Genomic DNA, 72,089 nt, shown 5'->3' with positions numbered 1-72,089 from the left:
AACACTATATTGATGATGAGACTGATGGTGAATTTGCTCCCAGTAATACAAAATCTCAGAGAGGGGGCGATCTGGAGTACAAGATTCAAGATCTTGAGGGATGCCTGATAGAGATTCAAGTAGAAAGTTGATCTTAAAATAAAGATAGCTATAATCTCTGATCTTCTTTCTCTCAAAAAATTCTGAATGAACCAATTTTGAATCAGTTCAAGATGCCCACTATTGAGTCTTTTGATGGTTCCACCGATCCAATAGATCATATTGAGGGCTACAGAGCCCTTATGACCTTACAAGGGGCTTCTGATGCCCTACTGTGCACTACTTTTCCTGCTATCCTCACAAAAATAGTGAAGGTATGGTTTTCTAGACTTCAACAGGGGTCCATTTCTTTTTTTGAATAGCTCGAGAGGCTGTTCATTGCATACTTCGGTACTTATCGATCTCACTTGAGGCATATGGACAGTCTGTTCTTTATTAAGCAGCAAGATGGAGAAGACCTTCAAAAATATGTGGCTCGTTTCAATGCAGCCACTTTGAAAGTAAAAAACTTCAATGAGATGGTCGCCATGTCTACCTTGAAGAGAGGACTTCGAAGCAATCACCTAATCTTCTCTTTGGATAAAAATTTTTCAAATACCTACGATGAGATACTCGATCGAGTACAGAAGTATGCTCAGATTGAGAAGGAAGAAGCCATTACTAGGCAGGCCAATAAAAATAAAAACAAAAATGAGAAGAAGCAGTCAAGAGAGGATAATGGAGCTCAGTAGAACCAAGGCTCTGATTGACCTCAGAAAAATTTGAGGTCAAGAAGCCCACCTCGATGTTTTGATTCCTATACTCCTCTGTCTGCCCCCCGAGCACAGATTCTCATAAAAATTGAAGGAGAGGGGTACCTCCAAAAGCCAGAACTAATGAAGGCCCCACCAGTGAAGAGAGACAAGAGAAAGTACTACTATTTTTATTGAGATCACGATCATGATATCGAGGAATGTAGGCAACTTTGAGATGAGATAGAGGCTTTGATGTGCTGGGGTTACCTCGACAAGTTCGTGAGGCCAACCAAAGTAATTGAATATCGACCTCAGGTAGAAGAGAATCCTGAGAACCACAATCAGCCAACAGTTAGGGTCATCAATATGATATTTGGAGTGCCGTAGAAATCTGGTGATCCATCCTCTAAAAGGCAGAAAATTGAAGACATTATCTCTTTTTCTGAGGATGATGTAAAGAGGATTCAAATCTCTCATAATGATGTTGTTGTCATTTTTATGATAATTACTAAAGATGATGTAAAAAAAATTTGATTGATAATGAAAGCTCTGTCGATGTATTGTTCTATGATGCATTCTCAAAAATAAATATGACAAGTCAGCTGAAGCAGGTCGGTACTTCGCTTATCGGATTCTCAAAAAATTCAGTAGCTGTTGAAAGAGAAATTACTCTACCAGTTACATCAAGACAGGAACCAAGGCAGTCAACAGTATAGCTTATCTTTTTGGTGGTAAAAATTTTATCTGCTTATAATGCTATTCTCAATCAATCTGATCTTAATGCTCTTAAAGCTATTATCTCTATGTATCATCGATTGATAATGTTTTATGATTGCCTCTAAGATGAAGCAACCCTCAAAAAGTGCTTCAGTTGAAGTACCAGATCCAATAGATGAGGTCAAAAAAAATTGACGTGAGCCTACTAAAAAGTTGGAAATTATTCCATTGGGGGATGATCCAGAAAAAATAGTTCAAATCAGGTCAAATCTCAAATCCGATCCGAGAGACAAAATAATTTTCTTTAGACAAATACCGACATATTTGTCTAATCAGCTTCCGACATACCTGATATTTCTACTGATATAATTATTCATAAATTGAATGTTGATCCAAAGTTTAAGTCAGTTCAACAGAAAAAGAGGAGTTTTACTCCAGAAAGATAAAAGGCAATTGATGAGGAAGTTGATAAGCTCCTGAAGGTAGAATTTATCAGAGAAGCTCATTATCTAAAGTGGATAGCCAATAATATTGGTATGGTCAAGAAGGCTAATGGCAAGAGGAGAATATACATCGACTGTACCGATCTCCACAGAATCTGCCCAAAGGATAGTTTTTCTCTATCAAGGATTGATCAGCTAGTAGATGCTACCTTGGGTCTTAAACTTTTTAGTTTTATGGATGCTTTTTCAAGATATAACTAGATCAGAATGGCTCTAGAAGATAAAGAAAGTACAGTCTTTACTATCGAAAGAGGTTTGTATTGTTACAAAATGATGCTTTTTGGTCTTCAAAACACAGGTGCAACATATCAACGCCTTGTCAATAAGGTCTTCAAGTATCAAATTGGTCAGAGCATAGAACTTTATATTGATGACATGCTGGTAAAGAGCACTGAGTAAGATCAGCATATTACCGATCTGGAAGAAGCATTTGGAGAGCTCAAGAGGTATCAGATGAAGTTTAATCCAAACAAATATGCTTTCGAAGTGACCTCGAGATATTGAGGTAGATTAAAAATTTTAACTGGATAGAAGAATATCAAAGTACTTTTGATGATCTAAAGAAATATCTGGGCTCTGCATCTCTTCTCTTGTAACCAAATGAAGGGAAAGAATTATATATATATATATATATATATATTTATTTATTTATTTATCTCGCCCAATACTATTAGCTCAATTTCTATCCAAAAAGATAGAGATATTCAAAGGCCAATTTATTATACAAACAAATGGTTACAGGATGCCGAGACTCGATACCAGAAAGTCGAAAAGATGACATACGCTTTGATCACATCGACCCGATGACTTCAATCATATTTTCAAGCTCATACAATCATAGTATTGACCGACCAACCGCTGAGATCCGTGTTACAAAGAGTTGACATATCGGATCGGATTGCTAAATGGGCCATAGAACTCAATGAGTTTGATATTCAATACCGACCTCGATCCGCAATCAAAGATCAAATATTAGCTAATTTTATTATGGAATGCACTATTCCTGATGATAGATCAATTTCAGAAAATCTCGAAGATAATAATTCATTCTGGGTTCTGTATATGGATGGAGCTTCGAATTCTCAAGGAAGTGGTGCTGGTTTAATTCTAATTAGTTCTGAAGGATTTATTACTGAGCAAGTCCTAAGGTTCAATTTTAACACTTCTAATAATGGTACTAAATATAAAGTTCTAACTGTAGAATTAAAGATGGCAAAAGAGCTTAGAGTCAAAAAGTTTAAAATTTTTACTGACTCGCAATTTATCGTCGGACAGACATGAGGTCAATTTGAGGCTAAAGATCCCATAATAGCTCGATATTTACAGAATATAAAGAAACTATCTAAAAATTTTGAAGAGCTGGAAGTCCTACAAATCCCAAGGTCGAAAAATATTTGAGCTGATGCTTTATCACATCTTGCTACATTGATATCCCCAGAGCTTAATCAAAAGATTCTGATCGAGCAGTTGGAGAAGCCTGGTATTGAAATTCTTTCTATATTTCAGGTCGATCATGAATCAAGCTAGATTGACCCCCTTGTGGACTATATAACAAAAAAAATTTTATCCGATGACCTAGTTAAAGCTAGAAGCATCAAAAGACAGGCTCTATGGTATATTCTTCAGGGAGATCAATTATACAAAAGATCTTATTCGCTTCCTTTACTTCGGTGCTCGAAATCATTCAAGGTTGATTATGCACTTTGAAAAGTGCACGAAGGAATATGTGAAAATCACCTTGGGGGGCAGATCGTTTGCCTATAAAGTAATTCGACAAGACTATTATTGATCGGCCATCCAAAAAGATGCAGCTAATCTTATCAACAGATGTGATCAATTTCAAAGGTATACCAATATCCAACGTCAGTCTGCTGTTGAACTCATTTCTATTACAGCACCATGGCCCTTTGCAATTTGGAGAATGGATATATTGGGGCCTTTCCCAGTAGTAACAGGTCAAAGAAAGTTTTTGGTGGTTGCTATTGATTACTTTACTAAGTGGGTGGAGGCAAAACCTCTTTCTCAAATTACTGAGGAAAGGATGTAGAATTTTGTCTGAAAATCAATAATATGACGATTTGGTTTACCTCGGATAATTATTACTGATAATGATCGATAGTTTGACAATCTCAAGTTCAAAGAATTCTGTTCCAAACTTCATATTGATCATTGGCTTACTTCTGTTGGGCATCCACAGTTGAATGGTGAAGCTGAGATCATGAACAAGACTATCCTTCAAGGATTAAATACAAGGCTTATAGAAGTGAAGGGATTATGGGCTAAAGAACTCTATAGTATTCTATAGGCCTACAGAACCATACATCAGATTCTAACCGGAGAAACTCCTTTTAAACTTATCTTTGGAGGCGAAGCTATAATTTTAGTTGAAATCGGCTTACCATCTGATAGGGTAAGAAATTTTATGAGACAACAAATTTTAATCGATTGAGAACCGATCTGGATCTTCTTGAAGAGAAGAGAGAGCAAGTCCATATTAGAATGGCAGCCTACAAACAGAGAATTGCTAAATACTACAATACTCGGGTAAAACTGAAGTCATTCCAAAAGGGTGATCTCATCCTAAGACGAGCTGAAGTTTTCAAGCCAAATGAACAAGACAAACTTATTCCAAATTGGAAAGGACCTTATCGAATTACTGACATTATTCACCCAAGAGCCTATAGAATTGAAAATCTAGATGGATCTTGTATTCCTCGCACTTGAAACTCTAAAAATCTCAAGAAGTATTATTAATGAAAATACTCCAAAGAGCTCATTCTTATACATTATATGTCATGTGAGGAAATAAAAAATTCGATCTCCGAATTGGCAAGCCCTGAAGGGCACGAAAATGAGATCTCTTGATCAATAAAAACCCAATCTCTGGATTGATAAGCCCCAAAGGGCACGAAGATGAGATCTCTCGATCAACAAAAATCTGATCTTCAAATCGGTAAGCCCCAAAGGGCATGGAGATGAGATCTCCCAATCAACAAAAATCTGATCTCCGGATCGGTAAGCCCTAAAGGGCACGGAGATGAGATCTTTCGATCAATAAAAATCCAATATCTGGATCAGTAAGCCTCGAAGGGCATAAAGATGAGATCTCTAAATCGATAAGCCCCGAAGAGCATAGAGATGAGATCTCCCGATCAATAAAAATTCGATCTTCGGATCGATAAGCCCCGAAGAGCATAGAGATGAGATCTCCCGATCAATAAAAATCTGATCTTCGGATCGGTAAGCCCTGAAGGGCATGGAGATGAGATCTTCTGATCAATAAAAATCCAATCTCCAAATCGATAAGTCCAGAAGGGCATGGAGATGAAATCTCTCAATCAACAAAAATTTGATCTTTGGATTGATAAGCCCCGAAAGGCATGAAGATGAAATCTTCTGATCAATAAAAATCTGATCTTCGGATCAGTAAGCCTCGAGATCTCTCGATCAACAAAAATCCAATCTCTGGATCGGTAAGCCCCGAAGGGCATGGAGATGAGATCTTCTTATCAATAAAAATTTGATCTCCAGACTAGTATGCCCTGAAGGGCATGGAGATGAGATCTTTCGATCAATAAAAATCTGATCTCCGGATCGGTAAGCTCCAAAGGCATAGAGATGAGATCTCTCGATCAATAAAAATTTGATCTCTGGATCGGTAAGCCTCGAAGGGCACAGAGATGAAATCTCTCATCAACAAAAATCTGATCTCTAGATTAGTATGCCCCGAAGGGCATGGAGAGGAGATCTTTCGATCAATAAAAATTTAATCTCTGGATTAATAAGCCCCAAAGAGCAAAGATGAAGATAAGTTCTCCCAATCAAATGAAAATCCGATCTTTTCTACCATATCGGATAAAGAATATCAATCCCCTGATCGAGGATATTTTGAAATTTCATTGAAAATATCAATCTCCGGATCGAAATTTTTTATTGAAAGTTTGATCTATTCAAAGCTACATCAGTTGAAGAACATCGATCTCCGGATCAAAATTTTCTATTGGCAATTCAATCTCTTCAAAGCTACATCAAGCAATAGATACCGATCTCTAGATCAAGTCTATATCAATCTGATCTTCGGATCAAATGAATATATTCAGAAGTCAAGATCAAATAATGATCTCAGGTTTGAGATCAAATTATGACATTCTAATAAGAACCCGATCTATTCAAGGCCATATCAAACAAAGGTCGTTTGAACCTTCACCTCAAATCAGTTATTAACTGATAAGGTTTTCTTTGTTAATCATTTAGTTTGATTGAGCTATGATCTTACAAATTATACAAAGTTCTTTTACTTTGGAAATGTTATAAAATCTATCCAAGTGACAGAAATATAGACGACGGATCAAGACACATCAGAAATTCTACTTTCATTAACATGGAGAAAAAATACATTGAGAAAAGACCCTCATCGGGTCCATGTATTACAAAAAGAGAAAAAGACCCACATCAGGTCGTTATAAATCAAAAAAGACCCACATCATATGGGTCAATGTATCCAAAAGGAAAGACAAGTTACAGGATATCGATAGAAGCATCGGAGTTCTTTGGAGTTGTCTCTTCTTTAATTTGTTTCAGCTTCTTAGCGGCCTCAGCAATGGGGGACTCCATAGATATAACTTTGGTATCGAAGACTTCGGCCATAGCTGGAAGATCCACTGAGATGGGCTCCACAATAGTGACCTCGGTAACCTCCTGATCCGCCTTCTTAGCTTGTTCCTTAGGTACTTCGACAGATGGTTTGGGCTCCCCTTCAATACCCATATCAATAGCAATCTTTGGAGTCATCTTGAAAATATCAACTTCAGGAAATAACTTCTTGATTAGATTCCGACATTGATAGAACCCATAGTCATATGCCCCCTCAGAGCACTCAGTCACTTTGCCCCGAAATTTTTTGGAGGCCCTGTACTACTCCACTGCCTTGGTCACTTTATCTTATTCTTGTTTAACTTGCTTCTTAAGAACTTCGATGGCCTTCTCATAGATTTCATTGGCCTTCATTGCCTCCTGAAGTCTTAGCTCTAGCTCCTCATTCTTCTTGGCCCGTTCGTCCAGCTCAAAAATTTGCATCTCCTGTTCATTTACTTTACGCTGAAGGTCCAAAAAATTCTGATTCCTTTCCTTCAGCATAGTCATCTTCTCATCCAGTTGTTTTTTGAGCCCTTCCACAAGCTTGGACTCCTCTACTTTCTTTTTAGTCACTTTTTTCTACTCCTCGATGACCAGCATATTGTCATCCATGGCCTTTTTATTCTCTACAAGCCGGGCCACATTCTCATACATGATCTAAAAGTCAACATGACGTATACAAAGGAATAATAGATCGCTTAAACACTGATGAAAAAAAAAGGATGGAGAGAAGCTTACATGCATGAGGTGCTCAAAGCCAGGATTCATGATCCTTTTGGCAATACTGAAGTGAGAAGATCGCGACCAAGTTGAGATCACTCCAGTAGAGACATCCGCCCGATGCTGTCTCCTTCAGTCGAAGTTGACGGCGCTACAATGGAGGTAGGTTTCTGACTTAACTTTGGAGGGGCGGGGCGAGCGCTGTCCTTTGTCCTTGATTTTCTCACACCGATTGGTGGGCGAGGTGAGGGTTCAGACGATGGTGCCCGAGGTGGATTGCTCTGTGCAACCTTTAAAGGGTCATTTTTCCTTGCAGTGGTCGCGAATGGAGTGGCTAAGGAAGATCGAGAAGGTGCTCGACTGCAGGAGGATCTGCACCTTTAATTCTCTTCGATGCTGGAGCAGAGGAAGCTTACTTTAGATCCTCCTTCCTCTTCTTTGCATCTATCATCATCTTCGAGTCGAATTTTATTTCTGTACAAAGGAGTAACATATTCAGAAAAATATGAAGATGAGAAAGAAAGAAAGTCAAAGAAAAAATACATCGATCTTATCTCGAGAAGAGTACAGGTTGATACCAGCATCATACAATGCCTGATCATCAACAAGCCTTAACAGCTTGGGCACTGCCATGGTAATCAGAGATTTGTGGGTCTCCTCATCCCTGAGGAGAATTTTACAATAGAAATTCCACTTGGTATCTGGGCACCCCCAGGAAGATCTAAAACCCCATGGAATGGGGGCTCGAACAAAAAAGAAGTGGCATTTCCAGCCATGAATGGAGGAAGAAAGGCTAGACCCAAATTTACATTTTTTTTCGAAGAGAAAAGTACCACCAACCTTTCTTATACGGATGTTTCTTTAGAACTACTAAAGACCTAAAGAGAGAGATTCTAAACTCTATATGCTGGAAGCTACATATTATTATGAATATTATGATCATCCTAATGGTATTTGGGTCACCTGAGTAGGATGGATCCTATAAAAGTCAAAGACATTACAAAAGAAAAGATGCAACGAAAATCGAAATCTAGATCGAAGGGCTTCATCATAGAAAGCTATGCAGCCTTCTGGGGGCTCAGAAATCCGATCTTCCGAACCAGGCACCAACATCTCATACTCATCGGGGATGTCATACTTTTCTCGAAGAGTCATCAGGTTATTCTCGGTGAGAATGGATTCCTCCATTTCTGAACTGAAGTAGTCCAAGAGACCGCGTAGAGGAGATTCTGCATGATGTTCTGGACTCCCCTTAACTATGAGATCGACATCGATGTCTTCCCAAGGAGGATCTTCTAATTCAAACTCTAATAAAGGTTGGGTCGATCAAATCCTTAGGTCGCTTACAATCTCTTTCCCCTTATCACCTGGGTGGACATGTTGTCCTAGAGATTTTTCTAAAGGAAGATGAAAGGAAAAGAAACTTGAAGAACAGAAAAAGAAAGGAGAACTGGAATGGAAAGGCTAGAAAGGGGAAGTTTTCTACCTAATCCTAATGAGACTCTCCCAGAGATGAAAAAGAACTCTTCTTCTCCGCCTCCGGTAAGCTCCTCGTTGTCTCCGACGACTGTTGAGCATGGAGAGACCTCTGAAAAGAAACTGGCAACACCTCCATAGGAAAATAGTGAAATGAACAGTTGTTTTGAAATGAAAGTCTTTTATAGACAAATCAATGGTTCAGATGAACTGGGCCTATCATCGATTTGTGATGTTTGGCTTTAATCTAATGATTTTGTCAGACGATGATTCGGCACACCTTCACCAAACATTGCCACATCGGATCGATCCCCAAACGGATTGATTAATTAACAGATGCTGACAAATGGCAGATATTTATTTCATATTTTGGAACCACCTTCTCAAGTAATGATAACAGAAAGATCTGCCATATCATTTTCAGAAAGGAGCACGCATCTCTCCATTTTCAGCCAAGTAAAAATTTTTGACATTATCGAGATATGGCATATTTATTCCTGACAGTGGAAATTGACTGATATTTCTACTTGCTATATCCTATTTGACAACCGTCGCTTCAGACATAGGAAGTGGGGGGCAAAGTATTGGTGCACTAAACCAATCTCATGACACATAGCGTCATCGCATAAAATCACCAAATTGCTGATCTCAAAGTATAAAGTTGCAGTGAGTTAAACTTGTTAATAAGTACAAGATTGGGAGCTTACCGATCTATGGAAAGGTACATCGATAATACCTATATCTGTAATATCAGTTTCAGGTCAGCCAATGATCGATCTCATCTGGTGCACATCGGTCTTCAATCGATGCAACTTCTATGTTATTTACAGCAATCACCTAATCTATACAGCTGGCCACGATCTCATATATAGTGGGCCATGATCTCATACACAGCTAGCAGATACAATTAAATATGAACTCATTCATAGCTAATACGTACAGCTATACTCTAACTCACTTATGGCTGGCTATAACCACCTAACAAACTCTTTTATCGACCTAACAAACTCTGTAACGGCCTCTTATCAATCCCTCTATAAATAGAGGGTCAGAGATCCTCCAATAATAAATTCTAATTTCTAAAGGCTAGAGTGAGACTATGCCGGTAGGAACTTTGTTAGTTCTTGAATAAAGACTCTAGTTCTTGTTCAGTCCAATTTCTCTAGTTTAATCCTCTTTTTGTGCTCTACTACTCTTTTTCACCTCCTGTTCTCGGACTTAAGACTGACTTAAGCATTGGAGGATCAAGAACTGGAGGATCTCTATCCGATTTTTGATTTGTTTTGCAGGTTTTCTTGAAGGTATTTTAGATCGGATTGCTACTGACCTCCAGCTCGGTTTCGTCTGATCTACCCCAGTTTCAGATTTTGAGCCTCGTAGTAACATCAATAATTTTAACATATTATTGTATATATTTTATTTTTAAAAAAAAATTCATGATTTTTTTTATTTATATTGCAATTAGAGAGAAATAGTGGTATTCAATGTAAAAAAAATAATTTATATATTATATACTTTATTCAAATATTCTTAATTTTAATATGTTTTAACATAGATCCAATTAGATTATTAATCCCAGTCCTCCGTCATGTCGGTCTTCATACAAATTTAATAACAATGTTTCAAACCACCTCGTTACGATGAATCGCAAAATCTTGACAGTAGATTTCTTTCTTATTCTTTATGATTATGCCGTTAATTTTAATTTTCATTATTAAATTTTATCCAACATTCAATTTATATATAAACAATGCCCAACTTATATTTTTATTTGAACAGTGGTATACTGATAAAACTAATATCCCATTAACATCTATATGCAATTAAAATAAATATAAATATTTTAATATTTAATTTATATATATATTAAAAAATATAGATATTAATTTATAATTTATTTAATATCTATGCTTATACCCACGTGCAGAATAATACACAAACCAACGTGGACCATGTGAGCATCTGATCCCCTTTGCTGAAGCATTTGGATACGGTCATTTTAAAATCCCCATTCGCCTGCGCGTGTGTTGTCAGAGTACTCGGCAAGACAGCAGTTCTCCTTCCTCTGATCGGTGGATTCCGGTGGACGTGCTCCCGACGACCGACAGCGTGGTGCACGCGCATCTCGCGTGTCTCCTTCTAGATGGGCTAAGCGGCCACACATCCTCCGTTCGTTAACCTTTTCTCCACTGTTACGAGAGACAAGGGGATGCGTCGAGATTCGCGCTGAACAGAAGATTGACGTCGGAGCGCGTCGACTCACGGCGGACTGCTGCATTTCCGGCTCCGTGGTGACTGCTTCTCAGCCCTCTGGTACTAATCGGACGGCTCACGTCAACATGAACATCAACTTTCAAAACATACACGGACGGTGCAGATAGACCATTGAAGAATTACACTGAGAATTACACGAATCACGAGGCGAAGGGGGAGTCCGCGAACCGCCCGGTTAATAATGGAAACGACATTGCGCGCTGGTTTGAGTTCACGGATTTTGGCGGTCTTTGCGGCTGTTTTTCTGCTTCCCGGCGGTTTGATCGTGGGATCCGTGCCGAATATCGGACGGCCTGCTGTGCTATGCCCACCGCCCGGTGCTTTTGTTAACCTAAATACCCCATCCCGTATGCATATGTCATCCTTGTTTCCACAAATCGAACGGCCCAGATGCGGTGTACCTTTTTTTTAAAATTTTTTGAGGCTAATGACATGACGTCATTTCAACAAAAAAAAAAAAAACTCAGGAAACGACATTATCTATCTGCAGTAAAATATTAATATTTTCTATAATTCAAATATTACCGTCCATCTCATAATCAATATTTAGAAGAAATCCTTTCCTTCAGTAATTATAAAAGAATAATAATACTATTTGTAGCTATATTTCTCGTTAGGAAAGCTAATAATAATCATTATAATAATCATTATTTTAAATATAATATGAATTTAGCATAATTTTAAATATCTTTTATAGCATGTTAGTGGCGGTGGATCAAGATTTGTATCAATGATCATTCTTATTTGCTCAGCAGAAGAAGATTTTAGAAATGATTAATACATCTCTAAAAATCCAAATCAAGGTGATTATAACAATATTTAGTGAACTAAAACTATGTTCTATACCGTATGTGGACTCTGATTAGTTTATTGATAGACAAGTTAGTCCCTACCCTATGTATTGTATAAAAAATTAGTTACGATTGGTCGTGTGATGATTAAAGAAACGAGATGATATGATTGTTTTTGACAAGTAGATAAGACTGATGGTATATATATGGCCATAGGAACAAATTGATAATATTTATGGTACATGATGGTGGTTCATGAAGCATAAAAAATAATATTTTTTTTCCACCAATGGGATCCGGCCCTTGCTTAAACGCAGCAGGATGGCCGTCTCTTCCAAATTAGTTCCAGCAACCAATAAAGAACATCACACAGCCACTACGAAAGCACAGTGCTGCTATTTTCGGCAAGATCGTAGGCGGTGTCCAGATCCCGGCACTCCAGTGGCCCACCAAAGCGACACGGGACGACGTATCGACTCTGTTTTAAAGCCCCCCGCCCTTCCTCGCTCCTCATCACTCTCTGTTCCCTTCCCCTTCCACCGTAGCTGAGAAGCAGGAAGAGTTCCAGAGGAGGAGGTGGAGGAGGCGAAGGTTGGCGAGGGTTCTCTGATGGCGGCGACGGAGGAGTTCTTGAAGGAGTGCGAGCGATCGGGGGACGCGGCCTACGCCGCTTTCAAGGCCCTCCTCGAGCGGCTCGAGTCCCCCGCCACCAGATCGGATGCCCGCATCTTCCTCGCCACCCTCAGCCGCCGCTTCGATTCCAAGGACGCCGCTGAGCGTTGCTTCCACACCTACCATTTCCGCATCCATGACCTCCTCCTCGCCGATTTCGAAGGTCCTCCCTACCGGTTATTCTTTCCTTGTCTATGATCGTTCCCTTTGATGGATTCTCGACTCGTTTAGCATTCTTTTCTGAGATTTCTTGACTCATTTAGGATTCTTTTCTGAGATTTCTTGACTCATTTAGGATTCTTTTCTGAGATTTCTGGACTCAATTCTTGCACAATTTCGTCTTTTAAGCTGATGGAGATTATGCGCATCATCGTTATGTATTATATGCGTAGTAGTGTTTGTTTTAATATCTTTTACGGTGTTTTTAAGATTTGTTAGTATTTATTCATCTTTTTTCCTGTCTGCAGATCAGATTCATCTGACCGTTCTTGATGGATCCCTGTCCACCCATCGCTCTGTCGTTATTCTATCGTTATATCGTTGATATGTCATAGTCTGGTTTTGGATGCTTGCGAAAAGAGATCTATTATACATATCTTTTTCCTTCTTTTGAATTTTTTTTAATGTTTATAAATTTCTACCGCCACAGATTTCTTGTTCTCGATTTGGCAGCAAGGACAAATCTATATAGTTCCAATCATTCGGTACCCAATTTTAGAAATCTTTCTTGCTTGTTGAGGGCTTTGTTATTTGTATCTTTGCTTATATTAACTAACTTGTCGGACAAATCTTTATAATTGGACTTTCCAAGAAACGACTTTCGATTCTCCATTAAAAGCAGAGTTGCTCTGTTTCAACCTACGAGTTCTCGGCACTTGTCAACGGCTCTGATTACCGTATTCCTTTTCTTTCAACGTTTGTATTTATTAAAGATCACATATTGTAGCTCTCGATAAGGTTTGCTAAAGTGAAAAGTAATCAAAGTTTTTAAAAAGTGAAAGACCTAATAGTATGCATTTGCTAAAGATAAGGTTGGTTAAATTTGGGTAGCCAAGTCCCATGAGTGGACCTTTTATGCCTCCATAGTGAAAGAATAATGCCCTACAAACCAATCGCATGTGGGATGCGATAGGGTGTTTATTGTAATTTATTTTCTAGACTCATGTAATTGATATTTATGATTAATAAAATAAAATATTTTTATTTCATTATTTATTGCATCTTATTTATTTTAAGATTATAATAAACCCATAGATTTGGACAATAGTTTTAGGGCCGTGATGATACCATGCCAGTGAGACCTTATTCCTTGATAGCCCTAACCTAAAATATTCTTAGTCGTTGGTATATTGAGTCGGAGATCAATGATACCAGTAAGACTGGCATGTCCTATGTATGCTCAGAAATGAAGGTGGTTGATCTCACAATCACTTGTGTGGTGACACTAATATAAGGATATGGGTGCTCGTTAGAGAATGAGTTCACTGAATTGACCTGCGAGAAAATTTCAGATGGAGTCTTATTTACATATCAACTGATGTTTCTCTAGTGGGAGTTGTGTATGTGATCTTTAGAGTCGAGGTCACCATAGTACCTTGTGTATTTGGATCCATATTTTGGTCCACTTCCTAACTTGGTTCTCTGATCCTTGTATGGGGTGTTCTGGATATGGTGAAGAGTGCATGAAGGTTATGAGTGATCAATAAGGAATCAGTCACTCCTAATAAGGGGAGCAAACATCCTATGCGATCTCATAGATCGTTGATTCGGAAATTTTTGGCCAAAGCAGGATGATAATTAGAAAAGAGTTTCTAATATATTATCAACTGAATCATCGCCTTCTGATCGAGATACATAATGATAAGTGATTGGGTTTGACATATTTTCATGTCCATGGCTCATTTGGGATGTTGTTTGATTGAAAGATTGAATTACAAGGAAACTTGCCACTGGAGGATATTTTGGTAATTTTTTATCAAAATTTTAAATCTTCCGGATAGTCATGACATATTGCTAGACGTCAATCTTGACTTGTGGATTCATCAGAATTAAAAAAATTAATTCTGGAGTCAATTTGGAAGAGTCCAAGTTGATTGGGACTTTTCGGATGAGTTAATCTCATTAGATTAGGATTATATCGAAAGTCTTGGTCCACTGCTGGTTAGATTTGAAACCCAATGGGTCACACACTTTGGGATTTGACCTTGATCTTATCTAATTAGAGTTTAATGTAAATTCTATGGGTTAATTTGATATGCTAGCACATTGTATTAACTCAAGTTCTAAATTGGTTTGGTTCAAAGTGTTTGAGCTAACCTAGACCAGTTGCCTTTGACTTAATGGGATTGGGTCAATTTGGATTGGATCCTTATCCAACTTGGACCAGTTTCAAATGGAGGAGTCCTCTGAGCCCATCAGAACCCATGCAAAAATAAATGCCGCCCCTTTATTTTTTGGTGTGTGAAAGGAAGAGTCCTTAAAGAAGGCTCTTAATTTTTACGCATTGTCATAATTTCCCAACCAGATCTCTTACATTTTGACGTCAAAATTAATTGAATTTTTTATGGCACGCAGAGAAGGAAGAGTCCTTCTGCTGCAAGTATCTGGAACGCTAAAAATTCACTCGGTGAATTTATTTGGCACGTGGGAAGTTGGAGCGCCAAAGGTTGGCGCCCCTTCATCCCATGTGACGTCCCTCGGTCCTCTATTTATAAGGGACGCCCCATATGATTTTTGCTGAGATTTTTGGCTAAAATCAGAGAGGAGGGATGTGGTAAACATAGAAAAAATTCTGAAAAAATTCTGAGGAAAAAGAAAAAAAAATTTGAGTTGCAAAAGTTGCAAGAAGGGTGGTGAGAATTTCAGCAAGTGTTGCTTGAGTGTCCTGGGGTTTGGTTTTTTTATATGTTGGAGCCAAAAATCAAATCCTAGGTTGTGTGACATCTGAAGAGTGTCTTTTTGGTGTCGTTCTGGTGGTAAGATCGGAAGTAACTGGGCTTTGGTGCGATCGTGATGCAAGTTCGAAGCCGATAGTGTTCTTCGGGGGACAAGGCTGTGGCAGCGTACCGGTTGGGAAGGACCTTCGCCAACTTCCGTGTAGATCACGTTGGGGACTTCTACCTTGGGGTCTTGTGGAGAACACCAACATGCTATTTTTTTATTTTAGTGAAAGTATAAAATTCTATTCCTATGTATGCTTATTTTTGCTTTGATCGATTTCGGCAAGGTGATTCTGGGGTTTGGATTCCGGCTCGGTAGTTTTATGTGATAGAACTACTGATTTGTATGATTTTAAAATTTTTTGAAAATCACTTTCCACTGCGTGGCCGGAACCCAATGCATAGATAAGCCCAATTTTGGTTCTATCTTTTATCAAGATAATTTATATTGATTAATTTCAGTTCTAACAATTCAACACACTTTATATTTGCAATTTTTTTAAAAAAAAAGTTCAGCAAGGACTTTTGAGCAAAATATTAATTAGCGAGACTATAATAACCATTCTGTGTCAAAATAATCCAAGGATATACTTGCATTTTGGAACTATCAAACAGCAAAAGAATGATAAAGAAAGATAAGGAGGTACAAGGGAACAGCAAAACTTTGATGGGTGAGGTAATTGTGTGTTGAATTTGTATATTTGATTTCTGTCTCATTATATGTGGTTGGTTAACATGGAGGAAGGATGCTTGGAAAAATTAGATCAAATCTAATCACCCTTGGAGGAGAAAATCTAATAATTGTACCAATGTGCAAGCCAAAAAAGTCGATAAGGTTGCAAGCTGCTATTCTCTTTTGATTTTAGATATTTATGTTAGAGCACTCACTTACCTTTTGCTTGTCACATGTTATTATTCACTACGAAGAGCACAATCTGGATTTCATTCAAAAGCAAAGAGCACAATGTGAATTCATTTTTATAGCTTTGCATTATTAGTAGAGTTTGTGAATAGAATTCACTGATTTAATTTCTCAAATTTTTTCCAAAGAGAAGCTTAGATAACAAGTCAAAGTACTAACCATAATTAGTGAAGTCTAAGTCTGTGTTGGTTGAATGCTCATTACTCAGCTTCAAGTTGTGTATTATCTTCAAAAGCTTTTGTAGTTACCTATTCTTGTTTACTTATCTTAGACACTTCTCTATTGCTTGAAGGCTACCAGAAGAGAAAGAAACTGACAATGATGGAGATCCCAAGCATTTTCATTCCAGAAGATTGGTCTTTTACTTTCTATGAAGGCATAAATCGGCATCCTGCTTCCATATTTGAGGACAAGACTGTTGCTGAGCTTGGTTGTGGAAATGGTTGGATATCCATTGCAATTGCTGAAAAGTGGTCCCCATTAAAGGTCTGTTTATTTTCTTATCTTCCCTTCACATTTTCATTTTCTAAGATCATCAGATATTCATCTCTTCAATTCTTGGTGCATGAGGATCCATAAAGTTGACTCTAAATAGTTGGGAAAAGGCTGGATGGTTATGGTTATGGTACCAGATTTTTGTGTCCTGGTACCTGTGATGCTATTTAGTATTTGTTTTCATTTTAGCAACTATGTTACTATTAGAAAAATTTCTAACTTAACTTGAAGTCCTTGGCTACAGGATTTGATTTTAATGGATGAAATTATGATGATTGAAATTGAAGAATGTGCTATAACCAGCTTTCAACTATATATGGACTCTTCAGTCTTCATGATGGCACCAAATTTCCTACATGGATTGGCTTTACGAATGAGGGCAGTATACAATCAAATATGAAATAGTCGTCGGTAGGAAGAGAAATATAGCATTTTGTTTAAACTTGTGAAAGAGTGGTTGGTAGGAAGGGAAACTTTGGCATTTTGTTTAAATTTTCAAACTCATATAACCGTGGGGCAACCTTTTCAGATTTCCCTAGACATGGAAAGAATTTAAAGAAATAGAGAAGAACATCAGTTTTATAATAGGGAACCACATTCATCCCTCAAGACATATTGTACCAGCGCACCTTAGTATTTAATTGGAATTCCAGTTGCAATAAAAAAAAATTGTGGTTACCATGGGCAACAGATAAGTTGTAATCTTTTAATCATACATGATTGTTTATGAGTTGCTCACTGATGTAAAACTTATCTTCTTTGAACGTCACCTTTCAAGCACATTATCTTCATCTTTGACACTCATAATGTTTTTCTCTTTTGTAATTACTTACGTTGCTTGAAGAATCTTGTAGAAGTCTTTTTTTTTTTTTTTTAGAGAAAAGTCTTTAATTAGGCACTCAAACTCCACTGGAAGCTAATGTGGTTTCTGACAGGTTTATGGGCTTGATATAAATCCAAGAGCTGTCAAAGTTGCACGGATAAATTTATTCTTGAATGCTTTGGATGAAAATGGGCTTCCTATCTATGACGAAGAGGGGAAGACTTTGCTTGATAGGGTGGAATTTCATGAATCTGATCTTCTCGCTTATTGTAGAGATAATAAGATTGAACTTGATCGCATTGTTGGATGCATACCTCAGGTACCAATCAAAAGGTCAAAGTTACAAGGAACAAGTTGCTAGTATTCAAGTATATTGACTTAAAAAATTGATACAAATCCATAAGAATCATTTTTTTTTACTTTTTGCATAAATAGTTTGTCAGATTTATTTTTTTTATCGCTGTACTCTAACCGATATTATATTGTTGTAGATTCTTAACCCAAATCCACAGGCCATGTCAAAGATGATCACTGAAAATTCAAGTGAGGAATTTTTGTATTCCTTGAGTAACTACTGTGCTCTTCAGGTTAGAATTTAAACTTCACCTAATTGATCTATTGTGTGATATATGCGATTTTTTTGCGCTCTGATTTATGTAGAACTTTAGGCAGGTTGTTGACTGGGCAGAGGTACACTTCTTATTTGTTATCATCCTCTTGCTTGCTAACAGCTAAAAGCATAGTCTGAAGACGATAAAGTTTTTCAGTGTAAAACCTTTTCTAACCATTAAAAAAAAAATCAAGGGAGTTTAATAATTTTATAGCAATCATAGCCTGGATGAAAGATTGTTAAACTAAAGATGGAAAGGATGCTTCTTAAAGTCTTTGAAGGATGATTTTCATAATATCTCAAAATTAATTATAAACTTCAAGAGAACTGTCTAAGTTTTTCACTTGGACATTTATCTAAAAACAATCAACAGGGCCCATTCATGGATTAACAGGGGGGGGTGGGGTGTGGCTTGGATGAAATATTGGAGAGTCAGTGTGGCAGTTCCTAGGACAAGCAATTAGAGTCGTTGAAGTCTAATTTGGCTTTTGCTAAGTTAGACTATAGGTTCTGACGAGAGATACAAAGAATTTGTCTTTTCATTGGGAATAAAATAATAAATGAATTATCCATTGACTTGGTTGGAGTCATTAATATTACTGATCTGCCTTTACGAGATTAAACTTTTTTTCCAAGTGCCATACCTTTAAAGAATGGGAAAATAGATTAAGTGGTTCATGTTACCACGGTATCAACATAAGCACTGTCATAAATGGACAACATATCAGTGTTGCCAATGGCTCTGCACATTGGTCATGAACAAGTGCAATGAAAAAAATACTAAGATATTTAATGGCTTCAAAGGGCCTTAGAAGCATGCTAGGTGACAAAGCATTACGATCTTGAATAAATACTATGTACTAGGAGACAAATCCTAACAACCTGACATAAATCCTATCATGGTTCTCCCTGCTATGTTACAAATTACAGTGATTGCACATGTTTACACAAAAACAATATCAATCTTACCATTTTCTCTTTTCAACAAAATGCATTCCTCCAACAGATAAGACACCTAAATACATAAGACTCTACACAACTCTACCTTTTTTATCATTTTGCATAAGTTGGCCCTAGCCACCAACTTGGGAAGGACATAATAAGCAGCCCCAAGCAGGATTGAATGTAGGAATGGATTTGTCTGTGGGACTTAGACCACAATGTTCTTGTAAATTTTAGGGAACAAGAGTGATCAGGAAGGGTTTGTTGAAATTTGGAAGTAATATTTAAAATGATAATACCCTTGCATTGTAGCTATCTTCTTCTTGTAAGTTTATTTTGTGGTTTATTTTAAATTTTGAATCCGTGAATCCTATGAATCAAAAAAATTGATAACAAACATAGCAGCATAACAAAATTCAGTGAGTGTCTGAACTTTGAAGCATCAAGAAGAGCTGCTAATTCATTTGCAAGATTTTACATTTAATTCAACGGTCCAGGCAAAAGAATTTAACTACAAAAACAGAAGATTCTATATTTTCTGGGACCAATTCATAATCTCTCCATCATTAACCCTATGTTTGGTTGGGATCATGAGAGGATGGATGGATGAGGTTGGAAGGATGGATGGCTTCCATCCATCATTGGGTTCAAAAAGTTATAGGAAAGATGGATGAAAAAGGAGGGATTGTTCATCCACTTTGTACCACCAATTTGCATCCTCCCAAATTGAGAGGTAAGGAAGAATGGATGGAGCATTGATGGATGGATTTTTGCATTGATAAAATTATCCCTCATTAATTTTTGATAAAACTAATATTTTTTTACTTTTTCATTCATATTAGTTACACACACACTATTAATCATATACTATTAAATTTTATTGCTAATTACTTTAATTTCAGTACATAATTTTGATAATTATAATTAAATAATTAGAATTATTTTCAATTTCTCTATTTTTATTTACTATGTTTAATTAACTTTTTGTATAATATTAATTAACTATTTAAATTAAATTATAAAATAATTAGTTATTTATATAATTAATTAATATTTAATTTATAAAATTAGTTATTAAATTAAATTAAAATTAAATATTTATATAATTTTTCATATAATTATAGATTATAATAATTATAAGTTTATATATTGTTTACTTTTTTAATAAATAAGTATTATAAATTGATAATAATAATATTTTTATCAAAGGGTAGTTTAGTAAGAATATTATATAAATATTATCCATCTTTTCTTCCATTCCTCCTATACCAAATAGAGGGAATTATCTCTATCCATCCTTCCATATTTTATCAAACATATGAAAGGATGGATGGATCTTATGAAAGGATGGATGGAAGATCCATCCATCCTCTCTTCCATCCATCCTCTCCCTCCATCGTTCCTCTTCCATCCATCTTTCCTTCAATCCATCCTTCATATCAAATAGAGGGTAATTGCTAATTACTCCATAGTTTGCAAATATGATGCTAGTTATAACACTATGTTGTAGGAATAAATTTATATTTTTTAATAAAAAACTGACAGGGCTTGCTTAGATGTCCTTAATTTATATTATTTAACAATATTCAAGAGCGTTGCTGGCTATTTTCAAACTGAAGTGAGCATTTTTCTTGTCACATTGCCAGATGTTTTCATATACTTACTGATTCTTGCTTAGTTCAATGTATCCAGGGTTTTGTTGAGGACCAATTTGGCTTAGGCTTAATTGCTCGGGCAGTTGAGGAAGGAATTGCTGTCATAAAACCCATGGGTATAATGATCTTTAATATTGGAGGACGTCCAGGCCAAGGCGTATGCAAACGCTTGTTTGAGCGCCGTGGTTTCCACATCACTAAGCTGTGGCAGACAAAAGTTATGCAGGTGAAGTTGAACATTCTTAATGAAAATTGCTGATATTTCCTGTTTCTGTTGATGCACTATTGCCTAGCAGTAGACATGGAGGATTCATAGTGCTTAGACTCTTCTTCTCTACTGAACAGCCTGTATTACTGGAAATCCGATGTATTCATCTGTTTTCTGCTTTTATTACATATCATGCTTTTCTCAGAGACATTTTTTTTTTAGTGAAAAACTAACTGAAATGCTACTGCTTGAAATGTATTGTTGCAGGCTGCTGATACAGATATTTCAGCCTTGGTAGAGATTGAAAAGAACAGTCCACATCGATTTGAATTCTTTATGGGTCGTGTTGGTGATCAGCCTATTTGTGCACGTACTGCCTGGGCATATGTCAAGTCTGGTGGTCGTATTTCACATTCTTTATCTGTGTATAGTTGTCGACTTCGCCAACCAAATCAGGTGTATCTTTTGTTTACTTCTGCTCGTCCCTTTGATAGATATTTATAGTCTGGAGTAAAAGGTATGCCCCTAACAAGTGGTAGTATATTGTCAGGTGAAAACAATATTTGCTTTTCTGAAAAATGGCTTCCAGGAGGTCAGCAGCTCCTTAGATTTGTCATTTGATGATGAGTCTGTTGCTGATGAAAAGATACCATTTCTAGCTTATCTTGCTAGTGTTCTCAAAGAGAACTCATTTCTTCTGTATGAACCTCCAGCAGGATCCGTGTGTTTCCGTAATCTTGTTGCTGGTTTTATGAAGATATATCATCATATCCCACTAACTACCAATGTAAGAAATTCTCGTCGACATATGATTGAGTTATGTTCCTTATTTTGTATTTTTGTGTGTTTGCCTGCCCATGTAGATTTCTGAGGATCAAGTGGTTGGTCCTTTGTAATAGGTAAAGAGTACCCAAGCATATGCATGCCTCAACTACATCAAACTTTGGAAATCATGACTTCCTAGAGCTTATTGATTCTATTATTCTATATGCGTGTACTCACAATTAAAAATAGTCATGCTTTGAGCACTATTTTACACCTTTATTATGTCGACTAGTTCATGACCTTTCTAGTCTTAATTTCAATTTCTTGATCATTGTCTTCTCTGCTACATACTTGATTTTTTTTTTTTTGATACTTGATATCTGTTTTTCTTTTTCATTTCAAGAAAAAGGTCTCTGTCTGTGGTGTCATCAAGACACCGAATCACCATTGCTTGGGGATTATGAAAATTGCAGATGTATAGCCTTCATGTTTATGCCCTGCAAAAAAGCTTAGGGACTGCTAAACTGTAAGAACAAGGGATTGCATAAGCATTGGGACTGCTAAACTGTAAGAACAAGGGATTGCATAAGCATTTGTCTGTTAGTCCTTCCTATTTAACATTTATCCAGGACTCTTCTATTCCCTGTAGTTCTCTGCAGCCCACTATGCTCAAATGTATGATGTAGTATGTCCGAGTCTTAGTTGTCATCCATGAATTTATGTTAAGTCTCTTGACATTTCCAACTATTTAGGATGCTGAAATCTGCAGATTTTTCCCCTTGTCACTAGGGCTTGTTGGCACCTTTCTCTTAATCCTCACAGCAATACATGATTTAATGTTCATTTACTTTTGAAGGTGCCAGCATCGGGTACATAATCTTCTATTGGAATCTCTTGGTGATTGTACCAAAACTGTGGGATCAGATTCTAGGGCCTAGAGAGGGAGGTTTCTTTTTTCATGGGGGAAAGTGTGGGTGCTGGCTGCCTCATGGATAGGAATCCTAGAGGAGAGCTACTCATGGTTGCATGGAACAAGGTTTGGCAAACCATATCGAACCGGCTGGTTTAGGGCCTATCCGAACCGAATTGGTTGCTTATTGGCACGATTCATCCTATCGATTCGATATATAAATCTACCAGCCTACCACCAAGATCCACGGAATAGGTATTGAGACCCATGCCAGCCGATCGACGGTACGAGTTGGTATGTGTTCGTACCAAATTGGACTGACGTGAACCAATACAAAAGCGAAGAAAGAAACCGGAGAAGAGAAAAAAAGAGAGGAGGGGGAGGGAGAGGATGGCCGGAGGAGGGAAGGGAAGCCGGCGGAGAGGCCGTCAGAGGACCTCCGGTTGGCTGCCGTGGCTGTCGAACAACAAAATTATGGCCCACGAGTCTGGAGGCATGGATTGCCTTATTTCATGGGGTTCTTTTAAAAAATTCTGACCACTGTGAAGTCAGAAAATTCATTGTCGGCTTCACTATTTATCATCATTTTAAAAAAACATGATGAATAGGGGTGGTTGCTCTAGTTCGGCGGCTGTGGCTCCTTTGCGCCTTTTTCGCCATCCAATGGTCATGGTGGCCACTTGGTGCCCTTCAACGATCTCTCCACCGGCTGCACCTCCTTTCGGTACTCTCGCTCCTCTCTCTCTCTCTATCTCTCTCGATTAAATATCCTATCAGACAACATGGAGCCGCGGAGGCCTCTGCAGTCCTTTGACGGCTTCGGCGGGCCACCGTTGGTCCTCCGACGGCCTCGATAGGCTACTACTAGCCATCCAACGGCGGCGCCCCCTCTTTTCGTCTTCTCTCTCTCTTCCTCTCTTTTCCTCTTCCTTGTCCAGTGTTCCGATTGGGAAGGGCAAACCATCTCGATTGGCGGTCAGTATGGTTCAGAAGGCCCTAAACCGTCCGATTCGGAACAGTTCGACGAACCATGGCTACCACCTTTGCAGCCTCATCTCTATGTTTGAAGCCTCCTTTGGATACTGCTCACTCCACATGCCTCCAACGTTTGAAGTTTGAAGCTCTCTCCCTCTCTTTGCCTCTTTTGCCACCTCCTCCGACCTCTTCAAAGCTCTGTTCGATGCTCTATCCCTATTTGAACTATTCCATTCTTGTTCAAAGCCTACAAGGTGGTGGAAGATCCAAATGAGTCCCTTCCCTCCCTCTCTCTCCTTCCCTCCCTCTCCCTCCCTCTCTCTCTCAGTCTTTGTCCCTGGATCTAGAGCTCTCAAAGCTTCTAGGAGGCCTTGGTCTCGCCCCCCCCCACTCTGTGCTTCCCCGCCCTTCCTTCTCTATATTTTGGTATGTCCCGGAATGGCATAGTATGGATTTGTACTGTATTGAACTGATCACTAGTCAGTATGAGCCTCGGTATCAATTTGGTAGACCTCGATATAGACCAAAATCACTTATGGGCCTCATCAATCACAAACACAAATAATAATAAAGAAAGGAAAGTGGTTCAATTTACTTGGGCTTTTAATTGCTGGCTGTTGCAACATAACTAAGTCTATTTAAATGGTTTTGGGCACCTTCTTTATGTTATTAAGCAAATGGTAGGCCTTGGGGCAATAATAAGGTTGTTCCACCATGCCCTAGATGTCATAGGTTCAAAACATGGAAACAACTCTCTATAAGGCTGCATGCATCCTATCCTCCTAGATCTTGCACTAGTAGGAGCCTCATGCACTAGGATACCATCTTGATGTTATTAAACATAGCATAAGATAGTGGCCTTCATATGTTCACAATAGCTGCTATGATAGTATTACGTAGTGATCGCTGTCGTAGACGGTCAAAACTAAATCTTAACTCCAACTATATAGATAGGGTGAGTCAGGGTCAAATCCACAGGGATCAATGGGATTATGTTCACGTTTTAATTAAGATTTTGTTAGAGTTTTAAGTTAAATTGCAAAACTAAAAATATAAAAGAGTGGGAATATGATTGAAACTAGAAATAAGAATTCAAATTAAATTAAAACTAGTAAACAAGAGATTAAGATGTCTCAGGATTTCGATTTAGTTTTTAGTATAATATAAAGTATTTCTTCAATATGCAATTATTAAAATTATGATTGATCCCCGAGCATAATCTATCTCGCTGGGTATGGATCGTAGTAACTTGAGCCGCCCCTGCATAGTCATAGGCTATTCAAAGTCTTAAATCATAAAATAAAATAATCTATAATCAGATTTCGAGCATAATCTATCTCGTTGAGCACAACTCGTCTCTACATTGTCATAGATTATTCAAAAATCTAAATTATAGTCTAAACAAGAAGCACAATACTTGAGCAATGAAAAGGAATGTTATTCATGAAAAAAAAATCATTACAATCAAGCTTTAATTGCATAAAGAAAAATTATAAAAAATAAATACTAAAAATCTCATCTACTCCCCGAAGATGAAAATCCTTAGCCGCGCATGATCCCTTCTCTCCTCCTTGCAAAGGCTTTTGAAGGTTTCCCTTGGATTCCTGGATTCTTGGATGATTTTCAAGGTTGAGGTATGGAGGCCTTTTTATAGGTGTTAGGAGGGAGGATTCCATGATTCTAGATGTGGGACTAAAGGAGGAGGGTAGATGAATGGTTAGGATTTTATTTGCAAAGAATGAATGGATGGATGGATAGCTGGTTAAATAGGAAAGAGAGGGAGAGAAAGACTCAAGAGGGCACCTTCTTTCTTTCCTCTTTAGACTCTTTTAAAAACTCTAACTACTCTATTTCCGTCACAGTTTGCATCCCAGGTACTCGCATGAAGCCCTGCCTGCTTGAAGACCCGCATGAAACCCAACGCAAACCCATTATCGTGCCCACTCACGAACCACGCACACGCGCCCGCGACCTGTGCTGTGCGCGGCATGCCCCCGCTTTCTCCCAGCTTTTCTCGTGAGCCTACTTTCAAATCAGTCCCGCTTCAAATCCTCCCACACCCAGCCATGTGAAGAAGCCCAACACCTTGCCTTTTCTCTTCTATTGCTTTAAATAAACCATGGGTTCCACTCCCTTTCAATGCCCATTTAATTCATCCAAAATCTCTTCAAAATCTCCTCTTAACTCTCTACTTTTCCAAAATCTTCTTGGCTTTTAATCTCGTGTGTTCCGTGTCCAACACGCATCCATTCCGCGTGCATTCCGCATGGAGACCCCGGAACGAAGACTCGGCTTGCACATTGCGGGCTGGGAATTTGAATTTGAGCTTCATCTTGGATTTATTACTGCAAATGTTGGATGTTGGGGTCTTTGCTGGTTGATTTGTAAATAATTAATAATTTCTGAAAAAGAACATAAGAAGTATCAAATACGAAATAATAAAGATTAAATAGCATAAATTCTAATACTTATGTAATATTTATTACATTAATCACAACCCTCAACTTGAACTTTACTTATTCTCAAGTAAAATAGATAAATTAGCAATGTGTACCAACTCATCCTTGCATTAAAAGTTATCTTAAGCATTCCTAAAGGCAGCTGATACTTGGTCAGACTATTAAAGAGATATTTCATTGGATTATTAATTCAACCCAATTAGTGGTTGAGTGTTAGCCATAGAAATTGTTGGAGATCTTCTTTCACCTACTCCTATCTCACTCTTTAAGTTTTCTAACTTGGTGTGGGTTTGGTGTAATATCTTCTTATAGTTTAGTCTCCTTATTTTCTCTCTTTTTTTTTAAAGAATATTTACATGTACAGGCGGTGCAATATCCTGACCCCTTAAGTTTTCTAATTGATTCTTGTAGCGAGTTTTGGCCAATGACTCCCAAATCAATTGGCTTTAAGGCATTAGGTGTAGAACATCCCTCAGGCTTGCTGACTCAAATCAAAAAGGCTATGAGTTAAAACTGACTCTACAAGAGGTTTCTTCACATTCTCACTTTTTGATCCGAACAACAATGCTTACTTAGGCAAAAAGATCCGATTAATGAGAAATGCTAAAAATCTATTTTATTAAGATGGATTTTTTGCATACTTTGACCTTTCCACTCATACCCCCATGAAGTAGATTTGTCATCGAGATCAATGGATGGAAGGTTCTGGAATCACTCCAAAAATTTTTTTTGATCTAAATCCTATCATTTACTGAGTTTTCTTAATAATTTGCGCCTTAGTATCTCTAAAGTTATCTAGACTGTTAATCACTCATTGATTAAGGTGCCTATTTAATTTCAAATCAACAAAATTCGGATACACAAAACTAATTATTTCTGACCATACTCGAGGACTTAATTAAATTAGTTTTCCTCCCCCCAACTTAAACGACATTGTCCTCAATGGAGAAAAGAAAATAAAAGATGCAATAAGTAAAAAGAGACAGGAAAGAATATACCTGACTCAATGTGTTCTCGGTCCAGCGGGATTCTTCAGACGTTCTTGAAGATTTGGTTCTTCCTCCAACCTAGCTATCAGTATTAAAGAGAAAGTAAACTAAAAAGGGTAAATTAAGTGCAAAAAGCTGGGTTGCCTCTCAGGAACGCTAAGTTTAAAGTCTTCAGCCAGACTGTGGATCTTTTAAGTGGTTCTAGATGGTAGATCCACCAAATTACTGGATTTATCTAGCCATGGTGGATGGTTGGACGAAGTCCTATCGGTAATGTTCTGCACTAGATTTCCTTGATATTCTTCTTGTGTACCTACATGACGTATCTCCTGATTATTGGTAGCAGGAGGTGGCTTGGGTTGCAAGGTAGGTGTTGATTCTAGTACGGGGGCAAGGATAATATCAGACAAATGTGGAAATGGCTCATGCTTTGTTATCCATGGTGGGTCTAACAGATCACTCAGCTTCTCTACGTCATCTATTCCAGCGCAGTTCAAATTTGCGGGAAGGATCCTCAGTAGGGTTTTCAGGACTATCTTACTTAACGACTACAATATTTGGTTCTTGAGGCAGCACTCGCGTTGGGCGGTCCATTGTTGGGTTAGTGATTGTCCCTTTAATAACTTCTTCATATTTTTTTTGTATACCTACAATTTGGACTTCTTGGTCAGAGGTTACACTAGGCTCTAGGAATGAATTTTTTAACTTAACTAGGAGTAGCTTTCGTTCCAATGTAGGTGGGGCCTCCAATGAAGGAGCTATAGGTATGATAGAGGGATGGGGCATTTGCTCATATTTCATGATCCATGGTAGAGCGAAAATAGGTGGCTTTAACAGGACGTTCACTTCTTCCATGTACCCATCTATGTCGAAGTTGTCCATATCAAAATGAGCTAGACAGGCTTGCAGAAGGTCTTATGAGGGTATGGCAGGGGTGGCTTCTTCTACAAGTTCCTCTAGTACATTTACTTCATTAAACTCATCACTTTGCGGTCCCATGATAGCAGTGAACACATTCAACCTTAATTTTTTATTTTCAGACGATACGTCCATGGCTCCTGTCCTACAGTTAATGCAAGCATTGGCTGTTGCAAGGAAGGGTCGGCCTAAAATGATTGAGATTTGTTTAGGGTCGCTTCCAAATTTCATCTCCAAAATAAGAAAGTCTATGGGAAAGTAGAACTCATCCATTTTGACCAACACGTCCTCAATCATTCCAAGGGGTACCTTAACGGATCTATCAGCTAATTGTAAGGTAACTGACGTGGATTTCAATTCTCCAAAACCAAAAAGTTCATAAACTGAGCTTAGGAGAAGGTTGACACTCACCACTAGATCTAACAAAACTTTCTTTATGGTGAGGTCCTTTATGACACAGGAGATGATAGGGGCACTAGGATCTTTAAGTTTGGGCGATGTGGCGTATTGGAAGACTGAGCTAGCTTGCTCAGTGAGACGGACTTTCTTGGGGATGTGTGCTTTAGATCTATGTTTCTGGGTGCACAAATCCTTCAGAAATTTAACATAATTCGGGACTTTTTGATGGTATCTAAAAGAGAAAGGTTGATATGAATTTGTTTAAACAGTTCGAGCATTTGATTCATCTTGACCCCCATTTTGTCTGAAGGTAGAGATGTTTCTAGAGCACTTGGAAATGGAACTTTAAGTGTAGGTGCTGGGAAAATTGGTTCATCCCTTTCCTTGGGGTCTTCCTTATTGTTTGGTAGTTTGATCTGAGTTTTGGGTTCCTGACGTATTGGCTTTTTTTGGCTGTTCTAAGATCTTTTCACTTCTAAGGGTCATCACAGATTTAGCTTGCTTGGGAAAGGTTTCGTGGATATTCTAGCTTTCACCCATATACTGCCCCCTAGGATGCTTATGGATTAGCTGGGTAGTTTCCCTTTCTCCCTTCTACTGATGGCATTAGCTAATTGACCTATTTGGGTCTCTAGCTTTGCTATTGATTGCATGTGAGATTGAAGAGTCTGAGAGTGGATTTCTATTCTTGCTAAAGCTTGTAGAATTTTCTCCTCGAAATCAGAACTATAGTTGCTAGGAGAAGGTTGAGGGGCGTCCTGATACTGAGGGTATGATGTGTTCTTGAACTGCATCCCCTGGTGATTAGGTCTGTAGGGAGTCGGGTTGACCACAGGTTGTGGTTTCTAAGAGAAGTTTGGGTGATTCCTCTAGTCTAGATTATACGTGTTGGAGTACGGGTTGTTTCTTGGTCTAGGAACAGTATGGGTTTGGATTTGGTGGGCTTGCTCTTGTACAAGCTCAGAAAATTGATGGGCTACTGGGCAATCACCAATAGCGTGAGTAGGACTCGAGCAGATTATACAAACATCTTGTGATTGTACAGATGGGGAAGAGGTGTGACCAACTTATAGTAGTTAGTCGAGTTTCTTGGATAGTGCGTCTACCTTGCTATGGATGTCTATTGGAGTGGCTTATCTCATACTTCCACCTCTTTTGGGTCCTAACCTGGGAGCTTCTGTAGACGTGGCAGACATGTAATGTATGGAATTTTCGCTCAGGGTCTCGAATAATTGTCAAGCCTCATGCTCGCTTTGGACCAGTTGCCATTTGGGTATGGCATGGTGTGGACACTTGCGGATGAGGTCTTTGAGCCTCTCCCAAGTTTCATTAAATATTTTTCCCTCTAATTGGGAAAAATTAGTGATGGCTTTTCTAATTTGGATTGTTTTCCCAATTGGAAAATATTTCTTGAGAAATTCTCTTTGTAATTGGTCTTAGGTTGAAATTGTTATGGAATCTAATGAATGTAGCCAATATTTGGCCTTATCTTTAAGCGAAAAGAAAAATAATTTCAACCTAAGGGCCTCATCAGAGAGATTTTGAATTTTGACGGTAGAACATATCTCAAAAAATTCATCCAGATGTTTGTACGGATCCTTATTACTAAGTCCATAGAAAGATGATAGTATTTGAATGATGCTGGACTTAATCTCATATTGAATCGCTTCTATAAGAGGTACTTGGATACACGGAGAGTAGGTATATGATGAAAGAGTGAAGTACTCCCTCAATTGGCGTAGTGGGTCAGTCTTGCTATGTGCATCTATAGTCTTAGTGTGGGTTAAGGGTTCTCTCGATTTCAGGATTTAGGGGTTGTAGTTCTGACTGTAGTGATCTACGACCGACCATGCAACCACAAAATTAGGGTAACCCTGGTCTATGTATTTGATTTTTTTTTTATTTTTTTTATAGATTTTAAATAAAAGAAAAGAGACGAAAAAAATTCTAAAGATGAGAGCTTAGAGAGTCCTAAAGCTAAAAAATAGATGCGAATAGTTTTGTTAGGTTTAATGTAAGTTAGCAATCAAGTTAGACAATCAATCATGGCTAAGGGTTATCCTAGATCTAAACAGCTCCTAACTGCCAAGGTCACCTTCAACCCCTTCAAGTCAGAAATTAACCAACTAACTAGCTAGGTAAGTGTAAGATCGATGGGAGGTTCTTCGTGCTTTCTCAACGGACCTAATTAAGTAACCACTTTTTTTCTGGACGTAATCTCTGAACCACTTTCCTTAGACATCAATCAATTGACTAACTCTAATCCGATCCAACTCTTAAGGTTTCTTGTCCTAGTGAGCTCGAGTTCTTAGGAGGCAACGTCTAATTGATTTTAAATTAAAGGATTAGGTTGATGAATATGAAGGATGGTGGTTTGTAGGCCAAGGATAATGAAATCCCTATCTTATGTTGATTAGAATTTTGCCCTTAAGATAGTTTATGAAGATGCAATGCAATGTAAACAGAATGTCCAAACAAGTTAGTTTGATGTTTTAAATCTAAAAAAAAAGGTCCTAATATATTATGCTGAATTTTTTAATTATTATATATATATATACTTTTATGAACTAACCGTACCAATGATCTCCGGCAACGACGTCAAAATTTGATCGCTGTCGTAGGCGGTCAAAAATAAATCTTAACTCAAAATTATATAGATAGGATGAGTCAGGGTCGAATCCACGGAGATCAATGGGGTTATGTTCACATTTTAATTAAGATTTTATTAGAGTTTAAGTTAAATTGCAAAACTAAAAATATGAAAAAGTGGGAATATGATTGAAACTAGAAATTAGAATTCAAATTAAATTAAAACCAGTAATCAAGAGATTAAGATATCTCAGGGTTTCGATTCAGTTTTTAGTATAATATAAAGTATTTCTTCAATATGCAATTATTAAAATTATGATTGATCCCCGAGCATAACCTATCTCGTTGGGTACGGATCGTAGTACCTTGAGCCGCCCCTACGTAGCTATAGGCTATTCAAAGTCTCAAATCATAAAAATAAAATAATCTATAATCAGATTTCGAATATAATCTATATCGCTGAGCATAAATCGTATCCTTAGATCACGACTCGTCTTTACATAATCATAGGTTATTCAAAAATCTAAATTATAGTCTAAACAAGAAGCACAATACTTGAAGCAATGAAAAAAAATTTATTCATGAAAAGAAAATCATTACAATCAAACTTTAATTGCATAAAGAAAAATTATAAAATATAAACACTAAAAATCTCATCTACTCCCCGAAGACGAAGATCCTTAGCCGCACATGATCCCTTCTCTCCTCCTTGCAAAGGCTTTTGAAGGTTTCCCTCAAATTCTTGGATTCTCAACTGATTTTCAAGGTTGAGGTATGGAGGTCTTTTTATAGGTGTTAGGAGGGAAGAGGTTTTCAGGATTTCTAGATGTGGGACTAAAGGAGGAGGGTGGATGAATGGTTAGGATTTTATTTGCAAAAAATGAATGGATGGATGGGTAGCTGGTTAAATAGGAAAGAGAGGGAGAGAGACTCAAGAGGGCACCTTCTTTCTTTCCTCTTTAGACTCTTTAACAACTCTAACTTCTCTGTTTCCATCGCAGGTCGTGTCCCAGGTACTCGCATGAAGCCCTGCCTGCTTGAAGACCCACATAAAGCCGAATGCAAACTCATTCTCGCACCCACTCGCGAACCACACCCGCACGCCCACGACCTGTGCTGTGCGCCGCATGCCCCCGCTTGCTCCCAGCCTTCTCCTGTGAGCCTACTTTCAAATCAGTCCCACTTCAAATCCTCCCACACCCAGCCATGTGAAGAAGCCCAGCGCCTTGTCTTTTCTCTTCTATTGCTTTAAATAAACCATAGGTCCCACTTCCTTTAAATGCCCATTTAATTCATCCAAAATCTCTTCAAAATCTCCTCTCAACTCTCTACTTTTCCAAAATCTCCTTGGCTTTTAATCTCGCGTGTTCCGTGTCCAACGTGCATCTGTTCCGCATGCATTCCACATGGAGACTTCGGAATGAAGACTCGGTTTGCACATTACGGGCTTGGACTTTGAATTTGAGCTTCATCTTGGGTTTATTATTGCAAATGTTGGATGTTGGGGTCTTCGCTGGTTGATTTGTAAATAATTAATAATTCTGAAAAAGAATATAAGAAGTATCAAATACGAAATAATAAAGATTAAATAGCATAAATTTTAATACTTCTTATGTAATATTTATTGCATTGATCACGAGCAGCAAACGAGACCCTAGATTGACACTAGTATCTAAAATTATATTATATCTTTTTTGCTATTTTTAAAATAATATTTTTATATTACAAAACAATGATAATTTTTTTATTATGTCATTATTAATAGCTTTAACATTGAGTAACAATTTCCATTTTAAATCAATTGTTTTTAAATTCATGTGTTTGTGTGTTTTATTCTGTTGGTAGTTTCATTCTTGTAACCAGGGTGCGTAACAGTTTTGAAGCATCCCCATTATTCGTGAAATACTGCTCTTTTGGACTCTGGACCCTAACCAACTGCATGTTGCCTAGAGTCTTTTGTTGTTTATACTCTTACAAGTTATACAGGGTGACTTCCTAGCCTGTTTCATGACATTATCATGTATCTGTGGGAATATGAAATATTAGTAATTGCATATTGAAATTGGCATACCACTTCAAAATGTGCAGTGCTATCTAGCTTTACTGTCTTATTCTAAAGATAGATGTACGTCTTATTCTAAAGATAGATGTACGAATTTGCTTCTAGAAGTGAACTAGATGTGCTCTATATGACCAAATGTGTAAATATGATCATGAGGGATGGAATATGGTTCCAAAAGATGCTTGAAATGCAAGGTATTATTGAATTTCCTTTGGGCTTTCATCAAAAAAAAAAAAAATCCTTTCGGCTTTTGAACCTTGGACTCAAGCCCAATAGCTTATGTTACCTTTTATACAAGGTTAAGAGTGGCTTTCTGACTTTGCTCTTTCTGGTGCACAAGAATGTTATAGTATTCCCATCCAGAGCTGTGGCGATAGAGAATGCTCTGCGATTGTTCTCACCACAACTTGCTGTTGTTGATGAACATTTGACCAGACACTTGCCCAAGCAATGGCTAACATCATTGGCAATTGAGGTACAGAAATTGTTCAACAGATAAGTTTGCAGTGCAATTTATATATGCATGTTAAAACAATTATTTGACAAACTTGATTGTTTGATGTATTGTAAAAATAAATGCTCTTATGGAAGAGGAAGTCTATGCCATTAATTGAAAGCATGTAACATGTTGTTACTTTTTTCTCCAGGGAAGTGTAGACAATGGGAGTGTAGAGGACACCCTCACTGTAATCGAGGCCCCACGCCAATCAGATCTGATGATTGAGTTGATTAAGAAACTAAAACCACAGGTTGTCATAACAGGCATGGCTCATTTTGAGGCCGTAACTAGCTCCGCATTTGAAAATCTGTTAAATGTTACAAGAGAGATTGGTTCCCGGCTTTTTCTAGATATATCAGACCATCTTGAGCTCTCTAGTCTTCCTGGATCTAATGGAGTGTTGAAATATCTTGCTGGAAGGACTCTGCCCTCACATGCAGCCATCTTGTGTGGTCTAGTAAAAAATCAGGTACACACACCTTTCACCAGTAGCTTTGTGCTCAAGAAGTAACTTTTTAAGATAGAATTCATCTCATGCAAGGTCTACCCTATTGAGTGCTAAAGGAGATGTAAGTACTGATAGACTGAATTTATCTAGGTTCCTTTTATTCTTTTTAGCTTTAAATAGATTTAATTGCTTGGAAACTTCGACTATATCATGCTCTGAGCGTTAACATGGCCAGATGTGCTGCTTAGTTGGGGATTAATTATGATGTTTTCTTGTTTTAGTTTTTTTTTTCATGGTTAAAGTGAATGCTTTAAGCTTGTTTGAACCATGAACGTGGTCAAGGTCCTATGCGGGAAATTATTCTTTAGCTTGTGTTAAATGTTAAATATTCTAACAGTGGAAGAAACACTCATTTTCAGGTTTATGCTGACTTGGAAGTAGCTTTTGTTATTTCTGAAGAAAAGACCATCTTTAAGGCATTATCAAAGACTGTGGAGTTACTGGAAGGGCAGACAGCTTTGTTTAGTCAGTATTACTATGGTTGTCTGTTCCATGAGCTCTTGGCATTTCAGATACCTGATCGTCATCCACCTGCAGAGGTCTCTCTCTCTCTCTCTCTCTCTCTCTCTCTCTTATGCACATGGACATGCATATGCACCGACATGCATGCATGTACATGCACACACACATGCAGAGTTACTGGTGACTATAGAGGTGGCTAAGCATTCCATGCAACACTAATAGCATAGTAGCATACAACACGAACATACACGCACAGGCACATGCAGAGTTACCAGTGACTATAGACGTGACTAATAGTCAGTTTTCCAACTACCACATTTTTAGTCAATCCAAAATCATTTTAGGAATCTGTCCATCTAATCATTAATTAAGTTTTAAGTGTCATTCCCACCTATTTTACTTTATATTGAGTGGTGCCTGCTAGGGTACGCACCCTAATAGTACGTATATGTCTGCTACACATGCAGGATAAATTAAATTATCAACTGGATGTATAACTAAGATATTACTAGTACCTCAGCACGTGAAGTGTCTTCTAGCTTTTGAAAGATACAGTCACTGATTGTAAGTGCATTGAATTCTTAGAAGATAAATCTGGCCTTGCTTCTTCCAACATAAAGTTATTTTCCATCATCTCCCTATAGCTTGAGGTTTTTATTAGCTTTGATATATAAATCAGTGATTAAGCACAAGTGACACACATCTTAGATGAAAAGTCTTTCTTGTTTCTTCAAAAGCAAAGGTGGTGTCTGTCTTGCATGCTTAAGGATTTCCAGTCATGTGACTTTCCCAATTTTTAGTTTGATCTTATCCTACCATGAGGAGATAAATTTGTGCATTAGTTTATACATGTAGAGAAAATTTCTTTGTTTAGTGCATACAAAGAACCATTATAAGAGTTAATCAGTTATTTTCATCATAGGAAGAGCTATTCAGCTGAAGCATGCTTCCAAAATTTACATGACAATTATGTATTCTACTTTCAAGATGCATAACTTTTTGACTTTTTTGACATTTCCCTTGCATTAAGTGTCTCTGCCACCTGCACTTGACTCACTTTCCTAGTCTTTGCTGCAAGTGATTGTCAGTTACTTCTTTCTTGCTTGAAAGTTAAAGCACGATGACAATTCAGCATTAAAAAATGGTAAACAAACTGATGTAACAGATTAGTAATTTCGTTAGCTTGAAAGGCAGTTTTCTTACTGACCAGAAAGCAAAGAAATGCTCTTTGCCTATTTGTTTTTTTTCTTATGCTGCCATTTTCTCTCTATTAGATCAATCTGCTCGGATTTTCTGTTGTTGTTGACATAAACAATACCTTTGGTAAACACCTGGCAGTTGCATTACCAGATATAGAGTGTATTTAGGCTGATGTAACTGGGATGGACTTACTCAAGCCCATATTTAGAGGTGCCATTTTGACAAGACAGCAACTTTCAACACTTACCCTGTTTATTTGAGATTTGCTTAATAATCTTCCATCAACATCTTGTCAGTGATAAATCCACCTCCACATTACTTACCAGATATGTTTTGTATTGGGGGTGAGTAAATCAGTACTGAAATACTGATTCATTAAGTTGATTACCGTCTTGTATATTTTTCATTTGAACTCAGAATAATTGTTAGGCAGTATTTCATGAAATGATTAAATGAAATAGAAGTCAGATGCAAAAAAAAGTCACATAGAGCTCCTCAATTGTTTCCCAAAACCATGCCAATAAAGATAATTTTGTAGTATAAGACTAGCTATCTTTTGTTTTAACCCTTTTTTTTTTTAAATGCTGTGGTGCTCATTTTGCAGAGGGAATGTGCAGATGCAAAATCTGCAGAGATGATAGGGTTTGCGGGTTCTGCCATATCTACCCTAAATGATGCTGAACTGTCCATTAGTGACATAAATGACTCTACAGTGATTCACATGGATGTAGATCAAAGCTTCCTGACAATACCTTCAGCTGTAAAAGCTTCCATCTTTGAAAGCTTTGCAAGGCAGAACATGGTTGAGTCTGAAACTGATGTTCGTTCTGAAATCCAGCAGCTAGTCATGAATAGCTATGGATTCTCATGCGATAGCTCTTCAGAGTTTATCTATGGGAATTCTCACCTCGCACTTTTCAACAAACTCATTCTTTGCTGCATACAAGAAAAAGGCACCTTGTTTTTCCCCTCGGGCACTAACGGGAATTATGTTGCTGCAGCAAAGTTCATGAAAGCAAACATCATGACCATCCCAACACATTCAGAAGTAGGTTTTAAACTTGTGCCAGAGACACTTGCCACATTGCTTGGGACAGTAAGAAGGCCATGGTTGTATATATCTGGTCCCACAATCAACCCAACTGGCTTGCTCTACAGCAATGAAGAGATCAAGGATATACTTACAGTTTGTGCCAAGTTTGGAGCAAGGGTGGTGATTGATACTTTCTTTTCAGGTTTGGAATTTAATACTGATGGTTGGGGTGGATGGGATTTGCAAAGCAGTCTTTCCATGCTGGCATGCTCAGGTTCATCTTTCTGTGTGTCTTTGCTTGGAGGATTGTCTTTTGAGTTGCTGACTGGGGGGCTTGAGTTTGGGTTCTTGATTTTGAATGATTCTTCCTTGATCGATGCATTCTATACCTTCCCGAGCTTGAGCAGGCCACATAGCACTGTGAAATATGCTATCAAGAAATTGTTGGGTCTTAGGATGCAAAAGGCTGAACACTTTGTTGAAGCCATTGTTGAACAGAAAAAAATTCTGAAGAACCGTTCTGACCGCCTAATGAAGGTCTGTTGTTCATGTCATGCTGCATCTTGAATTTCTTCTCAGCTCAAATCAGATAGCATTCTTATTTTTATTTCCTAAAAGAGCTAAAATTCATTAGTCATTAGCTCAAAACCTGAAAGCTCGGAGGTGCGGTACCTGCTAAGTAAAACACCATTCAGTATCCATGTGTTTGCATGTATGCTCCTATGTTTATTAGCATCTTAGCATCTAACAGTTTCAGAATCCTATTTAGTATGCCAAATGATTTGGTTACCCGGTGAACTGGTGAATGAATATTGCGACCTTTGTTTGAACTTTTCTTCAAGAGTTTTGACTTTGTCAAGTCTTGGTTGTGCTTTTGATTATGGCGGTAAAAAAATGGATTTGTCCTTATTTTACAACTTATCAGAAAATCGGAAATTATGATAGTTCGGTATTAGTGACATTGAGCTGTGAAGGGTTATAGATCTAATCACAAAAAAAAAAAAAAGAAAAAGAAAAATACATTAGCCTTAGGCTTTTGGCCAACATATAGATGAGGCAGTGATAATTTTTGTTGGACCTTGATCTTGGAGCTTGAACCGACAGAGTCAAATTGATCGAAGCCTTCTGGCAGACCAGCAACTGAATTCTTTTTGAGGAAAATAAGCAAACTGATTTTGTTCTCATTTATCTGTCTTTAGTTTTCCTTGGCTTTCTTGTTAACATCTTACCATCTGTTGCAGACACTTCACAACTGTGGATGGGATGTTGTTAGCTGCTGCGGTGGTGTTTCCTTGGTGGCAAAACCAACAGCTTATATTGGCAAAATGCTCAAGATAGATGGTTTTGAAGCCAAGCTGGATGACAGTAATTTCAGGGAAGCTGTTCTTAGAGCCACAGGTTTATGCATTAACAGTGGGTTATGGACTGGAATACCCAACTACTGCCGCTTCACCATTGCCCTTGAGAGTGCTGAGTTTGACCGGGCGATGCAATGCATAACTCAATTCAAGAAATTGGTTTTTGAGATGTAGAGTATGTGGTACTATATTTCTTCTCTCTTGAAAATTTACAGTCATAGTTGAATATGTAACCGTTCACTCTTTTATTTGTTTCTTCTCTTGAAACCCAAATTACTTATCGTGCTCGTGAAAACAAACCAGAAATTTAGCTGTCACGTTTATGATGCTTTCATGTAAGAATGAAAGTTTTCATTTTGTTCCTCCAGAGAGGGGTTAAGGACGTACTGTTCCCCAGCTCAATAGCTCAGCTCCGTCATTTACGTGTCTATGTTAATTCCCATGCCATTCCTTTTTGAGTGTTGACGGTCATTGATGAGGAGCGGCCATGCATGGTTCTGGTTGCGAGCGTTGGACAAAAGAAGGCAGACGGTCTCGGCCCTCCATATTACCTTGGTCTCAGGACAGGCATTTCTTTATCGTACACTAGCCATTAAGCTTTTGTGATAATGGGATCACGGATTTTTATTCTTTTCTTTCGTACTGCTGTGCTTGAGAAGACTAGCCTTATCCAGCCAACATGGTTTTAAATAAAACCCTCGTTATATTATTGGTTTTAATAACATAGAAAAAATTTACGGCCATTTATTTTCCTCTGTTTGCCATTATTTCCCATACAACAGGCCGTTGTTTTCCCTCGGACATTATTATTTTTTGAACTTCAAAATTTTTTATTGCGACATTCCCTCCTACAAAAAGAAATTATTTTTTGCATGCACTGTATCGCTGTTCATGCAATCAATTATATTTGTTTGTTCTATTCATCAAGCATGCATCACAGGAATCAGTGGCCGATTGTGCATGCAAGTAATGCCAACAATAATTTTTTTTTTAAAATGATCGTATGGTTCAATCATTTTATTTAATAAAAATAATTATTATTTTTTATTATTACTCTTATTTTTCATTTCAATACTGTTAAATGGCTAGATGCATGTTGCTGTTCCTGCAACCAATTACATTTGTTTGTTCTATTCATCAAGCATGCATCACAGGAATCAGTGGCCGGCTGTGCATGCATGTAATGCCAACAATAATTTTTTTTTAGAAATGATCGTATGGTCCAATCATTTTATCTAATAAAAATAATCATTATTTTTTTATTATTGCTCCTATTTTTCATTTCAATGCTGTTAAATGGCTAGGTGCATGTCGCTGTTCCTGCAACCAATTACATTTGTTTGTTCTATTCATCAAGCATGCATCACAGAAATTAGTGGCCAGCTGTGCATGCATGTAATGCCAACAATAATTTCTCTTTTAGAAATGATCGTATGGTCCCATCATTTTATCTAATAAAAATAATTATTATTTTCTTATTATTGCCCCTATTTTTCATTTCAATGCTGTTAAATGGCTATCATATTGCCGATTACTTTAATATTAAATAGTTTAAAGGCTGCCTATGGATAATTGCTGTTAAACTGTGAAGTGCTGTAACGGTCAATAATTTTGGTAGTCACGGACAATATTCTTTTAGCAACAGTAATAAATGACGGAGAAGGAGTGCAATCAAATTGAGTTGAGTTGAGTCAAATAATTGAAAGTTCAAATTCGATTTGATTTGAAATATTTGGATTCAACATCCGATTCGAATGAACTTGACTGAATTCTAATATTTCAAGTTCAAATTCGATTCGATTAAAAATAGATAAAATTTAAGACCGACTAAGTTTGAATATAAATCAAATCATATCAAATTGAAATTTGAAATCAAATTTTAATTTATTAATAATATATATATTAATATATATATTATAATTAAAAATAATATTATTAAATATATATATAAATGTTCGAATAGATTTACGAACTCGAACTATCAAACCGAGTACCATATTATTCAATTCAAACTTGATAATAATTGAATTGAGGCGAATTCGAATAGCTCGAGTACTCCGATTCATTTGCACCTCCATGACCGACTATGCTAGATGGTCCCAATCCATGTCAGCAACAGGACAGATTGCTGTCACCAAACGGCACACCATGTCGAATTCATGACCAAGTAAGGGGTTATCTAGCACGTATCGAACATAGACAGTATACCGTGACCAATGTGCAGCTTACCGCCAATGCAAAGCCTGCTGCCACAGCCAATCCTTTACGTATCGTGACAAAGCAACCAAAGCGACCACATCATCTAAATAACTGGGATTTCTATAATAAAATAACACCCAATCTCATTATTTTGACCAGAAAATATGTCATTAGCAAGTGACAAAAACTCGCATTAAGGATGTAATTATTCCAAATACAAATCACGCATATCTTCTCAACATGATTTTGTCAGCAAATATACAGATGGTAACATGAACAGAGCTGTCCTATTTTACATTTAAACCTTCTGTGGCTTAGAACATTTTAAGCGCGTCAGCCTGTGATGTTGCCACTGTAATCACTCTTTTTTCCGTCCTAGAAAAGGTGCTGCCATATCCTGACACCAGATGACAACAGCAAGCCATAAATAACTGTAACAAAGGCACTACCACTGCTCAGCCCTCTAAAAAAATTCACTAAAACAGTAAAAACAGAAGGAAGAAACTATCAAGTAATCTCATGTCATAATATATCAATCTCTCTCTCTTCCCTCTTATTTCTTTGTGTCTATGTGAAAAAAACAAGGATGCAGACTCTCTACAGTCAACTAGAAACCTTGGCTCTGAGAGTCCATATTACTGATCCAAGTCAATACCATCCAGGATTTCATTCCATGACCATGGTGGCCTTAAGCCCTCCACCTCCTCCATAGCAAGTCCTGCCGGTGCCATCTGCAGCTTCTTACTTGAAAGTGAAGTATTTGATGCCAGAGAGCTTAAAGTGGGGTTGCTGCTGTTGGTATTGCTGCTAGTGCTGTTGCCATTGCTACTACTAGTGTTGTTAGCGCTGCATTGGTGAGATAGTGTTGAAGGGCAACTCTCACACCAGTGATGAGGAAGCGCTGATGGGATGATACATAAGGGCTTGCTGTGTGGATGGCCACATCACACTGCCTACAGAGTAGAGCACGGTCCTCCAAGCAGAAGAAATAACCAGCTTTCTCCTATATTTTTATAAATACAAGAAATGTTAAAGATGGTCAAGTACTAACGGCAACTTGCTGTCAAGTACCCAATGTCAACTTGCTAAAGAGAGCATTTTCATGCATGCGTGCGCCCACAAAAAAAGTAGGTGATGGTAAAATCCATTCCAAGTTCATTTTCATGTATCTTGATACCTACCACCACTAATACTGAAGATCTAGTGAATTGTACTTCACCGATTGTTGCTAAACAAGGCAAATTCTGTGGTATGTTGATTGTCTGATTATTATCATATTGTTTGTTTGCGTACAGTTGCCTCTTTCTTACATCCAGTAATATTCAATTGACTTATTTCTTAAATGTCCTAAGAACTGAGAAGTCCATAACTGAAAATTTGAGGTTAAGCACTTGATAGTTAGTTTTGACCATATGCATAGAATTGCATTTTCCCTTGACCGCTGAACAAGAAATGGGGGCAGAAGTTTAGATATCTAGCTGAATGGCTACACAAACAGATTTTTAGGGTTTTAAAGTAATTTAGTATTTTACCTGAATTATGAGGGCTTTATAAACCTGCCGTCAAAACCATGTGGACCACCACTTGCACCCATCAAAGAAGCATGCTTAATGGTGATCACAAGCATCTCATGCCAGTAAGAGCTATGCCTTGACCAGCACAACATGTAAAAAGAACCTAGATTAAAAATTGACCACCACTTTTAACCTTTTTTTTTTTTTTCAAAATAATCACCAATTGTAACCTTAAAAATGGGTATTTTTAATTTTTGAATCTGAAAGAAAAGGCAGGCACAGAAACAGGATAGAAAAGAGCCCTTTAGCTATAGAATGTGTAAAGCCTAGTATCACCTCCTCCTATGAACAAAGGTAAGTTGACTCATTAATCCAGTGGTCCCTTACCCAGAGAGAGAGAGAGAGAGTCTGTGAAACACAGGATAGAAAACTCCTAATTGCTTTTCATCTACACTGTATTTTGTAGTTTTCAGGTGTAGCATTCATGAAGTCCTGACCTTCCATCCGGTAGCATCGTGAAAGATGATACCTTCTTTAAAAGATCTTTATCATGGTTTTAGTTTTTCATATGTTGTAATGATCTCTGAATCTTTTGTAGGTGTCAGCAGACAGATCTTGATGGTTGAAGAGTTTAAGATGATCAAACCACACTTAATGAGATCGATAGACAGCATAAACGAAGTTCACATTAAGAAAAAGAAAATGAATCTAGATAAAAGAGAGAACATTTAGTTTCCCCTAACCGATGGTGTTCTAGATAACAATCGATCAGATAACTTTTTTCCAATCCAAAAATGCACTTCAGAAGAAAGATTTAAAATAGAAAGGGGAAAGGTAAAAGTAACCATTAAAGCAGATTACAATTTATAGCATATCAAACCAATTCCATGACACCACTATTTTTGTTTATGACTTATAACCACTCCTCTTTTATGTGCAAGACAAGGTTCTCAAGAGAAAAGTTTCCAGAGCACTTGTCATGCAGCTGGTGGACAATGTCAACAACATCACAATGGTAATATGTTGTTGTAGGTCAAGAAAATAATCATAATGAAGTGGAAGTTGAAATTCACCAAAAACAATAAATGTCTGGATAGCGAGTCACCACTCTTAAACATCTGAATCAAATAAATCTAATATTGGAACATTTTTCCTCTGAATAACAACAAACTAGTCATTTAGCAAAGCCACAAGACTCACAATTTGCTTTTATGCCAAAGTTAGACATGTATTTCCATCGCTTTTATGCAACTATATAATTTATTTCAGTTACACCGGATCATGAGGGGGGCAATAATTTGGATTTTGGATTAACACAAATGGAGTCTTAAATCCAATAACAAAATTGCCCATCCATAACCTTCCAATGTGCAGTTAAAGGTGAATGTCAAATGAATGGACTACCACAATTAAAGTTGAATAATATACTCAGTGACTATTATATGCCGGACATACAACCACAGCAACTGCAACTTGACTACTGGTCCCCTCACCACAGGATATAAAGTCATTTTCCAAATTATTGACAAATTCTTAAATTATTCTGTATGTTTTCCCTCTTTGTAGACTCTTCAAACTATTTGCAATAAACTGATCAAGAATTATTCAATTATTATTTTCCTATTTATAAAATTTATCGTTTTTCATGAATCACATGCAAATTATTCAACAAAACCCTGAAGATTACGAATCCATAGTGCTATATATTGCTGTTGGTGGTGGTGGTTTCGTCGTTACTTATTGTTTTCATACATTATGTGCTTGTTTTAACATGAATAATAGTATACATATATTCCTACAACACCACCTTGTTTTTTCTATTAACCTTTTTTTAATTCGAGTGAGTTTTTCAAACTTTTAGCAAAGTTGCCATCATTTTCTAAATTCCAAATCTCAAACTCAATCTAAAAAAAAAAAGCATTCCTAAACATCAAACTCGCAATCATGATCCCCTAGTATCCTTGCTCAACCACTGAAAGGTGTGAATGTGATAAGCTCAATTCAGCAGGCATTATAATTAGCAATGCAAAATCTTCTACAATCAACTGACCATATCAATGGGAGATTCTGAAATCCAGAAACTTAAGGTAGTCCTCTAATTCTTTTTTCCAAAATTTTTAAGTAACACGGCAACACCTAAAAAAATTGTTGTTAAAATTTCCTGTCAAATCTCGGCATCATAACTGCCGGTGTGGAAATTTATATGCGACCTTAGACATAATTGTTCCCGTCTGCACCCGCATAACAATTCCTACCCGGCAGCTCGCATAAATTTATAATTGCAAAAGAATAAATATATCTCTATATAAAAAATCAACATGAAGATAAGGAAACCTAAATCTAATATATATATTATAAAGCAGACACTAAGAGAAAGTTTCTTAGCATTTGAGATTGTCCATGTAAGCAATTTTTTCTATGCCATGTATCCTCCTACCTAACAATCCTTCAAGCATACAATTCAAGCCTTGGATTAATAAAAAACTACATTAAATCCTATTTAATATGAAATAAATTATGTTATTACTGTATGGTATTATTTTATTAGTTATATATAATTTCTTTTCAACATGATCAGACCTAGAACCCGTGCGCAACGCACGGGCTCAAAACTAGTAGATACTAGCAAACAAGGAAAGAGGACTAACTAAGATGAATCAAGTGGTAGGCGACGACAGAGCTTAACATAAAAAGAGTAATATTCATACCTGGCAAATATCACAGGTGGGGAGGGGAGAGGAGGAAGTGGAGTCGGCCCGGGGGAGGAGTGGGACCCGCTGGTGTTTTCCGGCGAGCTTGTTGGCGGCGTGGACCGTCTCGTCGCAGCCCCAGCAGAGCGCCGCCTCGTCGGCGCAGCACAGCACCGCCGCCTCCGCCCTCTCGCACACGTCGCACCGTATCTTCATCTCCCCGCTCTACCCCTCACCGTCCCGGTGACCCGACCTCCCACGACGACAGGTTCTTCGGGTTCTGGTCACCCTCCCCCACACCCCGGTTATAAAAAACTCACAAATCAACGGCTATAGAAGATAATAAATTAAAAATAAAGATCTTATATATGTTTGTAATACCTCGAGAGTCGAATTCGGATTCGCCGTTTCTCGGGCGACTTTTTCTCGCCGATGGATTGGCGTGGGGTTTAGGGTTTTGGGGGAGAAGCGAGAAGAGTTGATACGGGGCTCAGAAAACCGCTTCTTTGTCCGCTGGGGTGGGATTCCCGGTGGATCTGGCTCTTCTTTCTCCGATCACCGGTGGTTTTTAGAGAAAGAGATGGGTGGGGGAACGAGGAGGGAGAGAATGAGAGAGATTGGATCAGTGGAAGGAAAGAGGAAGAAGGAGTTGGGGTGATTTTTATTGGTTGGTGGGGGTGGGAGAAAAGTAGGCGGAGAAGAGAAGGGGAGAAGGAGAGAGGGTTTTGGATAAAGAGAGCAAAAGAGATATTTTGTTGCGTTATGGGCGCGGATAGCGAAGATAAATATAAAAATAAAGAGAGATTTTATTTTTATTTTGCCAAGGCCGTCAACTTCAAAATTTCATTTTTATTTTTTTAAATTATCATCCCTTATCCAAAAATTATATTCTATTTTGACATATCATGCACCACACCAATCGCAGCATCCCATTTCTATGGGCCTCATTAGATTATAAAAATGAGATGCACTGATTAGCATAGTGTCGATTATATTAATGCGTACATGTAGGGTATAATTTCTCTTTTATTAACTGATGGAGTATAATAAGGAGCAAAAGATTTGCATTAAAATAAAATAAGGCGCATAAGGTAGCGAACCAACCCGTCTTTTGTATGATATATCATTTAAGATACGATCTAAAAAAATTAAATTGTTGGATGAAAAAATGATTTAGACTCTTGTGATATTTTTTTTTATTAGTCGATTATGGAATTATAAAATTAAAGAAGAAACAAATTGAGCTAAAGCTCATACAACTTTTGCTAAACTAAGATTGAAACTGTTTACTAGAAAAAAAAAAAAAAAAAAAAAAAAGATTGAAACCGAACACCCATCCTCTTATTCCAAGGGTAACTATTTAAGCAAGTGCTCGTGGTAATAAAGGAGATATTAATTCACTGCCATATGGTCTCATGCAGGGTCTATTCATGCGATGTGCGAGGAGGATGAGCCATGATTTCTTTCACGCCGGTCTGATCACGAGTTGAATCGGTGGAATATCTAAATTTGGGCTAATCTCGAAATGGGCGGTTGGATATTCTTACGACGAAACGTATGATGAGGTGTTTGGTCAGAAATAATTAGATTTTAGAATCAAAATAAGAATGAAAGAGTCCAATTCTAATTATTTGATTGAAGGTGTTTTATTCCTATTCTGATTCCGAAACAGAATAGAAATGATCCAATATCTATATAAAATGTATTTTTATTTTTTTATAAAAATTTAAATTTTTATTTCAATTTTAATTTCAATTTCTATTCTTTATGAACCAAATGTTTGGGGGATTTGGCCATACCAATTGTGATTTCAATTTATTTTGATTTTTATTGCGATTCTGTTTTCGATTGCGAAGCAAACATCTCCGTTCTCATACGTATTAAGATTTTACAGTTGAAGTGTTTCCGGGTGCCAGACTCTAATATGAGCTTTTTTTTTTTTTTTTTTTTTTTCTTTGAGATTAGTCTGGATTAGCCCCTCAAAAAAAATGATGTGCATATTATTCATATATGACTAGTGCTTACTATTGTGATAAATTGAACTGCTAGAAGCTAATGCAATGTACTGTCCATATACTATTTAGGGATGAGTTCGGTAGTTCATTTTTTTTTTAATTGACAACCTATATTATCTTTTTATCTTGTTGAAGCTAAACTCTATTCACCATTTTTTTTTTTGGAAAAAAAAAAAAAAGTCCTCCACCGGCTTAATTGATTAATGAAAGAACAAAGCTAAATTCCACAATAATCTTCCAACTCAAATTGTTGGGCATTCTCATGATTCCCATGGATGTATTTATTTTAGATTGGTTTAATTTAGTCATTTTATCAAAAAGAAAAGAAAGAAAGAAAGAAAGAAAGCTAAAAACAGAGCCTGAGCAAGAGATGTCCACACAATGATGAGATGGGAAGGAAGATGCAAGTTCTTGGTGTTTAGGAGAATTAAGAATTTGATTCTCATTCCTTGACCTCTGCAACAATACCGTGTGATTCCTCTGTTCCGATGGTGACTACTCTGAGCCCATGATCCGTAGCTAGCAAGCAGGGTTCATACGATTCAAAAAGATGTTGAAGCTCCAATAAGAACTGAAGGAAATTGGTGCAGAATCAGCTCATCATATCTTTGTCCATCTCTCATCAGCTTTACACTTCTCCTTCCATCATCACCAAATTGTTCCTTCCATGCCACCCAATAGTTGCCACCAATTAACCCATTGCCCATGTACCTTTTTGCACCAAAATATATAAATAAAGTTTTCTAAGTCCAACTTGAGAAAATGATAACTTAAAAGTTAGCTGAGATCATGAAATAATGAGTCTACTTGGGCCCAGGCTATTTGATATTTTTATTTTCATACATATCTTGGGTGGCCGTGCCAATATCAACTTATATTTTAGCCAAGTTAATGTCACCATCTGGCTATCTGGATCAATTGTTATCAACTAGGATTCCTATTCATACACTTGGAAAAAGCCCACACGATTCTTATTGAGATATTTCTGAAAATTCCCATTTTCATCCACTTGAACCACAACCACTTGTACAAGATCTTGGAGAGCATCAGTGGCTTTTCAAGAGCCTCACTCATCTCTAGCAACCAGTCTGTGCTCTCCCTTTAATGGTGTGACAGTGCGGTCATACCAATATCTTTGACATGGCAAGCCAAAATTCCCGGGCTAACACCAATAATATCACGAGTGTGACATTTGAGCAAGCCTCTAGAATCATTCCCAAATTTGTTTGCTAGATGGGTTGTGAGCCAAGTGGTCCTATTTTACTTGTATAAATTTGTGGATAACTTTGCGTGCACGAGTGTTTTTTTTCCTTATTTTTTCCCCTTCATGTGTGTTTTTTATTTCAATTAAAGTTGCATGAAAGATCTTCAATGCTTTTCTTGCTTGCCGTTGATGTCAACCTGTTGTTGAGCCGAGGAAAAAGAAACCACAAAAAGAAACATTGGTAATACTGGAGGTAGCTACCAAACTAATGGACAAAAAAGGCATTCCAGCATTACAAGACTCCAATTATTGTGGGATCTAAGAAGGGCGAACCTTCAAGTCTCATGGATTTGAAATATGTCAATATATCGACTTAGATAAGATCATGATGGTAAAAAAAAAACATGACATGAAATTTAAGAAATATTCTAAAATATTTGTAATGAGACCAAGATTTATTGGTTTATGCAGCATTCAATGCAACTGGAGTACACTGGATTCGAGGATATCCAAAATCTATAGCGAATCGTCCTCAAGATCTTGCTAGAATAACGTGATCAATTTTTTGCCTTCGACCAGCCTACTTGCACAAACGTCGTGCACTGAATTTTATATGATTCCAGCTGCGTCACTTGATATGCTCGGCCTACAACAGAATCTTCCACACTTTATAAACCTCTAAACAAATAAAAATGCTTTTGTGCCCCTGAAACAACTGTGAACCAGAGTCTTTTCTTAGGAGCCACCAAGGGCATGGTTTAGCATTTGAGCTCAAAATTACTACTTGCAACTCTCATGTAAAGCACTTGTTCGGTGAGATCATTGGGAAAACATAGCAACACTCCTTGCTAGAACTATGATTGGGACAAATCAAAAGCTCTTTGTGGTGAGACTTCATATTTGTCACTTTATGGCTGGTTACATTTGAACAGATAGGAATCTGCTGCATAGCTTGCAAGTCTATATTGAATGAGTTTGCTACAACATCTAAATCCACAAGTTGATTGGTCTCTCTGCATGGGAATTATTGCCATGAGACAATGAGCATTTTTGCTTGTGAGAGAAAGGGACAAGGAGTAATTAATCAATGAATAGATAGAGAGAGATGTGGAAGGTTTTGCCCACTTGGTTAGACCAAGTGGTGGATGGCAACATGGTATGGGCATCTCCCAGACCCATGTTGCAACTAGGGTCGAGTCATGGTGGACCACATCAAATGGGCATGGATTGGATCAAAGGGGGGCATGGAACTTTGCCATAGCTTTCTGAAATGGTGGGTACGGAATGAGATGGGCATGGCTAACCAATGCAAGGGGGTTCCTTTCAAGGAAATTGGCTGGAGAGTTGGGTCGGGACCACTGTATTTTGGTAAGTGTGAGAAATCTCCCGGACGTTTCGTCGAACAGATTCTGCTGTCATTGTGTGGTTACTAAGTTCTTGCACCATGAGTTTTGAGGATTTATTGGCTGCGGGACCTTAATTTCCTTTCATTTTCATTTAGGGAATTTGTTCTCTCTTTATCTTTATCTCCCTTCCTCGTTTTTTCGATCCCAAGTAAGGCTGGAGATGGGCTAGGTCGGGCCTCATTTCCACCTGAGCTTAGTCCAAAATTTTTTTCGGACTTTAGGTCCGAAAATTTTTGAAAAACTCAAGCTCGAGTCCGATCCAAATCCGACTGGACCAACCCAATCAGGTTTCCCTCTCTTAAAAAAATAATAATAAAAAAAATAAGTCCTAACTTGATCCGGCCACGACAACGACGATGACTACTAGATCTCCGATGATGACGATGACCTCCTGAAGCTTGAACTTAGTCTGGTCGGCGCCGGCGATGTTGAAGAAGGTGATGTCAGTCTTTGGGACCTCTTGCAACTTAGATTTGAAGCAGCTGAAGTCTATGGGACTGCCAAAACCCTCAGGGCCACCTCTGAGGCCCCTCTGGGCATAGCGAAAGAGAAAGAAGAGCCCGACGAAGATGAGGAAAGGGAAAAGAAGGTTGCCAATGAAGGTGAAGAGGTTGTTATTGCCATCACCCATGGAGACGGAGATATTGATGCTGTTCATGGTGAGGATGTCGATGAGGTCGGGGTCATTGGGGATGAAAATGGTGGCGTGGCGGCCGTCGATAGCAATGAGCTGGAGGGCATCACGGTCCCTGCTAAAGCAGACGTGCTCCATCTTGCCTTCTTGATGGGAGCCCTCGGGGAGGTCTAAGGACGACTGGGGCTTAGGTTCGGTCAATAGGCCTGGATTCAACCTGCTTGATGGTGGGGCTTTTATGGTCTTTTGCGGCTTACTGGTGAATGGGGCATATTGGTAGACTCGATCAGGCTTTTGTAGGCTAGACTTGAGGCTCGAGCTTGGGCCAAGCTAAAGGTATATCCGAATCTGGCCTAAAAGACAAATAGGCTCGATAGTTAGATCTTAGCCCGACCTGAACTGTTTCAGACCTAGTCTGAAGCCTGGTCTGAAGTCAAACCGGCCCGAGCCTAGTTTCAGCCCTAATCTCAAGGGGAGTTATAGAGCTATTCATTCTGAAGTCTTTAAATGACAAGTTGGTCTAAGAGGCTTCTTCTTCTTCTTCTTCTTCTTCTTTTTGTACGTGTGTGGGGATTGAAGCAAGTTGGTCTATGTGTTACACCCCTCCTTCTAGCATGGGAGATTATGGGTGCTTTTGGTTTACGATCAAATCTGAAATGGATTCCAATCAAAATTGAAGTGGCCATATCTCTAAATATATTTGATTCGTAATTGAAATCAAAAACGAAATTGGAATAGAATTTGAATACTAAAAAAGAATATGGATTAGATTTTGGAGAATTAGAATATTCTCATCTCCTTTAGAATCGGAATAGGCGTAGGACTCCCTCTAACCCATTCTCATTCTCGTTTTAGAATTTAACTCTCTGGAGCCAAACATGCACTATATGTTGAAGGATCAAGTACTTTGTACAAATAATTCTTGCATCATTTTACTAAAATAATTCACATTTGTTCCTATTGTTATAAATTTGAGATCTAAAGAAGTAATGCATATTTGTTTTTTCTTTAACAAACAGAAATATGCTTCTGTGCATTATTTTTGTTGATAATTATTTTGTATATTTAACCTCGGTTGTTAAATTTAAAAACCAAAGCAAATCTCCAACAAAAAACAAGTTATGCATTAATTACTAGAGAAAGCAATCTCTCTAATGTGTTATATAGGATAATCATCAGTAGGAACTCTGGGCCCAAATACAGACTTCTAAAACATTGTGACCGTGGATCTACGTCTAGCAAATCTGCGTGCACTATGAACTTAATGGGAGCTGACCAAGGAAACCATTTGGCATGAACCTGAGCTAAACTTGTATTAGGATATGATCCAGACCATAAATTTACCTAGCACGTAATGCATATTTTTTTCTTTTACATATCACTAAAAAATTGTCGGTATGTAGGAAAATTGAGTTTGTTTAATAAATGCACCCAAATCAAGATCACAACCCGATCGATATATATCCAATCCAAACTGATGAGTTTCAAATAGGATGAGATTTGACATATCCAAGTTTGTCCAACCTGATTTTTGCATGGTCAAAGGTTGGATTAAGATTTAAACTTGAACCGCCAACCTATCCAACTTTAGTTTAGGGTTTGTTTAGATATTTCTGCATGATTGGACTAAAAATTCTATCACCATCAAGCTTGGCCCATCTAGTATATATGTTTTAAACTATGTGCACAGATGGTACCTAATATTATAGAATACAAGGTCTGATTCAGCCCATATCAACTAGCCATCTTGTAGTCCATATAGATATTCCCATACGACGGAAAAGATTTTTTTTTTTTTCCTCTTTATGGGATTTAGATCGACCCACCCTGAAAAATTTCTGAGCATTATGAACTGGACCTTGTCTGGCCTGCACTCTTATGAATCTTACGGGATTGACAGGATTATACCAAATAAGTTCTTGATATTATAGCTAGTATTCGGACCCCACCCGACCTCCATAGCACACGTACTTTTTTATCATGCACTTGATTAATGGTGTTATATAGCAATGCGGTGTGCATAGGGATGACAATTGGATCGGATCGGATCATAAATGGATCGGATAAAAAAATGATCAACCCAAATCCGACCTAAACAGATCAAAAATTCAAACCTGAACCCGACCTGTTTATTAAACAAGTAATCCGATCTGATCCGATTTATAAATAGGTCAAATTAGGTTAAACGGGTTAAACAGACTAAATGGGTTAGACGGATCGATTTAAATGGGTCAGAAACAGGTTAAACAGGTTTTAAACAGGTTAAATGGATTATAAATGGGTTAAAAAGGCTAAACAAGTTGGATTAAATGAGTCAGAAATAAGTTAAACAGATTAAACAGATTAAATGGGTTATTTGACTCAACCCGACTTGAATATTAAACAGGTTAAACAGATCAGATATCTAAAATCCATATCCAATCTAATTATTAAACGGGTTAAACGGATCGATCCGTTTATGATCCAAATATGTTTAGCCTAAATCTAAACCTATTTATGACGGATCGAATATAGATCAAATTGACGGATCGAATCATATTTTATAAGTCCCAAGTGTGCACTTGTTTGCCACATATGTCTACCCTACTATTTTTCTTGAGGCCCCCTTGTCAAGGGATGGTGGACTCAACTATTATGAGGTCATTGGTTTAATTCACGCCTTGCATAGATGGTTCTCATTTTTGTTTGCGAGTCAATGCACATGCGGTGCAAAAATAATGCACTGTACGGTGATTCGCTCACATGCGTGCTCGGAGATGTTGGTGTAAAAAAAATTTTTTGCGAGTCCTGTGCAAGAGCGAATCACCACACACGGTGCGTGATTTCTGCACCGCACCCACTGCACAAAAATTTTTGCATACCTTATAAAGATAGTTGTCTTAGGCAATGAGCCATGTCTGGCACGGCACGGCCTAGGTCCATCGAACCGATAGTTTAATGGCCCATGTCTAGTACGGTTCATTTAAATAAATTCCTGGCTTGGCATGGCCCTAGGCTCAAGGATGGCAGGCCATGCTAGGCCTGTTAGGCATATCGTGAAACGGCTATTTTTTTTAAATTTTTAACAGTTATTTTTTAAATTTTTATAATTTTAATTTTTCAATAACCATAAAAAAATTAGTTTTAGAGATAATTTGAAAAAATAAAAATATTTAAATTTCTATAATAGGGTCAAAAGTTTAATGAGCCGTGCCAAGGCACAATCCATCTTAAGAGGGCCAGACTAGCTCGTGGGCCGAACACAGTCTGACTCGTGGATCGTGCCAATCCAGGCCCTTATGGGCCGGGCCGAGTCTGAACCATGGGTTGCAAAATCTCCAACGCAGTCTGACTCTCTTATATGTGCCATGCCTGACACGATTCGATACTATAGCAAGTGGATCAAGTCGGGCCATATAATGAGCAGTCTGGCCTGGTGCCCATATCCGGTTATCTAACCTTTTTTACTCTTTGCTGCAGTATAATTCATTTCCTTGAAAGCTGACACTCACTTTTCTTTAGAAGTGGTCTCTTGAGCTTGGAGAGCTTGTTGCATGAGGGAATAGATCGTCAAGTTGACCCGCGTTTCCTGGCTCAATGCTTTAATAGTTGGAAGGTGTCTCCCTTTTAACCTAATTAATGACCTTGATCATCATATATACTACATTAGCTTAGATTGATCGAATACTAATAGTTTGTGTACTACATTTGTTGAATAAAGGTTGACTAGGATAGGTTGACTAGAAATAGTAGAACAATATATAGAGATATCTTTTCTCAAAATAAAAAGGAAAATCTGATAGAGATATCTTAGCAAATAGTCTTCAGTAGATAGTTCTCTCTTTTATGGGCTAGTTTGGGCTCTCTAATTAGAACCTCAATAATTGTAGGTACGTTGGCTATATGCAGCTTGTCTTTTTTTTTTTTTTTTTTTTTTTGACAATTTAGGAGGCTCAAAAGTTAGCAACCTGATTTATTGAGAAAAGCTATTTAATATATACAGAATAACTTAGTTAGGACTTGACTAAGCCAGTAGTAAAGAAAATAACAATGTATGTAGTGATTTCGAGTGCTCATCCATATATACTATTGACTCATCTTCATCAAATCATATTATTTCAACTCATCAGATGGTATATACATTTTATCATCCATCTTTCATTCTTACAAAGTGATTGTTAGGTGCCGACTGGGTCTAGAAGAATTTAAACCTATTTCTAAGTAACATTTCCATGTATGAATATATACATGTATTTAAACCTATTTAATATGAATTTAAACCTGTTCACAATATATTGCTGTAGAAAAGTTGACGATGGTTAGATGTGTGTGAAAATAGGGTCAGTAAGAAGAAGGTTGTCATGACACGTGTAAAGTTGAAAAGAAGGGATAAGTGATTGAGCTATCTTGCATATTTGCAATTATAGCCAGACATAATTTATTGATAAGGGTGCCCTGTGTATATGCTGACAAGCTAGAAAGAGCAGAAAGAGACCAAATAAGATGAGAATCTATAGTGAATCCATATGATGAAATCTTATACTCTCAAGGACTCGGCGGTAACCCATTTGAAGTGTTGTCAGCTTCAAATATTGGATAACTGTTTATGTTTCTATTATTATTAGCGATTTGATGTCGACAACCTTCTTCGCTGTCTTCAAAAAGTGTCCCACACATCATGCAGGGCACCACATACAAAGGAAAAATTTATTAAATGATTGTATCTCAATATGAACTTGTAACTATTTTTTATCGAAACTTATAACTATTTGTTATATTCTATCTTAAATGGCTCTTGGAAGTATCCCATACTAGAAACACTCCCTCACTCTCCCTCTCATTCCCTCCCCTTCTCTCTCTCTTTCCTTTCCCATTCTCTCTATGCACGGTTTCGAACAGCAATCCTTTTTTATGGTATTTTATCAACGGTGTTATATTGCAAAAATGTGGCTTTAAAGAATTCTATGTCATCTAAAAGGTTCCTTTTCTGATGTTGGCTTGATGCTCCGTGCTGGTGATTTCTTGCTAGCTATCTTAATTGTTTGCTTTACTGTCTTGCAAGTGTTGGCATTTTACTTGCATTCTCTTGGAAGTTTTATTTGAGATCATACTTGGCCTAGTTGTTAGGTTGGAGGCCTGTTCTATCCTTGTTACCACCTTTATATTCCTCTGTTAGAATTTCAGGTATAGTTCCACATGTTTGCACAACATAATGTCTATAACTACTTTCCAGCTTGTTCAAACATGCTCCAGTAAATGAGGATGATGCTAGGAAAAACACTTATGTCTGATGAGCTTCCATCTTTTATTTCTTAATTTGTATAAGAACTGATTGATTTTTTTTTAATTTATAAAAAATATGTAATGATTTCAGGGATTAAGTAGTGTCATATATTTCTAATTGTGGGTTACTTAAGTCATCTGATTATAATATTGAACTATCTTAATTTGGACATCTCTATGATAGCATTGTTTGATATTTTAGAGATCTCATGATGATTTCATGACACTTCAAATAATAGTATATAGTTACAACCTTCCAAATTTTTTTATTAACATACGTGTAAGATATAGAGGACAAAGAAGACACCTCTGAAGTTAATTCAACATAATAAATTATCTTTTATTACAAAATTAGCATCTCAATGGAACATCCTTGTTTGTGTTACTTCCTTCTCATTATAGTTTATAATGATTAATTTTTAATTATTTTTGATTATTGGCTGACTATCATATTTTTTTCATAGTGAATTTCAGTATAATATATTTATATTAATATATTTATGTATAAACTTCTTATTATCCTATAGCATCATCTCATATCTTACAAACCTGATGAATTGTATTATTATATATTATTTTATTATTTATTTTTGGAGTATTTTTTATTTATTTAAGCTGATATTGAATGAATATAATTTTTGTGACCGATCACGTTCTTTACAAATTATGTATATGAATGATTCAATCTGGCCCATCGTGATTCCATGATCTTTCAATTCTTATTTTTCATGATTGATTCATAATTAATTTTTTATCAAAACAAAATATAATAATCAGATCAAAGCATCCATTAAGTGTTCTTTTTGGTGCACATCCATCGAGTACTATTTATCTATTTATTTATTTTAATTTGAATCATTTGATGGAATGGGAGGATTCAGGATTATGATCCTCTAGAATATCAGCAACCAAAATGCTCGATGGGTGACTAACAGTTTTTTATTCAGATGACACATCTTTTCCCACACCATTTTTTCGTTAATAACCACACTTACCCTTCTGAACGGCTCAGATTGAAGAAAACACGTCACCACCTCTCCCACAGTGGATCATTCTTTTGATAATATGCACAACGGCATCTCCTCTTCTGCCACGTCATCTCCAATGGGGTTTTTCATCAGGAACCACACTAACCCTCCTGAACGGCTTAGATTGAAGAAAACGCATCACTACCATTCCCAAAGTAGACCATTGTAGAACAAGAAGGACAACATATCCGCTTATGCCACGTCATTTCCAATTCGATTTTCTCATCAGTAACCACACAGACCCTTCTGAACGGCTTAGATCTAAGAAAACACGTCACCACCCTTCCCATGGCAATTGGGAGACCATTCCAGAACACGCACGACAGCATCTCCTCTTCTGCCACGTCGTTGGCAAACGGCCTTCGCAAGCAAAGCCGCCCTTAATTGTAGGGTGGTGCCCCCAGAACCATCTCCTCCCGTCTCTACGTCCCTTCTCTTCCTAAAAAAACCCTACCAACCCAAGACTTTCGAAACTAAGAACAAAAGCGAAGCCAAGCGTTCCATCATCTCCACCCCTCTCTCACACACTCTTATTTTTTTTTGAATGACTACTGTATTTCCCAATGAAGGCTTCTGTAGCTTTGGTGGTTCTTCTTTTGGGACTGGTGGCTCTTCCCACAAAGGGCCTGATGCCGTACGCCAGGAGTATTTGGGATATGATGTTGCCGAGCGATGATCCTTTCCGAATCTTCGAGCAGACTCACTTCAACGTGCCCAAGGCCATGGAGACCCTCGCCCTCACACGTGCTGACTGGAAGGAGACTTCCCAAGCTCACGTGATCTCTCTCGATGTTCCAGGTATGTTATCAAATAACTGGCTTTGATCTAAGAATCTGATCTCAATCGACTGCGTGTTTCCCATCCACACCAACTTATAAATTCTATTGATCGATTTAATTTGAATGATATAATTGTTTGTGAATCTTTTTTTTTTTTTTTTATGGGAAAGCTAGATAAGAAGGGTCTCCAGTGAAATTTTCTTATAACGACAGTATTAATTAATATTCAAAACAATTTTAGGAAAAAAGGAAGTAAAAAAAAAAAAGAATCTAAATGTAAAGTGGCACTTTATTTGGGTTACCTTTTGAAAAATGTGAAGGGCAACTAAAACTTAGCCGAGTTTTTGAGTTAAGATTTTGAAGTTTCTTAAGTGGACCTTTAGCTGAGCTAGAGATCCAAGAGCCATAAATCAGAAATATGACCGATTTGATCGAGATCAGTGGATATATATGATAATTTCTTTATTTTCTTAACATTTTTTTTGGATACATTGGTTATCCTTAGTGCATTTTATAAGTTCCTGCTTGTGCTTAATGGCATCGACATTTAATTAATACCATGCAGGGGTGAAGAGGGAAGATATCAAGATAAAAGTAGAGGAGAACCGGATGCTGAGGGTCACCGGAGAGAAGAAGGCTGAGGAGGAGGTGGAGGGCGAGATATGGCACCGAGCTGAGAGGAGCTCCGACAAGTTCTGCAAGCAATTCAGGCTCCCGGCGAGCGCCGACATGGACTCCATTAAAGCCCACCTGGAGGATGGAGTTCTGAGAGTGACTGTGCCCAAGCTGACTGAGGAGAAGAAGAGACAACCCAGGGTGGTGAACATAGTAGAAGAGAGCAATAAGGGTGAAGACATCAAGACATCCAAGAATTAACCTTACATATACTTAACGGAAGAAAGCTCTTTTTAGCCGATTTATTATCAGTTTTATATGTTTTATATATTTTCATTTCTTGTATGGATTTGGATCTGTTTATTAGCTCTGAACTTGTTACCTAAATGAAATAAAATGGCGTTCCAAGCGTTAAATTACTCTAGACAGTGTACTTTCTTTCGTCTTCTCGATCTTTTTTTTTTTTTGCCCCCCTCTCCTGTTGATTAGATTAGCAAAACTCCAATTTGAATTGGGCTGGTATTTAATCTACATTCTATTTGTGAGTGTTATGTGATTCGACTAACTCAAGTACAGTTGAGAGAGAAAAAATCGTACGTAGTGTGAATAGCATTGGAGGGTTAGATCTGCAAAGACAAAGATATATCCTGTTTCAACTTTGTAGAATTACTGTATGCCGATATTCCTAAAATCTAGATTATTACAAGTGGCTTGTTTGCGAAATGGGTTGTTAGTGATGGTTGAGCTCTGTGACCCTTTTTGTCACCGTATGTTTGCTCTCTTCTCTGCGCTTGTTGAAATTACGAATCCCCGGCATATTGTATATATTTGTATATACATATATTATGTATTTATGTATTAAAATATTATAAAAATATTTTTATAATATTTTTATGTATTTTTTATTTCTAAAATATTTTAATTAATACCTAAAAAATATTATATCTACTACATTTATCTAGATTTTAATATCTCAGTTTTTGTATATTGATTGAATTCTAAAAATATCTAAGCATCTCCATTGTATAATTTTAATATACAAATATAATATCACTTTGATATATGAATATCTGATATGTAGGTAAAGGATCCTACATGCATCCTCACCTTACATGACATCAAAGTGTCATAGTGGAAAACAAAGTCAAAACAAGGCCAGAATCAAGATTATACTAAGGCTATTGTTGAAAATTTACTAGAGGCTAAAGAAAAAAAAGTACATAACCAAAAAAAAAAAAATACAAAATCTAAGCTAAGAATAACTGAATATTTCCATCAAAAAATAATATCTAGAAGGTCTCACGTCTCATCCTCTTCTTTTTAGACCTTAGGTATTGTATCATTGATCTTCATTAAACTTTCATAGAAGAACATTGAAGAAGAATTTAAACTAGACGTTTCTCCCATTTTCAGCTCTTGATCACTCATCTACCTCCCATCTCGTACCATCATCCATCATTATTTTTTCTGTCTCTTTACCTTTAATTTTTTACAAACTGATCTATTTCATACTTAAAACTAACCTATTCATACTTAAGTAAGATTTTCATCTAAGGCAAATCTTAGGTCACAACAGTATTAGGTACACTTGGTTATACTATCAAGGGAAATCAACACTCCCTTTATCATAGCTGATAAATTGATAAAATGATTATTATCAATTATAAATTTTTTTATGTTGAAATAATTATTAGCAAATCAATGTGATAATTAATCTTTAAATATAATTAATAATTTTTTCAATTTTTCATATTGGCTAAGATGTTAATATCTTGCCTCCAAAATATCGATTGACATTTTAGAAAATCTTGATTCCATCCAAACATCCCCAGTCACCATATTGATCTGGGTAATTTGGAATCTAAGCTTAGTCCTAATCACTCATCATAATAAATGATAATATATTGGCATTTTAAAACTTTGTGCCTATCTTATATGCTAAGGGGGTTTAATAATTTCATGCATATCTCATACCTCAAATCACCTTACTTTATTTATCGATAGTACCGCTATAAGAATAGACTTGATATTTTTCAAAGTTCAGGATCTAGATTGATGGTTCCTAGATGATTCGATCTGATCCATCATTATTCTGTGATCTTTCAATTCTTATATTTCATGATCGATTTATAATTAATTTTTTATTAAAGTAAAATATAATAATCAGATCAAAAATATCCATTAAGTGTTATTTTTGGTGCACATCCATCAAGCAATATTTATCTATTCATTTTTTTAAATTTGAATCATTTGATGGAATGGATAGGATTACCTTACTCTAGAATATTAGCAACCAAAAAGTTTTTATGCTGACTAACAAGTTTTTATGCAGACGCCACTTCTTTTCCCACACCGTTTTTTCATCAGCAACCACACTTATCCTTTTGAACGGTTCAGATTAAAGAAAACACGTACCATCTCTCCCATGGTGGACCATTCTATAACATGCACGACAGCATCTCCTCTTCTGCCACGTCATCTCCAATGTGGTTTTTCATCAGGAACCACATTTCCCCTCCTGAACGGCTTAGATTGAAGAAAACGCGTCACCACCTTTCCCGTTGAAAAGACCATTGTAGCACATGGAGGCCAACATCTCCGCTTAGGCCACGTCATTTCCAATATAATTTTTTCATCATTAACCACACAGATCCTTCTGAGCGGCTCAGATTTAAGAAAACATGTCACCACCTTTCCCAGTGAAGCATCTCTACATCCCTTCTCTTCCTATAAAAACCCATTCAACCCAAGACTTCTCAAACCAAGAACAGGCATTCCATATATCAATGAAGCTTTGTCTTTGCTGAATAACAATGAAGGCTTCTATAGCTTTGGTTGTTCTTCTTTTGGGACTGGTGGCTCTTCCCACAAAGGGCCTGATGCCGTACGCCAGGAGTATGTGGGATATGATGTTGCCGAGTGATGATCCTTTTCGAATCTTCGAGCAGACTCCCCTCAACATGCCCAAGGCCATGGAGACCCTCTCCCTTGCATGTGCTGACTGGAAGGAGACTTCCCAGGCTCATGTGATCTCTCTCGATGTTCCAGGTATGTTATCAAATAAATGACTTTGATCTAAGAATCTGATCTCAATCGACTATGTGTTTCCCATCCACGCCAACTTATAAATTCTATTGATCAATTTAATTTGAATGATATAATTGTTTGTGAATCTTTTTTTTTTTTTTTAATGGGAAAGCTAGATAAGAAGCGTCTCTAGTGAAATTTTCTTATAATGACAGTATTAATTAATATTCAAAAAATTTTAGGAAAAAAAGGAAGTAAAAAAAAAAAATCTAAATGTAAAGTGGCACTTTATTTGGGTTATCTTTTGAAAAATGTGAAGGGTAACTAAAACTCAGCCGAGTTTTTGAGTTAAGATTTTGAAGTTTCTTAAGTGGACCTTTAGCCGAGCTAGAGATCCAAGAGCAATAAATCAGAAATATGACCGATTTGATCAAGATCATGGAGATATATATGAGAGTTTCTTTTATTTCCTTAACATTTTTTTTGGATACATTGGTTATCCTTCGTGCATTTTATAAGTTCCTGCTTGTGCTTAATTGCATCGGCATTTTAATTAATACCATGCAGGGGTGAAGAGGGAAGATATCAAGATAGAAGTAGAGGAGAACCGGCCGGTGCTGAGGATCACCGGAGAGAGGAAGATCGAAGAGGCGGTGGAGGGCGAGAAATGGCACCGAGCTGAGAGGAGCTCCGGCAAGTTCTGCAGGCAATTCAGCTCCCGACAAGCGCCGACATGGACTCCATTAAAGCCCACCTGAAGATGGAGTTCTGAGAGTTACTGTGCCCAAGCTGGCTGAGGAGAAGAAGAGACAGCCCAGGGTGGTGAACATAGTAGAAGAGAGCAATAAGGTGAAGACACCAAGACATCCAAGAATTAACCTTATATATGCTTAGTGGAAGAAAGCTCTTTTTAGCCGATTTATTTTCAGTTTTATATATTTTATATATTTTCATTTGGATTTGGATCTGTTTATTAGCTCTGAACTTGTTACCGAAATGAAATAAAATGACGTTCCAAGCGTTAAATTGCTCCAGTCAGCGTTTTTTTTTTTTTTTTCTTGATCTTTTTATTCTTTTGCCCCTCTCCTGTTGATTAGATTAGCAATACTCCAGTTTGAATTGGGTTGGTATTTAATCTACGTTCTATTTGTGAGTGTTATGTGATTCGACTAATTCGAGCACAGTTGAGCGAAAAAAATATCGTACGTAGTGTGAATAGAATTGGAGGGTTAGATCTGCAAAGACAAAGATATGTCCTGTTTCAACTTTGCAGAATTATTACTGTATGCCGATAGTCCTACAACCTGGATTATTACAAGTAGTTTATTTGCGAAATGGGTTGTTAGTGATGGTTGAGCTCTGTACCCTTTGTGTCACCGTATGTTTGCTCTGTTCTCTGCGCTTGTTGAAAATACGAATCCCCAGCATATTGTATATATTTGTATATACATATAGTATGTATTTATAAATTAAAACATTATAAAAATATTTCTATAATATTTTTTATGTATTTTTTATTTCTAAATAATATATTTTAATTAATATCTAAAAAATATTACATCTACTACATTTATCAAGATTTTAATATCTCAGTTTTTGTATGTTGATTGAATTCTAAAAATATCTAAGCATCTCCGTTGTATAATTTCAATATACAAATATAATATCACTTTGATATATGAATACCTGATATGTAGGTAAAGGATCCTACATGAATCCTCACCTTACATGACATCGAAGTGCCATAGTGGAAAACAAAGTCAAAACAAGGCCAGAATCAAGATTATACTAAGGCTATTGTTGAAAATTTACTGGAGGCTAAAGAAAAAAAAAAAGTATATAATCAAAAAAAAAAAAAAAAAAGTACAAAATCTAAGCTAAGAATAACTAAATATTTTCATCAAAAAATAATAACTAGAAGGTCTCACGTCTCATCCTCTTCTTTTTAGACCTTAGGTATTGTATCATTGGTCTTCATTAACTTTCATAGAAGAACACTAAAGAAGAATTTAAACTAAACATTTCTTCCATTTTCAGCTCTTGATCACTCATCTACCTCCCATCTTGTACCATCATCCATCATTATTTTTTCTGTCTTTTTACCTTTAATTTTTTACAAACTGACCTATTTCATACTTAAAGCTAACCTATTCATACTTAAGTAAGATTTTCATCTAAGGCAAATCTTAGGTCACAACAGTATTAGGTATACTTGGTTATACTATCAAGAGAAATCAACACTCCCTTTATCATAGCTGATAAATTGATAAAATGATTCTTATCAATTATAAATTTTTTTATGTTGAAATAATTATTAGAAAAATAATGTGATAATTAATCTTTAAATATAATTAATAATTTTTCAATTTATCATATTGGCTAAGATGTTAATATCTTGCCTCCAAAATATCGATTGATATTTTAGAAAATCTTGATTCCATCCAAACATCCTCAGTTACCATATTGATCTGGGTAATTTGGAATCTAAGCTTAGTCCTAATCACTCATCATAATAAATGATAATACATTGGCATTTTAAAACTTTGTGCCTATCTTATATGCTAAGAGGGTTTAATAATTTCATGCATATCTCATACCTCAAACCATCTTATTTGTTTATCGATAGTACCGCTATAAGAATAGGCTTGATATTTTTCAGAGTCCAGGATCTAGATTGATGGTTCCTAGATGATTCGATCTAACCATCGTTATTCTATGATCTTTCAATTCTCATATTTCATGATTGATTTATAATTAACTTTTTATTAAAATAAAATATAATAATCAGATCAAAAATATTCATTAAGTGTTATTTTTGGTGCACATCCATTGAGCAATATTTATCTATTCATTTTTTTAAATTTGAATCATCTGATGGAATGGATAGGATTACCTTACTCTAGAATATCAGCAACCAAAAAGTTTTTATGCAGACGCCACTTCTTTTCCCACACCGTTTTTTCATCAGCGACCACCCTTATCCTTTTGAACGGTTCAGATTAAAGAAAACACGTACCATCTCTCCCATAGTGGACCATTCTATAACATGCACGACAGCATCTCCACTTCTGCCACGTCATCTCCAATGCGGTTTTTCATCAGGAACCACATTTCCCCTCCTGAATGGCTTAGATTGAAGAAAACGCGTCACCCCCTTTCCCGTTGAAAAGACCATTGTAGCACATGGAGGCCAACATCTCCGCTTAGGCCACGTCATTTCCAATGCAATTTTTTCATCATTAACCACACAGATCCTTCTGAGCGGCTTAGATTTAAGAAAATACGTCACCACCTTTCCCAGTGAACCATCTCTACATCCCTTCTCTTCTATAAAAACCTATTCAACCAAGACTTCTCAAACAAAGAACAGGCATTCCATATATCAACTCTACCCTTCTCCCCCGCACTTTGTCTTTGCTGAATAACTACGGTATTAATTTTCCAATGAAGGCTTCTATAGCTTTGGTTGTTCTTCTTCTGGGACTGGTGGCTCTTCCCACAAAGGGCCTGATGCCGTACAGTGATGATCCTTTCCGAATCTTCGAGCAGACTCCCCTCAACGTGCCCAAGGCCATGGAGACCCTCGCCCTCGCACGTGCTGACTGGAAGGAGACTTCCCAGGCTCACGTGATCTCTCTCGATGTTCCAGGTATGTTATCAAATAAATGGCTTTAATCTAAGGATCTGATCTCAGTCGATTACGTGTTTCCCATGCACAACTTCTTGTAAATTCTATTGATCAATTTAATTTAAATTATATAATTATTTATGAATCCACTGTTTTTTAAATTATATAATTATATGACTTAAATTAAATTATATAATTTAAATTAATACCATGTAGGGGTGAAGAGGGAAGATATCAAGATAGAAGTAGAGGAGAACCGGGTGCTGAGGATCACCAGAAAAGGAAGACTGAGGAGGAGGTGGAGGGCGAGAAATGGCACCGAGCTGAGAGGAGCTCTAGTAAGTTCTGCAGACAATTCAGGCTTCCGGCGAGCGCTGACATGGATTCCATTAAAGCCCACCTGGTGGATGGAGTTCTAAGAGTGACCGTGCCCAAGCTGGCTGAGGAGAAGAGACAGCCCAGGGTGGTGAACATAGTAGAATAGAGCAACAAGGGTGCAGACATCAAGACATCCAAGAATTAATCTTACATATGCTTTGTGGAAGAAGCATTTTTTTAGCCGATTTCTTTTAGTTTTCTGTGTTTTATATATTTTTATTTCTTGTTTGGATTTGGGTCTGTTTCTTAGCTCGGAACTTATTACTGAAATGAAGTAAAATGGTGCTCTAAACGTTAAATTCCTCGAGTCAGTGTACTTTTTTTTTTTTCTCGATTTTTTTTTTCCTCCTGTTGATTAGATTAGGAATTCTTCAGTTTGAATTGGGTTAGTATTTAATCTAAATCAACTTGTGAGTGTTATGTGATTTGATTAACTTGAGCATAGTTGAGCCAAAAAAAAACGTACATAGTGTGAATGGAGGGTTAGATCTGCAAAGACAAATATGTTCTGTTTCAACTTTATAGAATTACTGTATGCCGATATTCCTAAAACTGAATTATTACAAGTAGCTTATTTGCGAAATGGGTTGTTAGTGATGGTTGAGCTCTGTGTCCTTTTTTGTCACAGTATGTTTGCTCTTTTCTATGCGCGTGTTGAAATTATAAATCCCCGGCCAAAAGAATTGATGTACCTTCTGCTAAGGCAAGCAGCTAACTGTTTTATGATATAAAGTGATATATATATATATATGTAAATAGCATGTATTTATGTATTAAAACATTATAAAAATATTTCGATAATATTGTGTATGTATTTTTATTTCTAAATAATATATTTTAATTAATATCTAAAAAATATTATATCTACTACATTTATCAAGATTTTAATATCCTAGTTTTTGTATATTGATTGAATTCTAAAAATATCTAAGCATCTCCATCGTATAATTTCAATATACAAATATAATATCATTTTGATATATAAATATCCGGTAGGTAAAGGATCCTACATGAATCCTCACCTTATATGAGATCAAAGTGTCATAGTGGAAAATAAAGTCAAAACAAGACCAGAATCAAGATTATACTAAGGTTATTGTTGAAAATTTACTAAAGGCTAAAAAAAAAAAAAAAAAATACAAAACCTAAGCAAAGAATTACTGAATATTTTCATCAAAAGTTAATCACGCCTCATGACCTTAGTATTATATCATTGGTCTTCATTAGATTTTAAGGACATTAGACTTAAAGGAGAATTTAAACTACAGTTCTCCCATTATTAGCTCTTGATCACTCATCTACCTCCCATCTCGTACCGTCATCCATCATTATGTTTTTTTCTGTCTCTTCACCTTTAATTTTTTACAAACCGACCTATTTCATAATTAAAGCCAACCTATTCATGCTTAAGTAAGATTTTCATCTAAGACAAATCTTAAGTTACCACAGTATCAGGTACATTTGGTTATACTATCAATAGAAATCAGCACTCCCTTTATTATAGCTGATAAATTGATAAAATGATTCTTATCAATTATAATTTTTTTATGTTAAAATAATTATTAGCAAATCAATGTGATAATTAAGCTTTAAATACAATTAATAATTTTTCAATTTGTCATATTGGCTAAGATGTCAATATCTTGCCTCTAAAATATCGATTGATATTATAGAAATCCCGATTCCATCCAAACATCCTCAGTCATCATATTGATTTTGTGCCTAACTTATAAGCTAAAGGGGTTTAATAATTTCATACATATCCGTACCTCAAATCATCTTACTTCGTTTATTGATAGTGTTGCTACGAGAATATGCTTGATATTTTTCAGAGTCAAGGATCTAGGTGGATGGTTCCCAGATGATTCAATCTAATCCACCATTATTCTTTGATCTTTCAATTTTTATATTTCATGATTGATTCACAATTAAGTTTTTATTAAAATAAAATATAATAATCAGATCAAAACCATCCATTAAGTGTTCTTTTTGATGCATATCCACCGAGCCAAACACTATTTATCTATTCATTGTTTTAAATTTGAATCATTTGATGGAATGGATAGGATTACGTTCCTCTAGAATATCAGCAACCAAAAAGTTCGACGGTTGACTAACAAATTCTTATGCAGATGCCACTGCTTTTCCCACATCATTTTTTCATCAGTAACCACACTTATCCTTCTGAATGGTTCAGATTGAAGAAAACACGTACCACCTCTCCCATGGTGGACCATTCTATAACATGAACGCCAGCATCTCTTCTTCTGCCACGTTATTTCCTGAACGGCTTAGATTTAAGATAACACGTCACCACCTTTCCCATAGTTATTAGCAGACCAGTCCAGAGCACGCACAACAGCATCTCCTCTTCTACCACGTCGTTGGTAAACGGCCTTCGCAAGCAACACCACCCTTAATTGTAGGGTGGTGCCCCGCTAGAAGCTCCATCTCCTCCTATCTCTACGTCCCTTCTCTTCCTATAAAAACCCCATCAACCCAAGACTTCCGAAACCAAGAACAAAAGGGATAGTCAGCAGCGAAGCCAAGCATTCCATCAGCCCTACCTTCTCTCACGTACTGTTATTTTTTCTGAATAACTACTGTATTTCCCAATGAAGGCTCCTGTGGCGTTGGTGGTTCTTCTTTTGGGACTGGTGACTCTACCCACAAAGGGTCTGATGCCGTACGCCAGGAGTATATGGGGTATGATGTTGCCCAGTGATGATCCTTTCCGAATCTTCGAGCAGACTCCCTTCCACGTGCCCAAGGCCATGGAGACCCTCGCACGTGCTGACTGGAAGGAGACTTCCCAGGCTCACGTGATCTCTCTCGATGTTCCAGGTATGTTATCAAATGAATGGCTTTGATCTAAGAATCTGATCTCAGTCGATTACGAGTTTTCCATGTACAACTTCTCGTAAATTCTATTGATCAATTTAATTTAAATTATATATTTTTTTTGAATCTCTTTTTTTTTTTTAGGGGGGAGAAGATGAAGAAGGTATAATTGATTGTTAGAAAAGGTAGATAAGAAGCGTCTCTAGTGAAAATTTTTTATAATAACTGTATTAATTAATATTTAAAACTATTTTAGGAAAAAAAGGAAGTCAAAAAAAAAAAAGAATATAAATGTAAAGTGGCACTTTATTTAGGTTATCTTCTGAAATATACGAAGGGTAACTAAAACTTAGTCGAGTTTTTGAGTTAAGATTTTGAAATTTTTTAAGTGAAGCTTTGGCTGAGCTAGAGATCCAAGAGCAATAAATCAGAAATATGACCGATTTGATCGAGATCAGTATATATATATATATATAGATATGATAATTTTTTTTTATTTCGTTAACATTTTTTTTGGACATTTGCTATCCTTGGTGCATTTGATAAGTTCCTGTTTGTGCTTAATGCATGGCATCGGCATTTTAATTAATACCCATGCGGGAGTGAAGAGAGAAGATATCAAGATAGAAGTAGAGGAGAACCGGGTACTGAGAATCACCGGAGAGAGGAAGACTGAGGAGGCGGTGGAGGGCGAGAAATGGCACCGAGCTGAGGGTGCTCCGGCAAGTTCTGGAGGCAATTCAAGCTTCCAGCGAGGGCTGACATGGACTCCATTAAAGCCCACCTGATGGATGGAGTTCTGAGAGTGCCCGTGCCCAAGTTGGCTGAGGAGAAGAAGAGACAGCCCAGGATGGTGAACATAGTAGAAGAGAGCAACAAAGGGTGAAGACATCAAGACATCCAAGGCGGACATGTAATTAATCTTACATATACTCTGTGGATAAGAAGCTTTTTTAGCCGATTTCTTTTCAATTTTATATATTTTCATTTCTTGTATGGATTTGGGTTTGTTTATTAGCTCTGAACTTGTTACCGGAATGAAATAAAATGGCATTCTAAGCGTTAAATTTCTCTGATCAGTGTTTTTTCTTTCTTTTTCTTGATCTTTCTTTTTTTCTTTTTTCTCCTGTTGATTAGATTAGCAATTCTCCAGTTTGAGTTGGGTTGGTATTTAATCTACGTTCTATTTGTGAGTGTTATGTGGCTTGACTAACTCCAGCACATGAATTGAACCAAAAAAAAAAATCGTACGAAGTGTGAATGGAGGGTTAGATCTGCAAAGACAAAGACATGTCCTGTCTCAATTTCTAGAATTACTGTATGCCGATTTTTCTAAAACCTGGATTATTACGAGTTGCTTATTTACGAAATGGCCAATGGGTTGTTAGTGATAGTTGAGCTCTGTTTCCTTTTCGGTCGCAGTATTTTTGCTCTCTTCTCTGCGCATGTTGAAATTACAAATCCCGAACCAAAGGAATCGATATACCTTCTGCTAATGGAGCAGGTTATGCAAAAAAAAAAAAATATATATATATATATATATATATATATATATATATATATATATATATATATGTGTATATATATATATATATATATATATGTATATATATATATATATATGTATGTATATATATATATATATATGTATGTATATATATATATATATATGTATGTGGTATGTATGTATGTATTAAAACATTATAAAAATATTAGTTAATATTTTTTAAGAATTTTTTATATCTGAATAAAATATTTTAATTAATATCTGAAAGTTATTGTCTTACTTAGACGTACTACAATTATCAAGATTTTGATATCTCGATTTTCGTATATTGATTGAATTCTAAAAATATCTAAGCATCTCTGCTGAAATATTGGGCAGTTTATCAGCTATCAATTTAAAGTTTACAAATAATTTTAAATAATATATTTCGAGTTTTATCTAAAATATAAAAATAATATATTTTGAAGCTAGCTTGTATAATTTCAGGATGAAAATGGATCGGATAATATTCAACTGGATCTATTTTCATATTCACATCTATTCAGATATAAAAAAAAAATTGAACATCTAATTATATTTGTATCCATATTCATATCTATTGAATAGAAATGGATAAAGATTTAAACAAATAACTATCTGATTCATATATGAATATATGATTTTATTTAATTATATGTGATACTCATAAATTTTTAAAAATATAATTTTATTAATATATTATTAATTTAATTTATCATCTATTTCATAATATTTTGGTTATATGGTCACAAAATTTAATATTTATCTATATTTATGATATCCAATTTTTATTCATATTCATTTAAAATAAATATATAAATATACATTCAATTGATATTAGTATTGGTATTTATGTTTATATTTATATTTATTAAATAAAATAAATATAGATATGAATATATTAATATTTATTTTCAACTTTAATATAGTTTCAAATAAAATTTTTAAATTAAAAAATAATAAAAAAAATTCACCGACGACATATTCCAAGAGAGGGAGATGCCGATTATATATAAAAAAACTTGTGACTTGGGAAACGGAAAAGGACAATAGCGGGTGAGCAGCTTTGTCGAAACAAATTTATGAGCTGTTCATTCTGAAGTGTTTAAGTGACAAGTTGGTCCGAGAGGCTTCTTCTTTTCTTCTTCTTTTCTTTTTTTTCTTCTCCTTCTTTTTCTGTGTGGGGATTGAAGCAAGTTGGTCTATGTGTTACACCCCTCCTCCTAGCATAGGAGATTATAGGTACTTTTGGTTTACGATCAAATTAGAATCAGATTTGGAGTGGATTCAAATCAAAATTGAAGTGGCCATATCTCTGAATATATTTGATTCGTGATTGGAATCAAAACCGAAATTGAAATAGAATTTGAATATTAAAAGAGAATATAGATTAGATTTTGAGAAATTAGAATATTTTCATCTCCTTTAGAATCGGAATAGGCATGAAACTCCCTCCAACTAAATGGTTAAAATAGGAGTGACTCATCATTCTTGTTTTAGAATTTAACTCTCAAGAGCCAAACATGTACTATATATTGAAGGATCAAATACTTTGTACAAATAATTCTTGCATCATTTTACTAAAATAATTCACATTTGTTCCTATTGTTATAAATTTGAGATCTAAAGGAGTAATGCATATTTGTTTTTTCTTTAACAAACAGAAATATGCTTCTGTGCGTTATTTTTGTTGATAATTATTTTGTATATTTAACCTCGGTTGTTAAATTTAAAAACCGAAGCAAATCTCCAACAAAAAACAAGTTATGCATGAATTACTAGAGAAAGCAATCTCTCTAATGTGTTATGTAGGATAATAATCAGTAGGAACTCTGGGCCCAAATACAGACTTGTAAAACATTGTGACCGTGGATCTACGTCTACCAAATCTGCGTGCACTGTGAACTTAATGGGAGCTGACCATGGAAACCATTTGGCATGAACCTGAGCTAAACTTGTATTAGGATATGATCCAGACCATAAATTTACCTAGCACGTAATGCATATTTTTTCTTTTCCATATCACTAAAAAATTGTCGGTATGTAGGAAAATTGAGTTTGTTTAATAAATGCACCCAAATCAAGATCACAACCCAATCGAAATATATCCAATCCAAACTGATGAGTTTCAAATAGGATGAGATTTGACATATCCAAGTTTGTCCAACCTGATTTTTGCATGGTCAAAGATTGGATTAAGATTTAAACTTGAACCGCCAACACGTCCAACTTCAGTTTAAGATTCATTTAGATATTTCTGTAGGATTAGATTAAAAATTCTATCACAACCAAGCTTGGCCCGTCTAGCTTTAAACTATGTGCACTGATGGTACCTAATATTATAAAATATAAAGTCTGATCCCCCCTCCGTAGCACCCGCACTTTTTTATCATGCAGTTGATTAATGGTTTTATTTGCGACATATGTCTACCCTACTATTTTTCTTGAAGAAATTCTTTGTGCACCATGTGCGGTGCAAAACGCACAGGCCAGGCAGCGGTACAGAAAAAAAAAAAAAAAAATTTTTTTTTGCCAGCTTTGCACGAGAGCCAATCATCGTGTTCGTGCACCGGACACGGTGCACAAAGAATTTCTCTTTTTCTTGAGGCCCCTTGTCAAGGGATAGTGGACTCAACTATTATGAGGTCGTTGGTTTAATTTACGCCTTGTATAGATGGTTCTCATTTTTGTTTGCAAGTCAATGCACATGAGGGAGTAGATAAATACCAATAAAGATAGCTGTCTGAGGCAATGGGCCTTGTAGCATGACATGACCCAAGCCCACTGGACCGAAAGTTCAATGGGCCGTATCTTGTACGGTTCATTAAAACAAATCCATGACTTGACATGACCCTAGGCACAGAGTGACAGGCTATACCAAGCATGGCCTGTTGGCATGTTAGACCAGTGGCCTGTTAAGCACGCCTCGAAACAGATATTTTTTTTCAAATTTTAACAATTATTTTTAAATTTTTATAATTTTAATCCTTCAATAGCCATAAAATGATTAATTTTGAGAATAATTTGAAAAAATAAAAATATTTGGATTTCTATAATAGAATC

At 36.7% G+C, this 72,089-nt stretch overlaps 5 protein-coding genes, 1 non-coding gene and 1 pseudogene across 6 annotated transcripts; 6 read left to right on the top strand and 1 right to left on the bottom strand.

The window, feature by feature from the left end:
- Window positions 1-12,272: 12,272 nt before the first annotated feature.
- On the top strand, window positions 12,273-38,709 carry LOC105051560 (methionine S-methyltransferase). The gene is made up of 12 exons (XM_029266610.2): window positions 12,273-12,724; window positions 16,715-16,908; window positions 17,853-18,059; window positions 18,232-18,327; window positions 20,985-21,173; window positions 21,423-21,611; window positions 21,706-21,942; window positions 33,562-33,696; window positions 33,869-34,189; window positions 34,588-34,767; window positions 36,495-37,460; window positions 38,165-38,709. Exons 1-12 carry the CDS (start codon window positions 12,499-12,501, stop codon window positions 38,453-38,455), a joined length of 3,231 nt encoding a protein of 1,076 aa, XP_029122443.1. The 5' UTR covers window positions 12,273-12,498; the 3' UTR covers window positions 38,456-38,709.
- Window positions 29,846-29,951, top strand: LOC114914530 (small nucleolar RNA R71). Its single transcript, XR_003801875.1, has one exon. It is a non-coding gene; the product is annotated as a small nucleolar RNA R71 (small nucleolar RNA).
- A 1,938-nt stretch (window positions 38,710-40,647) lies between the features above and the next one.
- On the bottom strand, window positions 40,648-45,421 carry LOC105051561 (B-box zinc finger protein 22). The gene is given in 4 exon segments (XM_010932063.4): window positions 40,648-41,330; window positions 41,333-41,483; window positions 44,703-44,973; window positions 45,066-45,421. Coding segments are annotated over 3 exon segments (564 nt in total). The 5' UTR covers window positions 44,901-44,973; window positions 45,066-45,421; the 3' UTR covers window positions 40,648-41,115.
- Window positions 45,422-56,661: 11,240 nt separating this feature from the next.
- Window positions 56,662-58,045, top strand: LOC105037707 (18.1 kDa class I heat shock protein-like). The gene is made up of 2 exons (XM_073242955.1): window positions 56,662-57,031; window positions 57,578-58,045. The coding sequence occupies exons 1-2, from the start codon at window positions 56,797-56,799 to the stop codon at window positions 57,886-57,888; spliced, it is 546 nt and encodes a 181-aa protein (XP_073099056.1). The 5' UTR covers window positions 56,662-56,796; the 3' UTR covers window positions 57,889-58,045.
- A 1,973-nt stretch (window positions 58,046-60,018) lies between these two features.
- On the top strand, window positions 60,019-61,674 carry LOC105051562 (22.7 kDa class IV heat shock protein). Its single transcript, XM_010932064.2, is given in 4 exon segments — window positions 60,019-60,675; window positions 61,222-61,365; window positions 61,368-61,406; window positions 61,409-61,674. Coding segments are annotated over 4 exon segments (558 nt in total). The 5' UTR covers window positions 60,019-60,440; the 3' UTR covers window positions 61,549-61,674.
- A 2,353-nt stretch (window positions 61,675-64,027) lies between these two features.
- Window positions 64,028-65,325, top strand: LOC140851590 (22.7 kDa class IV heat shock protein-like; annotated as a pseudogene).
- A 1,625-nt stretch (window positions 65,326-66,950) lies between these two features.
- Window positions 66,951-68,405, top strand: LOC140851717 (22.7 kDa class IV heat shock protein-like). Its single transcript, XM_073243780.1, is given in 4 exon segments — window positions 66,951-67,504; window positions 67,767-67,769; window positions 68,105-68,218; window positions 68,221-68,405. Coding segments are annotated over 4 exon segments (513 nt in total). The 5' UTR covers window positions 66,951-67,275; the 3' UTR covers window positions 68,388-68,405.
- Window positions 68,406-72,089: the final 3,684 nt, after the last annotated feature.

Source organism: Elaeis guineensis, chromosome 9 (genome assembly GCF_000442705.2).
Source record: "Elaeis guineensis isolate ETL-2024a chromosome 9, EG11, whole genome shotgun sequence".
NCBI classification, from domain to species: Eukaryota; Viridiplantae; Streptophyta; class Magnoliopsida; order Arecales; family Arecaceae; genus Elaeis; species Elaeis guineensis.
The sequence above is the reverse complement of the archived record's forward strand: the minus strand, read 5'-3'. Positions and strand labels throughout refer to the sequence as shown.

What these genes read in the sequence shown, in the direction of transcription:
- LOC105051560 (XM_029266610.2), top strand. Translation starts at nt 12,499, where the DNA reads ATGGCGGCGACGGAGGAGTTCTTGAAGGAGTGCGAGCGATCGGGGGAC. An exon ending in ATCGTCATCCACCTGCAGAG is followed by an intron (nt 34,768 to 36,494) that starts GTCTCTCTCTCT and finishes CTCATTTTGCAG; the next exon opens with AGGGAATGTGCAGATGCAAA. An exon ending in GTTCTGACCGCCTAATGAAG is followed by an intron (nt 37,461 to 38,164) that starts GTCTGTTGTTCA and finishes CATCTGTTGCAG; the next exon opens with ACACTTCACAACTGTGGATG.
- LOC105037707 (XM_073242955.1), top strand. Translation starts at nt 56,797, where the DNA reads ATGAAGGCTTCTGTAGCTTTGGTGGTTCTTCTTTTGGGACTGGTGGCT. An exon ending in GATCTCTCTCGATGTTCCAG is followed by an intron (nt 57,032 to 57,577) that starts GTATGTTATCAA and finishes AATACCATGCAG; the next exon opens with GGGTGAAGAGGGAAGATATC.